At 41.6% G+C, this 72,089-nt stretch overlaps 4 protein-coding genes across 4 annotated transcripts; 3 read left to right on the forward strand and 1 right to left on the reverse strand.

Moving 5' to 3' along the window:
• The first annotated feature begins 18,023 nt into the window (after positions 1–18,023).
• LOC147616172 (uncharacterized) lies at positions 18,024–19,513 on the forward strand. Its single transcript, XM_086778100.1, has 3 exons — positions 18,024–18,225; positions 18,335–18,464; positions 18,574–19,513. Exons 1-3 carry the CDS (start codon positions 18,087–18,089, stop codon positions 19,451–19,453), a joined length of 1,149 nt encoding a protein of 382 aa, XP_086634226.1. The 5' UTR covers positions 18,024–18,086; the 3' UTR covers positions 19,454–19,513.
• Positions 19,514–36,679: 17,166 nt separating this feature from the next.
• LOC147616173 (putative pentatricopeptide repeat-containing protein At3g23330) lies at positions 36,680–37,189 on the forward strand. The gene has a single exon (XM_086777944.1). The coding sequence runs from the start codon at positions 36,680–36,682 to the stop codon at positions 37,187–37,189; it is 510 nt and encodes a 169-aa protein (XP_086634070.1).
• A 3,628-nt stretch (positions 37,190–40,817) lies between these two features.
• On the forward strand, positions 40,818–44,865 carry LOC147616174 (uncharacterized). The gene is made up of 3 exons (XM_086777945.1): positions 40,818–41,059; positions 44,063–44,416; positions 44,502–44,865. Exons 1-3 carry the CDS (start codon positions 40,818–40,820, stop codon positions 44,863–44,865), a joined length of 960 nt encoding a protein of 319 aa, XP_086634071.1.
• Positions 44,866–45,403: 538 nt separating this feature from the next.
• Positions 45,404–45,838, reverse strand: LOC147616175 (uncharacterized). Its single transcript, XM_086777946.1, has 2 exons — positions 45,623–45,838; positions 45,404–45,529 (listed from the first exon to the last, which is right to left on the reverse strand). The coding sequence occupies exons 1-2, from the start codon at positions 45,836–45,838 to the stop codon at positions 45,404–45,406; spliced, it is 342 nt and encodes a 113-aa protein (XP_086634072.1).
• Positions 45,839–72,089: the final 26,251 nt, after the last annotated feature.

The following is a 72,089-nucleotide window of genomic DNA, read 5'->3' on the forward strand; positions in this document are numbered from 1 at the left end:
AGGATAATGCTTGAAGAAATGGAAGAACAAACCAAAGCTATTCGTAAGGATATTAAAGCCGCCCAGGATCGACAGAAGCATTATGCTGATACCAAAAGATCTGAAAGAATTTTCCAGCAAGGAGACAAAGTTTTTCTTCGAGTACGGCCAAAGAAAAGTTCTTTATCTCTTGGAAAATTTAGGAAGCTGAGTCCAAGGTATTGTGGGCCTTATGAAGTCATCAAATGTTTGGGAAAACATGCCTACAAACTTCGCCTCCCAACCCACCTCAAAATCCATGATGTATTCTATGTAAGCTTACTAAAGCCATATGTGCCTCATCCTGATCATGTTCTTGATGATGAACAAATTGTAATGCCAACCCAGGGAGTCCTTGAAATGAGACCTAATAGAATCATCGACTCTAGAGAAAGAGTGCTTCGCAATAGAATCCTTAGGGAACATTTAGTGGAATGGAAAGATTACCCTGAGGAGGATGCCACTTGGGAGGAAGAGTCAACCCTCCAAAAGAATTACCCAGAGTTCGTGCCGAGATGAGGACATCTCGAGTTCTTTTAGTAGGGAAGGATGTAACATACCCATTGTAAATAACAATGTACTTGCTTCAGAGTTGAAAAATATAACTTAGTTTGTCATTTTTACGATCAAAAAACTTCTATTTTTGGAAAATGAGCCATTTTTGCTTAGAAACTTGTAATTTTGAATCCAAATTTGGAATCTACGCGTAATTTTACGCTTAAAATAGTTTTTTTTGAACTAAAAACGGGTATCCGGAATGGGTTTAATTAAGCTTTTAAGCCTTTAATCTGCGAACTTTCGACCTAAAATAGTAACTATCTAGGCGTCTAATCAACGAATGAAACACGCCCCCATGGTCACGGGGCAAGGCCGGACATTTCCGTCAAAAAATATTTTTGACCCCCCCGGACGACGGCGGGCGGCCGGCGTGGGCCCCACCACGGGCGTCGCCCATGAAAAAAACCGACAATCCGCCCGAGACACCCAAGCGTGTACACGACCTAGACGCACCCTCCAGCACACCCCTACACGTACACCCTCCTCCTAGAACCCTCTATCCACAGGTGTCGCGCTCTCTCTCTCTTGGGGACACCTCCACCCCCATGTGTCACACTTTCTCTCTCCTCGAGACACCTCCACCCCCAGGTGTCTCATGCCCACACTCTCTCCCGGACACCTACACCACCCAGGTGTCACCTTCCCGCACCCGGACATCCACCCTCCAGCACCTATAAAAGGACCCTCCCAGCCCCCTTCTCCAGACAAGCCCCCAGCAAGCCCCTACGCGCAAGCCCTCTCTCAAGTTCTAGGACATGTCCTACACTCTTCTCCCCCCCCCCCGTGTGAATAGACTTAAAGTGTGCCTCTCCTCCAACCCTTGCCTTACTCTTCCCTAGGCCTCCCTAGACGTACACTCTTCTCAAGAGCTCTCCAAGTTAAGGACACCCTCTCAATTCCCCTCCCCCCATATGCGGCGACTTAAACTTAGGCTAAGAGGTCGTTCCTGCCCATAAGCCCAACAAGCTTTTCCTACCCCAAACGGACTCCGTTTTCGAATCCGTTTGAACCATTAGAATTCTCTCTTTTCTCTCCACGCTCCCAACCTCTTATATTCACCTCGTTTTCTCTCTATCCTCTTAAAACTCTAGTGCTCCTATGGCGCCGAAACGCCGCCGAATTGAAGAACCACGCGCTGCCCAAGGAGGGAATGAGGCGAATCGCGTCCCTGCAAATCGACTTCGCTCCTCTTGAAGTGAATAGGCATGAAAACGATAACCAGGTTGGTCATTTAACAAGTTTAAGTAAAATTCTCTCTTATGAAGCTTAATGCTAAGATTCGAAATAATAGGAAAGGAACCAAGGTTAAACCCCTAGTATAGATGGTCTAAAGTACCTTATGGTTACTCTTAAGTAAAGTTATAAGAAAATAATCTTGCTTTTGAATCATTGTCTTTTCGAAACGATGGTTTTTGTTAATGCATGAATTCATTGAATAAAGGCTATGTCTCTTTTTATTGGATATACTGCTGGTTTATTGCTAACATGCAGGTACAGCTTCTCCCCCCCTTAGCTAACTCCGTGCTTGCCTGTGTAGCCGGGCGGAGGATATAGCGAGGCCGAGAGTCGGCCCAGGGCAATCCCCTCCTATGCCACTGGGAATTGGTTTTCACCACCAGGGTGATGTATATATGCTGCCTAGTTCTGTGGGTCCAGGCTAGTGCGGTGACTTAACCCCCACCTCATGAGGAGACGTCCCCTCTGAAGAGCGAGAGGGTTTGGTACAAGCGTCAGTACCTAAGGGGGTGACAGGACGGCTTGGCCCTCATCGGCTGGCTGACGACGAGGGGAGACGGTCCGTGAGGTTTACCCAGCTGGTTGAGGCTGGAAGATCGAATTCTAGATCATCGATGTGGTTGTGGATGTGGTTGTGATTATGGTTATGGATGTGGTTGTGGATGTGGTTGTGATTATGGTTATGGTTTGGACATGAAGTTTGGATTGGAATATCGGCCCGGTTTCAGGGTCTTTGTAAATATTTTTCACTGTAAGTATGTTCGTTGATTTCAATGTTGTGTTAAGGAAGATTTTCTTTAAGGAATCAAGTGTAATTAATTAACAAAGGAATTTGTTTTTAAGTGTTTCACAGTGTGGTAGGACTTAATTAGAAAATAATTGAACGGGTGAGTGCGTGGAAAGTGGGAGAATGGATGCCCTGACGGTACCATTCTAAGGATGGGTGGACCCGATCAGTCGGGTAGCTTTCTACTAGTCGTAACTTACGATACTTAGGGAATAGTAGAGTCACGAACAAGACTTGTTTTAGGGGACCGAGCCAGCGACCGTGCCTCTTGAAATACGGGGGAAAAAGGCGTTGGCTTCCTTGAACCAAGTGTGGGTCTTGTTCCATCTCCACGCACATTCCGTGCTGGAGGTTAGAATTTCCTTTAGGATGACTACGCTTCCCCTGCGAGATAGAATTAGGTCCGTCCGTTTGCTCGTAACCTCGTATTTCTACGAGATTGAGGTGTCGTCAATCGAAAAATAACACGAGACTTAACTGCCTATCAAAAGGATTCCCCGCCCTACGGGTCGACGGGGGCCTTACATTATTCGCTTGAATATACCTACAAAAGATTATCATAATAAATCAAAACATTAGTTCATTGGTTGATAAGGCCTATGCATACAGCCTATGCGCATAAGAGGGTTATGCATAGGGCCTATGCGTAAGACCTATGTATAGCCCTATTGCATAAGAGGGTTATGCATACGGCCTATGCATAAGGCCTATACATACGGCCTATGCATAAGGCTATGCATAAGCCCTATTGCATAAAAGGGCTATGCATAAGCCCTATGCATAGCCTAGCCTCATTGCATATAAAAGGGCTTTGCATAGGGCTTATGAATACCCTATGCATAAGGATATGCGTAAGCCCTATGCCTAGCTCGCTTATGCATAAGCCCTATGCATAAGAGGGTTATGCATAGGGCCTATGCATAGCCTACGCAGCATAAGGCTATACATAAGCCCTATGCATAAGGGTATGCATAAGCCCTATTCCATAAGGCTATGCATAAGCCCTATGCATAAGAGGGCTATATGTAAAGAAGCCTATTGCCTATTGACCTAACCCTAAGGGTGCAAAAACACAAAGACAAGAAGCACAAATGAAGAAAGAGGGCTTGCCATATATGAGAGGCTATGCCCAAAACCTTTCTTACTTAAATAATCCTACAAAAAATAAACATAATAAATAAAAAAGTTAGTCCTCATTAACACATTAGTAAGCAAGAAGAACAAGAGAAAACAGAGGTAAATACCCTAAACCCTACTCTTAAAGCATAAGTGAATGGAAAAAGTAGTTTATGTTAAGCCTAAGCCCTAGCATAAATGCATAGAGTGCTTAATAGAAAGCTTTGATGGAGAGATCATCAAATCTCTCTATTAGAGCTCTATGCATTAGGCTAGGGGTTAGGGAACGGGAGAGGAAAGAAAGGGGAAGGGAGAAAAGGAGAGAGGGGAAGGGAGAGAAACAAACATAAAACTATTTCCAAGCTTTCCATGAAAGCTTGGAAGAAGACATGAAACCATGAAAGAGGGAAGAAAACAAGAAGTGCTTACCTTGGAGAGGGAGACTTGATTGATCCAACACCCTTGAGGGATGTGTTGAGGTGGAAGGAAAACTTGGGGTTTGGGATGCAAGCGTAGCCGTGCAAGTATAGGATAGGGAAAGTAGGTAAGTATTGACACCTGTCTCTTGGTGGCGATTTAGGCGGGAGTCACAATTTTGCAAGCCTCTGCTAGCTTCACTGCTAAGCAGTATATGGGTAGCAGAGTTTCACTACTATGCAGTGAAAAAATGCTATTGTGATCGCTGATTAGCAGCAAGAAAACTTGGAAAACTTTCTGTTTGCAGTATTGGATGTTGTTGTGTGTTCTGTATGAACCCTAAATCAGTTTTGGCTAGGTTAAAGATGTCTGACAGTGATCATCAAGGGCCGGAAGTTGGATTGAGGCATGGTTGAGAGAAAAAATTTGATGTGTATATGATCGATGCAAGGGCTAGTATATACAACAACATCATATAACAATTGAGCATGTCTGAACATATGGTCTTCATGAGGTAGTGGCACGACGACCAAGTGCAGATAATGACATGGAGGAGAACCATAGGAGAGTTCTAGGTAACATATGGTCTTCATGAGGCAATGGCACGACCAAGTGCAGATAATGACATGGAGGAGAACCATAAGAGAGTTCTAGGTAACATGCCACACCATTCCGTGACATCGGGTAGAGTGCAAAAGATGGCAAGGCTTCATCATGGATGACATGGTGAATGACTTCTTTGGACCGGAGGTTATTGATGATAGTGAGAAAGCTCCAATGTCACAAGAGGATGAAACCTTGCATAGAGAGGCAAGTACACCTTTGTGTGAGGGATGTTGGTTGGTTGTGGAGACAAGAAGCTGAGAGAGGCTATTTACAAAATGGGAAGCTTGTTGAGGTATGAATCTTCTCTTCGATTCACTAAGTTATATTGCTTATTTGGAATTCTCATGCGCTCACAAGTTATGTATTAGTAAATAGTACACATACTTACTATATATGTAGGTACATATCCTTAAAGGAGATAGATCCTACATCCATTGAGATGACTGCCTCAATGCTATTGAGGCAATGTGTATGATCGAGGACAACTTTCCTTGAACAATTCTCACTAGCCAATTGCATCTTGTGGTGCATTTGGTTTATGAAGTGGCGTTGTGTGGTGTTTTTCATGTTCGATGGATGTTTTCTCTCTTGAAAGGTTCATGAAAACCTTAAAGGACTTTGTGAGACCAAGAGCAAGGCTAGAAGCAAGCATGGCAGAGGGATGGTTGATGCAAGAGTCTCTTGTGTATATCTCAAAACATCTATCTCGCATAGATCCTTCAATGCCACGATTGTGGAGCAATGAGGAGGATGACCGACTAATCACTAATGTGCCTTAGGAAAAAGGAAGGCAACGAAGATTGGATGAAGCATTATGCCACAAGGTGAATACATTATGCATTCTAAATAGTCCCATCATGGAGAAGTGGATTGGGAGATATAAGGATGCAATAAATAGAAGAAAGGATGAGAGAAGAGCAAATAGACGCTTGCCATTCCCGCCTAGCTTGGAACCTCTACCAAATGTGATCAATATAAAATGTCTTTGTATGGCAATATAGATGGTATCACAAAATGGAGAGATGATCACAAGAGATGAGCATGAGTATGCAAGAGGATGCGACCCTCAAGTAAGTAAATTCTTCATCTCTATCTCATGTATATACCTTGTTTAATGCACTATACTAAATGTCATGCTTTTGTTTAATGTTAGTACAAACTATATAATGCAATATGATCAGAGGGAAGGCACTTTTGCACGGAGCATGTGGATTCAAAAAGAAACACATTTGATTGTGGTGTGATGGCAACTTTTGAGCAAGAAAGTCGCTAGTAGACATGATACCAATGTCATAGAGGACAATCTTGAGTATTGTGGAACTATTCAAGATATTCTTGAGGTTGGATTTAGAGAATTTAGTCTATTCATCTTTGATATCAAATGGTTCAAGGTGATATATAGAGGTGCTCAAGAAACCGTGAAGAAACATCCAAATGGGTTCTTCCAAATTGATTCCACCAAGTTTTGGAATGATGAGAAAGATACCTTCGTACTACCTCAACATTGTCAATAGGTTAGTAACCCAACCAATCCCAAATTAAATCTTGATGTAGTATAATAAAAGTGTAACCCCTTTGCTTTGTGATATAAGGTTATGTTTTACGCCAAAGTGGTGGTATGTTATACAAGTTTCCCCTCGTTCAAAACATATCTTTCAAGATCAAGTTGTGGAGACTGAATCTCTGGATGAGGTGCAAGTACTACCTCAAATCGGCTCATTGGAAGAAGACGATGAAGAAAACATTTTGGATGGGGCCAATGAAGAGCATGAGGAATATCAATCGGAAGAAGATGATGAGCCACCTATCAATCATGACAATGCTTCATTGGATCATGATAGTGATATTGATATTAATATAGAACCCCATCTTTTCATTGAGGTTCCAATAGATATAGACATTGATGAAGCACCACGTATGGATTTATTACAAGATGGGATAGATTCATGATCTTAACATTGTTTTGCTTCTCAAAAGTTTTCAACTATCTCCTTTTTTAACTTGAAACATGGCTCCAAGGGTTTTAATGGATGTTTTTTTAAAACTATATATCATTTTCTGTGTGTATGTGACGTGTATTTTAAGAATTCAGCATCCAACAACTCTCCAGAATTATATCATTAGGGGAAGGTTGAGGTCTATGGGGGCCCTTTAAGCTGCCATATTATGTTTTTAAGTACTTTTGCTTAAGGACTCTAAGCATACTTTGACTAGGCCTGACAAGGGGATCTTTATGCAATCATTATTTGAATTTCTATTTTTTCAAATATATATTTGCTTGAGCTAAAATGGGGGTAACTTTTTGGTTTCCCCAAATTCAAAATGGCTGAAAAGCCTTCCCTCCTCTCTTCCCTCCACGTTTAGGTCCCCCCCCACTTTCTCTCTCTACATTCTCTCTCTAAGACGCCCTCGTTTCTCTACCACTCTCTTTCTCTTCCCCTTTCTCACATTTGGGTGTACCATGGCTCTGCATCTCTTATTAGTAAGCTTCCATAACCTCTGCACTTCCAAATGCAGATATCTCACACTCTCTCATCCTCCATGCCTCATCTTTTTATCTTTTCTGCTCTCTCTCTCTCTCTCTCTCTCTCTCTCTCTCTCTCTCATGTCTTTCCCCCATTGAAGTGCAGAAAATCCCTCTGTCAACCTCCATAGCTTCAGAGCTTACCATTTTCCATTCTTGCATTGTTTACCATACATATCCCCTACTTCTGTCTGCAATCTACATCTCTCTCTCTCTCTCTACTGCATTATGCTGCAAAACCTCAATCTACCATTTTCTATGCCTCTTGCCATCTTCCTTGTCCTTTCTCCTATTACCTAATCAGAAGATCTATGACCTTCTAATATTTTTTTACAGCAAAACTTCATTGCACTCTCCTCAGAATACCCTATCCTCACTCTTGCATTGTGTTCTACAAGAAGCTCTTTTCAGCATTGCCTAACCCTAAAGAAAATGCCACTTGAAGATATATCTAACAGAGCACCAAAGTTCAGGTTACATGTAGATTTGGCTGCTGAGTATGCTACAATCCGCAGCACAAAATCAAGTGGTGTGACCGATGTGCCATTGGGTACTCTTCGATCACAAGGGCGAAAATGTATTGACCTCTGGACGAATGGATTCATATACCCTATTGACCCGCTCACCAATGCTCCACCTCATTTTGTTAATATCACTACATTTCTTAGTTATGTAGGTGATGGAGCTAATGGTCTATTTGGCTATTGTAGGAGGCTTTCTTTTGTTGCAGCTCAAGAATCGCATTCAAGACTGCATTTTCGAGGCTTATGGCTTGAGTTGCAGAAGCAACACAAGCAGGACATTGATAGGCTTGAAGAAGTGGTGAACAACTTGAAAACTCAGAATCAGGAGCTCCAGAAGAACAACTTTTTGCTTAAGCAGGCCTTTGATAATGAACGGGACAAGGTGAATGCAGCCAAACAGGATGCACGAAACAAGAAACGACACCTTGCAAGCCTGAAGAAGCTTCTAGTAGGCTTTCGACAACGGAAAAGAAAGCGTCAGTCCCTAGAAACCTTGGCAAACCTAAGTGGAGCAAGAAAACGACGTGTACGAGCAACAAGGTAACTTCTATTCTTGCCATTGTTTTGCAGGCCTTTCTGTTTTGTGAAACATATTGATGTTATTTTTTATTTATGTTCCATGTAGAGATATTGCTGGGGATATGATGGGATATGAAGGTGGTGCTAAGGAATGTAGAGCAGGCATATTGAAACATGTTGTTAAGTTATCAGACATATATAAGCTGCTAGAAGATCCCACATGCAAAATATCTAAGCAAATCCGAAACAGAATTTCTGGAGAGCTGCAAAATATGGTTAGCCCCATACAGATTATGGATGCATGTGATAGTGCTGGTGTCAGTAGGAAGGGATATGAAGCCATCTACAGGGTGTTTACACTAGGTCATCGTGCTAAAGGTTTTCTTCGACCCATGCTACCAACTCCATACAGTGTAACCATGGCAAGAAAAAGTGCAAACTCAGAAATTGCGACCATGTTAGGTGGCTACCGTCATGTGGAGGATGCTCTGCCTGTATGTACTACAAAGGTATTTGAATACAACAAGTACAACAATGTCTTTATTGATTTAAGGACCCTTCAAAGAGCTATGATTTCTTATTATGGTCTAAGCATTGAGGAGTGCCAAGGTCAGGCTGTGTTTGTGTTAAAGCTTGATGAGTGTCAAATTGTAAAAGGACGAAAATTAGAAAGAGTCAGCCTAACACTTATGAACAGGGCTATCAAAGGAAATCTAGAAAAGGATGATAATCTTCTTGACTGTAGTGCACAAGCCTCAAATTCCAACAAGGGAAGTCAATCTCAGGGAAAAGATTACTATGGAGTGCAATCAAAAAAGAATATATGGTGGTTGGCAGCATTTGAGCTTCCACAGGAGACGAATGATACATTGCGATGGTACCTTACCTGAACAGGCATCCCAAATGTCATATCATTGCAATCTAAAGGAGAAACTTTGCATGTGGAAGATGTAGGAACATTTACAGTTGAGTGGCACATGGCAGGTGATTTAAAGACATTGAAGTGTATGCTGGGATGCAAGCTAGGAGCAAATACTTTTTTTCCATGTATTTATTGCTGCCATTCAAAATCAGAGTATATTGATCGCGGCAAAGCTTCAGGCAAGGTTGCAGCCACCAAGACGACCAAATCTCATGCAAAGGGCAAGAAAAATGTACAACCAACTTCAATGAGTGCAACGCAAAACAAAGATCCAAAGAAACCTATGCAGTGGGTTAATGGCATCATGAATTGTAATACCAATTGTCCGCCTAATCGTGATCAAGAAGATATCTCATGGAGCCCTATATTAGAGATTCCACTTTCCCGTGTTCATATTTGCACGCTTCATGCTAGGTTACGCATAATGGACAAATTACTGAAGTTACATATCAATTATGCATGGAATATGGAGCCTGAACATCTTCGCAACGAATGCATCAGTAAGCTGGAAGATGTCCTTTCAAGTGTGGGGCTTCATGGTGGTGCTGTAAAGTTGACTAAGGATACTAAAAAGTCAGGTCCGGGTCAGGATAATCCAAACAAAATATGCATGGGTGGGTCCAAAGCAAGACACCTTCTCTCAAATTACGAGGGGTACAATAGTCACACAAAATATGAATTATGGAAGGCCATTTGTGAATGCACCACTTATCGTGGGAATAATGCAGAGCTTGGTCTCAAGCGGGCAAGGCTGTGGGAGTCACTTGACAAAATGATTCAATTGCTAGAAAAGGCTCCACTTGTTGCTGAGGAGATTGCAAACTTAAAGACTGCAATACATACATTTACTCAACAAATGGTTGATGCATGGGGAGAAACACATATCACCCACTATATGGTATTTACCTTTCTATCTATTTACTGATATTAATCGCCAAATAGTAAAATTCTGATATGATCTTTGTTGCAGCACATTATATTTGCCCACGCACAGTTTTTTCTCGATGAATATGGTCCAATGGCAATTTGGAGCACCCAAGGAATGGAGCGCTCTCATTATCAAGCTAAGGCAGCATACTTTAAGAACACGCGACATGGTGAAGGTGGTAAGGAAAAAAGTAATGCCTTGCATGAGATGTTTAATTGGTTTTATTGCAGTTTGGGAGGTCGACGCCGACAAAAACCAAAAGGGCAGGTGTCATTACTACGAAGGGTTGTAAAAAATGTCAATCTGCAACGAGCAATTGCATGGCGAGCATCAACAAGTGCCGTGCATGGGATGCGTGAGTGGTTCGCTGCACGGAGGCGTATGGGTCGAAAATGGGTTCCATATTAAAAAATTGTAGCCTTTTTTAACTTAAAGCTTTTTTATTAATGTCGAGATTTTTTTTAATTAATAAGTTTTTTTTCAAAAACTATATAAACCTGTAAAAGTGAGTTTTAAAATTACATTTTCACGTTCAATCACTCGTGTAAGTCAATGGATGGCTAGAACTAAGCACACTGCACGCAAAACTGAGAGCCCAAACGTACCGTCTGGTGCACACAACTTAATACACGCAGTAGCTGCGGCACACGCATTTCAACAAGTGCAAAAACGTATCAAAAAGAAGCATACAAGCATGGACAGAGAGGTAGAGACCCGACAGGAAGATGTACAGCCGGATGTGTTCTCAGGACTGGACAATATTGAGGATGTCTCCAAGCAGCCTGGAGACACCGGCTCATTTAGAGCCACGCGTACACCATTCCCCCGACCTCTCTCAGAGGCTGAGCAGCAGGAGCGTGTGCTGGAAGAGCAACAACACCAGATTGATGAGGAGGAGCATAGAAGAAGAGAGCAACAGCAAGCCCTATTCCCTCAGCAGCTAGAAGAGGAGCTAAGGGTTGCATTTGAGGAAGACCAGGAAGCACTTCTGTGTATTGAGCAAGAGCAGTATCAACAGGCTGCTGACTTCTATGAAGCAGAGGAAATAAGCCATCGTGAAGAGCACGATAGGCTCTTAGCACAAACACTACATGAGGAACTTGAGAGGCGTCAGCCCCCGTCTCCACCTAAAAAACAAAGAATAAAGATTCGTGTCAAGAGAAAGAAGGAACGTGCAAACAGGCAGCAAGAGGTGGAGATGGAAGAGGAGGATCGACGACAAGTAGAGGAGCAAAGGGAGAGGGAAAGACTGGAGCAGGAGGAGCAAAGGGAGAGGGAAAGACTGGAGCAGGAGGTGCAAAGGGAGAGGGAAAGACGGGAATAAAGAATTCAAGAAACACGCAGATTAAAACAAGAACAAGAAAAGAAGAAGGCAGAAGCAAGTAAGAGAAGACTAAATCTAGATCCAGCAGAGCAAGAAAGGCGAAAAAAATTTAGAAATGATAGACAACCATGGGAAGAGAGGTCGCATCCACCACCACCCCCTGTAGCCAACAAGAAGAGAAGATGGAAACCATGGACCGTGGCTCTGCGAGAAATCAGAAAGTACCAAAAGAGCACAGACCCCATCATGGCGAAGGCCCCTTTTGCAAGAGTTGTAAAAGAAGTCATCGACAAGTACAGTGACAGGGTCACTCGGGTACAGAGTACGACACTGGAGGCCCTCCAAGAGGCGTCAGAAACAATTTTGGTCTCTCTGTTTCAAGATTCGGTGCTGTGCCATGCTCACACCAAAAGGGTGACCCTAAAGCCTGTTGACATGGCACTTGCACTACGTTTACGTCAGGATAAAGCGCTCCATAAGGAAGGCTTTATAGGATAGGATTAAGCTTTTAGGCGGCGGCCTTTGTGCTTTTTGTAATCTCGACATTATAATACATTTTTTTGAATCTATAAGATATTGTCAATGACTCGTTAACCAACGTATTCATTTGTTTCAACTGTTATAAAAGCAGACATTTCATTTCTTGTACTGTTGTTTGAATGGGTAAAACTGTTGATCATGTATTAAGAGCCTTAGTTAAACAGGAACCAAATTTATATTATTGATAAGGTGATTGTGAAACATTATCTTGTTATACGTGGTATTGTTGTTGGCATTGAACAGAGGATCCTTACATAGTGCAGAAACAAAATTATATTGAATTTATTTTCGGTCCGAAAAAAAGGCTTAAAGCTCAATAAGGCCTTAGAAAAGCTCAGGGACAAAAAAAAAAGTTATTTGGGGCTCAAAATCACCTGGTGAAGTCTGGCATTAGATAGAACATTTTTTAAAAAAGCAACAGTTTTCTTTTTTTTAATGTTTCTAGGCAGAGTAATCATCAAAATAAAGTGCACACAATGCACTTATGTGTGAAAAAATGATCAAAAAAAGGGTTGTGCGCTACGGCGCGAATTTAAGCCTGGCCTGCAATTTGAAAGGCTGAAATTCGCGCCATAGCGCACAGCCCCTTTTTTTAAATTTTTGGACTCTTTCCAGCATTATGTGCACTTTTTTGATGAAAAATATGCTTACAAATATCAAAAAACATAAAAAATTCTGATTTTTTAAAAATTGTTCAGATTTTGTACTGCCAGATTTCAGCTGGATGTTAAGTGACATTCAAAGAACAAATATTTGATCATTATAAATGAAATTTTCTACACATTCACATGCCTGCCAAAAGTTTAGAGGGCACAGTGCTGACACAACAAATAAACAAGAGAACTAGTTCAGACTTCTTAGAAACATTACAATTAAAAAAGTATACATTTTGTATTGATTTCGTAGAAAGAAAATTACAAGTTCCTGAGAAGATTTCTGAGAGCTTCTTTAGCTTCGTCACTCTGTGTGGTTTTCTCACCTAGGCTATTAGCTATAATAATAGGATTGGTTACACCTTTGGAGATTGAAGTGGCACAATGGCTTAGCACGTGGCCGGTGTAGTTGCCTGCAAATGTGTACATGGCTGCCTCCCTGCTAATAAGTATACATTTGTTTGCATTATTTGCTAGCCCATCTTCGGTGAGAACCCCACTTAGAGCTTTACACTTGATGAGCTCTGCTTGTGCCTCCTTAGAGTACTCTAAATGGATTACTCGAATAAATGATGGAGAGAGGCTAGGAAGGTAATGAATCAGGGAGGTGTCTCGTCCATCGGATTGCACACGAACTCCACCTCCACGTGCAGCAAACTTGTCAAAAATATAAGCTTTCTACAAGAGAAAAAAATCAGGTGTTAGTAATAACTCACTTATAAATATGAAGACACAACTTTGATTTAACCCCACCTCAATGTCATCATCACATTGGCTAATGCGTGGGTTGCATATGTCTATACTGCTTCCATGCTGCTCAACTGATGTATCTACATGCAAGCGCTTATGTGGTTGAAATGCTTCTTGAGGGACACTTTCATACTCTGCTGCTACATTTTCTATAGCAACAAGAGCATTGGAAACAGTTTCCTCAATTGTACGTTCTGTATCATAACCTTGGAATGCTAGCGCTTTGGTAAGATCATGGTCATCAAAATCAATCTGTACACCTGCAGTCTGTTGCTCAAGTGTGTCTTCTTTGAAAAAACTAGACCCAATTGCTAATATGCTTAAGGCCTCATCCTCCCTTAACCCCAAGGATTTACAAATGTCATCAAGGAAAAGAAATTCCTTGTTATCCATGATGATGGGATTCAAAGTGGTTACATCCAACTCAGGGATTCAAAGTGGTTACATCCAACTCAGGGATCTCTTCCACAATTTCATCCCCTTCGAGGTCATCCTCAGTTGACCCTTGTTGGAGAAGCACCAAGGCCATGGACGTTTCAGCTTCTTCTGAGAAAACCTCTTCCACCTCGCCTTTGGATTCCTTCACAAGAGCTACTTCCTTACTCACTGCCTTTCCCTTCTTTTTTTCTGTATCCCTGGCTTCTTGCAGAAACAGTGCTAACGTCATATCCCATGAAAGGAAGGTGGTGCCTACATTACCAACCTGCAATTCATAAACGGTGTCATCATCTTCGACCCTATAATTGCTAGATGTAAGCCCTTTCAAAAATCGGTTGAGCCTGAATCGGAATGACTTGTCACCATGGTACAGATGCCTGATTAAGTCCACTGGAACCCATTTAGTGGTGGATTCAGGCAATTGCACGACATATTGTGCCACTACATCATTCATGTACTGGACCTGCTCTCTTGAAAAGCCTCTGCATGAAGGTCTATAGTTTTTTGCATATCGATCACCCCCTCAAAAATGGCGATGTTCTCACCTGCACACCTGCTGAGAGCCCAATTTTCTCAAGTTTTGCGCGTAGCGAGTTAGAGCTTGAAGCCATGGCGGGATATTGAAGGGAAATAGAAACTGCAAGATCTTAAGAATGAAATGAGCTTTATAGAGCAAAACCTATTCTTATAAAGCATTCCACTATAACGTTTAATAAATTTATAGAACATACTTAAAAATTTTAAAATTAACAAAATTAAAATCCAAATTGCAGTGAAATACAGAGGACATTGGGACTATGGTGCAATCAATAATTTTGTATTCAAAAGTACACCGCTACAAATTATCGCCCAAAATCACTCAAAATATTACCTAAGTCTGCAACTTAACAGTCTTTCAAGCTAAGGACCCTAGGGGGCTCCAATGACACACAGAGTGTATGTTTCTCTGACCTTTGACGCATGGGTCGATTAGAAACAACAAACTTGAATTGGTTCCTTACATTAAAGGACATGACAATACGATCTCTCAACTGAGCAAAATTCCAATCATCATTAACTACCACTGTATGCTCCTCTCCTGGGTGAACTTCAATATGAAGTTCTACCTCCTCCCTAGCATAGAGATCAGAGTCCAAAGCCTCCCATTCACCATGCGAGCATTTCCACCTTCTAATAGGGTACACCATAGTTAGATTTTGCTTGCCTATCTGATACCTGCATCTTACCATTGACATTACCGTTGAGCACTTTATTACATCGCCCTTATGTTCTGCCACCTTGGTGGTCCAATCGCCTTTTAGAAATGCCATCAAACCTAGTAAGCCCTTTGTCCTTGTGTTCTGACATGCCGAAAAAAATGACTCACTCAAACAAATTACATGCATGGAAAATCAAAGTTGCCTTCCCCATATAAATGTAATACTTCAAGATAGGATGATGGAATCCGAGAAGTGGGTTTGTTTCTGGCATGAACTTTGTTGATGGATTTAACTTTGGCTTTCTTCACAGCTTTAATATATTTGACATACTTTGCATTGTTGGACTCACATGAAGAGGGCATGTTGAGCTTACAAAAAATAGTGATTAATATCCACTAATCACTCATTAGTGATTGAGTTCACTATTTTGAAAAACCAAAAAATTGGGCCACCTTGGAGTGACAGAATGGATGCCTTTCACTAAACATTTTCAAAAAAGATTCCTAAGAGGGCTTGATCATTGGTGAAGTGGTTTGTGCACAGCAAGGCAAAGTTCAGCTGTGGGTGCAGATGAGCTATGGTGAGAAGAGGTAAAAGTCACTTAATTAATGAGGGATGATTAGCAAATGAGATTAGGAACTACACACAGCTTGGCTCTGATACCATGTTAGAAAACATGGGAGCTCAAGGATGGATTGAGCACATGATTAGAGCAAGGATTAAGAATTAGGAAGCAAGACTATGCTTAAGCATGGTAAGATTAGCTAAAGACAAATCATATGAGTATAATGACAATGTGAATAGGGCAAAAGCTTGGTGTCATCTTCATTGGATGAGGAGCCTTTAAATAGGTTGAAGTACAAAAGGATTAAGGAGAAGATTAGGATCTAATCCTAATCAAGATACTTATCACTTGCCTAGAAGTGAGCACCCAAAGCCTAGAGTAGAGTGCAAGATGTAGAGATTCTCCACTAAGGCATATAAAAAGCTGAAAATAGGACCATCAAAAAGGAGCTACTAACCCTTAGAGAAATAATCTACTAAGGTCCACTACTAACGCCATGCTACTAAACCTTAGAGAAATAATCTACTAAGGTCCACTACTAAAGCCATGTAGAGGGGCCATAAATTCCAATAATGGCATTGCCTAGCAACGAAATTTCATTGCTATAAATGCTATAGAGCAGCGAAATTTCGCTGTTAGAAGCATTGCTCAGTAGTAAAATTTTAGTGCGGGAGCAGCAAACGGAATCCCCGACATCCCGACAAAAGAAACGTTGTTGTGCCCCCGACGTGTTGAAAGGATTAACAATAATTTTAATAAGTAGGGTGAGTAAAAACTTGGTAATACTTTGTGGTTTGATAGGTAGCTTTAGTCTAAAGACGGTTTCAAAGTTGGCACACATGATTCCAACTAATAACAATAATTTTAATAAGTAGGCTGAGTAAAAACTTGGTAATACTTTGTGGTTTGATAGGTAGCTTTAGTCTAAAGACGGTTTCAAAGTTGCCACACATGATTCCAACTATATCAAGTATATATTTTTTCACATTTAAACATCTCACACATTTTAGGTGAATGGAAAACTTAGCCACCAAAGAACGAGAGGGATTCAGGGCACATGACTTACTAATATGGAATATTGATTTTGATTTGGACTTGAGATGAATTCATCTTCAATCTCATGCACATGGTACATTGATTTTTGTTGTTTTTGTTTTTATGAGTCTTTGGTTAATAGTGTGAATATGATGTTGTGTCCCAACTCTAACTTTCCTCAATATAGTTAAGGGCTTGTTTTTGTGCATGCAAAGAAGTGGTAGGTGGTAAGGGGCTCATAATATATGTGAACCTCTATTAACGTATTACTTTTATTTTCTTTTGTTAAAAAGAACCCTTTCTAATAGATGCCAAAATTTGTGGCATTGCCTTGGTAGAATCAAAATTGAAAGCCAACAAGGTAACTTGGCCTTCAAGTGAAATAGATTACTCAACAAATTTTTCTTGTTATAGCCTTTTTCTAAAAACTGATTTCAAAGTTTAGTTTCTTTTGAATAGGTCCAAAGATTGACACTAGTCATCATCAATGGAGTTTTTAGTGAGCCTTTCAAAAATTTTGATGGTACACATCTGCACCTTGGCATTCGATGGGAAGAGAAAACCCACCTTGATTGCCATGAAACCCATATAACTTGCTTAGAAACAACCTATCTTGAGAAAATTCATGTGCCACAATACTTCTCGAAAAAAGAAGAAGAAAGAAATCAAGTGCAACACTTCTACTTGCTCAACAAAATTGCATGAGACATTGCATCAGATTGTTCAATGAGGCAAAGTGCTCCTTCTATCCACTTAATGTGAGGACTAATTTGTTTGCTGGCTTTGGGCATTTTCATCGTTGTTGTGAGAGTAGACCCTATTTGATATGCACTACATTGGGAGAGCATTGATGTCATTGTCACCATGAGTAAAAAAAGAGGAGTTGCTCGGTCACTTCTTTAATAGGAAATCAAGCTCTTCCCCAACCTAAGGTCACGTGTGCTAAATATTAAAGGTTTGAAGGTAATTTTACCCTTTTGAACAGGTAAAGTTCTTACCTCATGTGAAAAGGGCTAAAGTTTGTAGACTTCAAAATTGAGGGTGTACCTACAAGATACTTGGACTTCAAGTGAAACCCATTAGTAGTCTAGTCATGTCTTTCTTTTGAAACCCAATTTTCAAAGGTGGGTTGCTTTCTTTAGTTAAAATGGGCAACCCATTATTAGCCTCGTGTCTTTCATTTGGAACCCAATTTTCAAAGGTGGGTTTCTTTCTTTAGTTAAAATGGGCTTCGAAGCCCCCAGCCTTCGAATTACGTGTGTTGCGTGTGAGCGTGTGTGAAGGGATATGACGTCAGTGTAGAAAGTAGCGCATATGTATGTATCGCTTGCTTTGTTCCCCTAGTTTATTGAATCCTCTTTGAACTCTAGATTTGCGCTCGCACCTCTTTCATTCACAGATTCATAATTGTTACCATATATCAAGCCATGGGTCGTGCGCCTTGCTGTGACCACAAGGCTGGTCTCAAGAAGGGCGCCTGGAGTGCAGAAGAGGACGAGAAGCTCGTCACCTTCATCCAAAGAAACAATGGCCATGGCAGCTGGCGAACCCTTCCCGAACTAGCCGGTAAGAGAGCAGCTAAACACCAATATATATTGAATTATCCTCCTTACTGCATACGCGCCCATGCGGACATGCGCTGAGCTCAACCAGAGGCCTTCTCCATTATTTGCAGGGCTTAAGAGGTGCGGGAAGAGCTGCCGGCTGAGGTGGAAGAACTACCTTCATCCGAACGTCAAGCGTGGCAACTTCTCGCCGGAGGAGGACCAGATAATCACCCAGCTGCATGCCTTGGCCGGCAACAGGTACGCACGCATTACTATTAATCAACTCGATAATGTTATTATCATAAGCATTTCTTAATCCAACGCCGTGTATCTATAATAAGAAAGCCTTGTTGGTGTGCACAAGCAGGTGGTCGAACATCGCTTCTCACCTGCCCGGGAGGACGGACAATGAGGTGAAGAACCACTGGAACACGCACTTGAAGAAGCGGCTGTTTAGGATGGGGATCGATCCCACCACTCATCAACCCATAATTAAGGTCCAACAGTCCGGCTACAAGGCGCACGAAAATCATTACACTAATTGGAGGGGGCTGGTCGTGGACCCCTCCATCGACAGCCGCGTTGCCGAATGGGAGCCTGCCAGGATGGAATCTGCAGCCAGATATTTAGCTGCAACAGGGGGGGCGGATGCAAGCTACACCACCTCTTCAGGCGCAGGGACGCTCATCGACTGTCTGTTTAGGAGGCATGAAGAAGAGATTAGCGTTCCAAAAAGATCTGCGTGCCCACGGCGCGGCTACATGACATTGCAAGGCTGGGAGCATGCCTTGCGTAATCAATTGCGAGCTAATGCTTTGAGCACGCAAGCACCTATCATCGAAGCACGTCATCATGCGGCAGCTGCGGATCTGATTCTACACGACATGATACCCTCCTCCTCTGCCTCCTCCGGCTCAGCTGTAAGTAGCCTGCACGACCTCTTCCAATCTTTCCAAGGCGGAGGCCTAGTTAGCCCGCCGGATCACAGCCTCACCAGCTCCAACGTCGCCGTAGGGATGCCTGCACATGATTACAGCAATAGACTGATGCCTTTCTCGGAGCCTGACCATCTCAGTAGCCCTCACAGCACTGCTACTCCTGAGAGCAGCGACTTGTCTTTTCTCCCCGAGCTCCTCTGTCCAGCCAATGGAGTCTCATCCGATTACCTATTAGCCCTTTCTGACAACGCCCAATCATGTAATGACAATCAGGCCTACTGGGCCAACATCCTAAACCTCGTGGGCTGAACGTTCAAAGTTGTATACAACATCATACAAACATGTACGGGAATTTACGTCGTAGAAGGACGTGGGAAAAAAAAACTTCCTGTAGTGTAATTTTCAGGGTTCAAATTGAGAAAAACCGGTTATAATTTTACTTACCCTTGAATTTAGAGATTTGAATTTTTGAAGTTTTAGTTATAAAAATCTATAGATAAAAACCAGTTGGGCTTGAAGGTCATCCACCATTAGAAAAAAAGTTTATTTCTAACACTATTTTGAAAGAAATAAAACTCAACACTAAAGAAAAATGACCACAGTGTGGCCACTAGCGTGTAGCCTACTTGTTGCACTATGAAGCTCGATGAGCAATTTTTAGCAAGCACTTCTGGATTTAAGGCAAGCGGTTAGACTCACTACAACAGAATGACATTATAGAAACGATTTTGGCAACGTGTAACCTACTTGTTGTACTTCGAAGCTCAGCGAGAGCAATTTTTAGCAAGCGCTTTTTGGATTTAAGGCGAGCAGTTTCTCTCACTACAACTAAATGATAGTAATTTTTAGCGAGCGATTTCTCTCACTACAGCATAATGATAGTATAAAAATGATTTTAGTAACGTTATTATAATTACAAGCCTTGGCAAATGTCAGGGTCATTTTGCTGCTGCTATAGTGCTACAGTGGGAGTGCTACTCAACAGCATTATTACCAGCGAAAGGACAGTGTTATATTACTGTTCTAGATGCTGATCACAATAGCGAAAATAAACCTGTAAAAAAAAACCTAGGGCAGACTAGGAAGTTCTCCACAAAACTCCCCAATCTGCCCCAGCTTTTAATAACAAATTGTCTGTCCTTGCTTTTTTTAAAATAAAGAGATAATAGAAAGAAGTAGACAAAAACATACGATTACAAAATATTAATAAGGCCCTTAGCCATATACAAAATAAATCTAAAGGGATAACTAATCATCATCCTCATCTTTATCGTTATCCTCGTCTTCAAAATTATTTTCTTTATCTTCATGTGCATATTCTGGATCATCTTTACTCTCTTACATACATGCACACATGAATAAGATATAATTTTATGTAGCTTTGAATTTAAAGATTTAAAAATTTGAAGTTTTAGTTATAAAATCGATTAATCCATAGATTTTTTAAATAAAAACCAGTTGGGTTTAAAGGTCATCTAGTAGAAAAAAAGTTTATTTCTAACTCTATTCTGAAGAAAATAAAACTCAACACTAAAGAAGAATGACCATAGTGTGACTACTAGCATGTAGCTTACTTGTTGCACTACGAAGCTCGGCGAGCAATTTTTAGTGAGAGCTTTTTGGATTTAAGGCGAGCAGTTTCTCTCACTACAACACAGAATGACAATATAGAAAAAAATTTAGCAACGTGTAGCCTACTTGTTGCACTTCGAAGCTCGGCAAAGCAAGCGCTTATTGGATTTAAGGCGTGCAGTTTCTCTCATACAATAGAATGACAGTATAGAAACGATTTTAGCGGCATTATTATAACTACAAACCTTGGCAAATATTAGGATCATTTCGTTGCTATATTCACTGCGCGAGAGCGCTGCTTAGCAACATTAGTAGCATTAAATAACGATGCCGAGCAGCTAAAGGGAAACGTTATTTCACGATTATAGATACTAATCAACAACGAAAATAAACTTGCAAAAAAAAAGTTGGGGGAGATTCGAAACTTCTCACAAAACTCCCTTGTCTGCCCCAACTTTAAAAAAAAAACCTATCTGTCCCAGTTTTTACAAAAATAAAGAGATAGAAGAAAGAAATAGATAAAAACATTAACAAAAACATATGTTCACTAAGTTCAAACGATTACAAAATATTGATAAGGCCTTTAGCTATATACAAAATAAAGCTAAAGGGATGACTAGTCATCATCCTCATCTTTATCGTTATCCTCATCTTCAAAATCACTTTCTTTATCTTCATGGTCTTCTTCATGTGCATAGTCCAGATCATCTTCACTCTCTTACATACATGCACACACAAATAAGATAACTATTAAATAGTAAAAGAGAGAACATGTACACAAGAAAAAGGTTGATATATTACTTATCTCATCACCTGTGGTTTCTAAAATGGACTCATTCAAGGGAACACCTCGCACTCGCATCGATTCCCATAATTTTTTTTCGGGGGCCTGCATACCCATAATCATATTCTTCCTTTGTTAGGGTAGCGACATACAGCCTCCCTCTAAAGAAACAATAAAATAGAAAACCAAGTTATATTTAAGAGATGAGTAAAATAGAAGACCAAATTTTATTAATGCAAAGAGTAAAATATACACTTATAAAACAAGCATTAAAAGAAGATTTTCCTCCTGACCTAAAGTGAGAATCTCATTGCTTTCGTAGTCTTGAAACACTTGTTGTTGCTTGTTATTTGTATGCAATTGAATTGTTCTTTACAAAGCTCCACGCGTGCCTCCACTCCTCTTGTGTGCGAACACTAGGCTTCTCGAAGTTTGACTCACTCATTCTTTTAATCAACACTTTTCACTTGTCATAAACTCCATCTTGTTGACAAGTATCATGACCCAGCTACCATTTTATAGTTCCTTCATATCCTGAGCAAGATTCATGACAAGAGCTCAAAGCTCTCCTCAAGGATGGAACATGAAATTATCAGCTTATGCCTTGAAACCCACGTTTGAAAATTGGCTTTTGAAAGAAAGACACGAAGCTACTAATAGGTTTCACTTGAAGCTACTAATAGGTTTCACTTGAAGTCCAGTATCTTATAGTAGGTAGGCCTTCAATTTGGAAGTCTACAAACTTTAGCCCTTTTCACATGCTCAACAGGGTAAAATTAACTTCAAATCTTTAATATTTAGCACACATGATCTTAGGTTGGGGAAGAGTTTGATTTCCTACTAAAGAAGTCACTGAACATCTCCTCTTTTTTGTACTCATGGTTGGTGAATATGACATCAACTCTCTCGCAATGTAGTGCATTTCAGATAGGGTCTATTCTCACAACAACAAAAATGCCCAAAATTAGCAAACAAATTAGTTCTCATATTAAGTGGATAGAAGGAGCAGTTTGCCTCATTGAACAATCTGATGGAATGTTTGATGCAATTTTGTTGAGAAAGTAGAAGTGCATCACATGATTATTTTCTTCTTCTTTTTCTCGGAAATATTGTGGCACATGATTTTTCCTCAAGATAGGTTGTTTCTAGGCAAGTGATGTGGGTTTCATGGAAATCAAGGTGGGTTTTCTCTTCCCATCGAATGCATATGTGTACCATTAAAATTTTGAAAGGCACAACAAAAACTCCATTTGATGATGACTAGTGTAAATATTTAGTTGCAATAGGCTATAAAGCCCTAATTTAGTATTCAAAAGAAATTGAACTTTGAAATCAGCTTTTAGAAAATGGCTACAACAAGAAAATTTGGTTGAGTAATCTATTTCACTTGAAGGCCAAGGCACCTTGTTAGCTTTCAATTTTGATGTCCAAAAGGTAATGCCACAAATTTTGGCATCTTTCAACTAGCATTGCCACCTACCACTTATTTGCATGCACAAAAACAAGCCCTTAGCTATATTGAGGAAACCTTGAGTTAGTACACAACATTATATTCACACTATTAAGTGGCCAACCAAAGACTCATAAAAACAAAAGCAACAAAAATCAATGTACCACGTGCATGAAAGTGAAGATGAATTTCTCTCAAGCCCAAATTAAAACCAATCTTCCACAAGAGCAAGTCATGTGCCGTGAAACCCTCTCATCCTTTATTGGCTAAGTTTTCCATTCACCTACAATGTGTGAGATGTTCAAGTGTGAAAAAAATTATGCTTGATGAAGTTGGAGTCATGTGTGGCAGATATTGAAACTGTCTTTAGATTGAAGTTACTTATCAAACCACAAACTTTTTACCAAGTTTTTACTCACGCTACTTATCAAACTTATTCTTACTCACTTTCTTATTTGATTTTTTTTTCATTACATCAAGGTGGAATCAAGAATCTTGGAGATATGGCATGATCTTTGATGTCCATGGGAGCCGATATATCAGAGATAATAAAAACCTAAGAATAGAGGTTGCACACCATTTTTTAAACCTAAAAATAGAGGTTGCACACCTTTTTTAATGGGGGACAACACTTCACAAGTTGAAGAGAAGTACAAGTGTGGCAACCACCGGCGAGACCGCGCCCAATTGTACAAGGGAACAACCTCCAAGAGCTTTTGGATACACAACCTTGCTATTTGGAGGTGTGAGCTTTAGCAACTAGTAGGCTAATGCCTTGTTGACAAGTTACCCCGTGACCCACACCCACCATTTTGTAGCTCCTTCAATATACCTTGTGCAAGATTCATGAGGAGAGCTTTGAGCTCTCCTCAAGGATGGAATATGAGATGATCACCTTGTATATTATTGACTCATTATCTCAAGAGAAAAGGTATTAAGCATCATCATTAGTGCGAAAAGCTCAGCATATCTCGATTAGAATGTTATTTTTAGGTGAAGGCATAGATTTACAAGAATGTTACGTTCACAAGGCCAGACATGGGGCGGTGGTGGACACCTTCATATTTCTAGTGCCATCAAGATTTTGAACCCTCGCCATTGGCATGAGAGTTTGCCACCTTTCTAGTAGGGTGGCCATGATTTGCCAAGAGGATACCTGCAGCTTTTGTGAACTTATAACATGCAAATATCGAACTGATGGAGATGTGACAGCTTCTAGTCAAACCTCTGAATCCACCAAGGCCCAATTAGACAATGTGAGTTTTGAAATATCCTTGTTCATGACATGAGTTTTTGAGTTTTCAGAGAAGGAAAAGAAAACTATCAAATTAGAAAATACCATCTCTTGTTTAACTTAAGATGAGAAGGATTGATGTATAATGAATGGTTCAATAATTAGAGAAATAGTTTCTCAAATAGGTGCACCCACCGGCTTTTACTTATCTTCGTTGAATTTGCCCCCTTCTAAAATGGGTTACAGCTTACTACTTAATTTTCAGAATCCTTCTTGAAGGGCTAATTAGAGGAGAAACAACTTCAACGAAATAGCGAGCAGCTTGCGAAGAAAATGCGCATCTTCAAAAACTACAATCTCGTCTTCAACCGATGGGGAGAAGGATTGGTGAAGGTTCATCAAGAAAATCAGTTTCGACTCAACAGGTGCACCCACTGGCGTTAGTAATTATATACGTTGAATTTGCGTAAACATGAGTGATTCGTAGTTTTTTGTTCCTTGAAAGCTGCAGGAACACTTTGTGTGGGCTCTGATGTCGTCGACATCCGGCCAGCGGGCACTTCAAAAAGTGGTCGCGTCTGCATTGTACTGTACAAAGCTTTCGATCATCCTGTAGCCTCGGATCAATCGACGGAAACGACGCACCCACCAATACGCCACCTCCTGCCCTTCTCACACACTCAACATCGCACGGCGTCGGCTCTCCAAAGCGGACGGCTTAGAACGATTCCTGTTCCGCATTGACAAATGTGACTTGCAGGATGCGCTCTGCAATAGCGACTTGCCACGATGATTGGTTAAGAAGTACTCACGCACGCTTCACAGCCTTGCGTGGCTCTCATAACACGACATGATGGAAAGGTGAACCTACCCTGGACGGATGATCGATCATCGACTAATTATAAAAAAATCTCGTCCATCTGCTACCTGTAGGCTGGTCGCTGTAGGTAAGGCCTGCGTCACGTCTAAGAGTCAGACATGATATATGTACCATGTACACACAGGCGATGGTGGCGATGGCTCATGACAGGCTTGTGACCTGTGGCCTGCGGCAGTCACCGACACGTAAAAGTTGTAAAAGTTTTGATAATGTCTGTAGCGCTAGGGCCGGCATGCACTGTCGTTCGCACAGGTTCCATCACTTCCATGGATAATCATTTCACTATGAGGTCATCTAATCCTTTGTTGGGCATCTTAAAAGATAACCCCTAGTTAGTCAAGGACTTTGACCTTTGTTGGGCATCTTAAAGGATAATTTGGTAAACAACATATATTTATAATGTTTCGTGTCTTAAAGTTCAGATGCCCTTCCCACTTTTAAGTCCTAAATTCATATAATATAGACTAGTTTAACTTGATTTGTTCAGGATACTTCAAAATTATTATTTTTATTAAATTTGATTTTGAAGGATTTATTTGAAAGTAAGAAAAATAATATGGACTTAACTTGATTTGTTGAGGATACTTCGAATTATTTATTTTATTAAAATTGATTTTAAAGGATTTATTGAAAAGTAAGACAATAATAGATCTTTTTTGGCAATCCATCTCAAGCACTTAAATTGTTAATTTCTAATTGGTGAAGCTAGAGGACGCTAGGGGGTGGTGAAGACAATATAAATCTATGGTTAAATTTTAGTTTAAACGGTTCGATTTTTCAAGACTTTCATTGGATTTCACCTTTAAAGTGAGAGAAAAGTGGTAAGTAAAATTTGGTATAAATGTAGAAATTCATAAAAGAATGATAAGCTAATAAAATTTATACATATTAAATCATTACTTGTAATAAATCTATGAAAAACTTGTGGTTGATTTTGAGTGGCACAAGGTATGATTTCACTCCTCACAACAACTACTTTATTCATGTCCATTGTCCCCTTCTAAGTCCAAAACCAAGCCTAGTTAGCCTTGGTAATCTAAGTTTGGTGGTGTACCAGGCCTAGAGGTAAACTCATGGGTGTCCATGTCTGAGCCTATATGTCATGACACATCCCATTGGCATGTATCATGCCACATCCTTACCAAGATATTGTAAGGAGCATCCACCTATTCAGCGATATGCCCCATCACCTTGCCACCTCGATATCCCAAATTATAATTCATCAATACTTTTACTTGCCAAATCATCTTCTTTGTCACCACTTTACTCATGTCAATGTGCCACCTCATGCATAATGGCATGCCACTTCACGTAGTTCCATGTCATACACATGCCGAATCTCCAATCCATGTCATTAGACCCATCCATGACTATACATTGTAGATATGCCACATCACCAGGGATTTAATATTCACGTGATCACAAGATTTTTGGTGATAATAACACATGTGAACAAGTTATTCACATGTTCTCATGTTACCGTTCACAAAATAACAGGTCACTTGCCATTTGGGAACCCCTTAAAAGCTTGGCTACACATGGGAATAAGCTATTCACATGTTCTCATGTTACCATCTTCACATAATAGCAGGTCAGTGGCCAAGTAAGAAGATTTTTTATGCCCGACAAAGAATTTTTTTGGGCCCTTGTGAAAGCTTTGTGAATATAACATGTGATCACAAGATTTTTTGTGTTATTAACATATGTTATTAACATGTTCACATGTTCTCGTTTACGTCAGTGAAATCCCTGCACATCACCCATATGTATTGTCACATGTGTGTGACATGTTAGCAACTTAAGGTGCCACATTGTAACTTGCATTGCCACATCGTCATGGGACCCCCTATCAACCGCTTCATGCATGGGGTTCCACATTGTAACTTTTGTTGCCACATGATCATGGGGCTCCCTATCATCCACGTCATGCATGGACACATCCATATATAATTATCAATATACATAAATAGTTAAAATATATATAATTTGTATTGCCACATCATCATGTGGATGCTCCCTATCATCCGCTTCATGCATAGATACTCTCATATATAAATAATTAAAATACACATAATTATCACATAAAGTCATATGAAAATTACATAATCAAGTAAATAAATATTTTTAGATATTATATGTATGTTTCATTAATTTTTTAAGAACTAAATTTAGATTGATTATTTGAGTGCTACATCATCATGGGGCTCCCTATCATCCATTTCATGCATTGACACATCCATATATAACTATCACATATACATAAATAGTTAAAAAAATATATAATTTGTATTGCCACATCATCATGTGGATGCTCTCTATCATCCACTTCATGCATAGATACTCTCGTATATAAAAATTAAAATGTGCATAATTATCACATAATCTCATATGAAAATTATATAATCAAGAAAATAAATATTTTTAGATATTGTATGTGTATTTAATTGAAATTTTAAAAATTACATTTAGATTGATTATTTGAGTAATAATTATATATATATATATATATATTGCATATATCTTAGATAAATAAATTTAAAAATAATATGAATAGATCTATATAAACAAAATTTAAATTTTTTAGTTCCAAATTAATTTGACAGCTATTTTTATGAAATCTATTATCTATTATCACTCCATACCTTATCAACTTACACTCTATTAATCCACAACCATCCTATTGAACAAAGGTGCTAATTTATCAATCAATTATGGCATCTTATCAAATATAAGATGGAAAAGTGTATTTTTTACTATGTAAGTGCACATCCTTATGTTTATTTCATGTAATCATAACTTAACGTCTAGTCCTCTTATATTGTTTCTTTTAGATCATCCTAAGCTTTGTAGAGAATGGGTTCACAAAGTCATATCAATAGAAAAAGTCACATGAATCTAAGAGTCCTCTCATCCACAAGTCTCACATGAATCTAAGAGTCCTCTCATCCACAAGTCTCACATGAATAAGAGAGGAAGAGGATAGCTTTGAGAAAAAGAGAAGAGCACAACAACAAGCAACCACTAACATTGGTGGCATTAGAAAAATTATGAGCTCGTTTTGGGGCCCGAGTTTCATGATCTTTCTCTCTCTAAAAAATGGGGCCATGGTGAAATTCGAGCACATCATTCCCAAATTTGTTGGAGTTGGCAGATTTAGAATGCGCTCTTCAAGATCTTTCTAGTGGTAACATAGGATAGTGAAGCTCCCCAAAAAGTGGTCTCTCAAAAGTGATGATGTGGCATGTAACATTACATTTTGCATCTTAAATCTTGTTTGTGGTGTATCTTGAGCATTGCTACTTGAAAGTTGTTAGAGATTGTATACTTGAAATCTACTCATCATATTAAGCTTCTAAATGATATATCACATGGAGGGGTTCTGACATAAGATTGATAGTGCTCACCATGGTCCCATTTTTTAGAGAGAGAGAGAGAGAGAGCTTGACACTCCTTAGAGGGCCCCAAAATGAGCTCATAATTTACCTAATTGCCAACCCCAAACAAACCCTCTTCTTATCCCCCACCCCCTAGTTTGGAAACTTCTTATCATCCCCCTCCACCCTGTCCGCCTTCTCTCCCCCTTAGTTTAGAGAATTCACATGAACCATCCTCTCTTCACCAATCCCTAAGGATGGATAAATGAAGGGAGTATGTGAAACATTCCCATATTTTTTCAAGATCTTACACTTTAATGAGAATCATTTATTCTCAACTTCCTCATTGACCATCCAGACCTTGGTAAAGCAATCGATGTCACTCGATGGTTTATGGATCACAGTGTAGCAACACAATATATGATCACTCTAAAGGGCTAGTATGTAGCTCCTTACATCTAGTAGGAGATTAGTCCATCTTTGGCAAGGATGACCACCCAGACCTAGGCAAATTATTCTATATCACCCGATGGTTTGTGGATCACAGTGGAGCATCCCAACATATGAACACTCGGAAGGACTATCATATAACTCCCTACATCCAATAGGAGAATCCATCCTTAGGAATGATGTTAAATGTTCAGAAAATGGCACTAAGAAGTTGTCATAGGTCCCCTATATACTAGCATATATAAAGACGAACCTACATTATGGCCATCATAGATCGTACCTAAGGGTTCACTTTGGCTACAACAATGTTGTTGGGAACATTGGGAAGTTACAAAGCATAAAAATCTATAAGGATGATCGGTCTTTTTTTACTCAAGTCAATGTAGGCACACTAGCAAACCAGCAAGCTATGGTACAAGAGATTTGGGCACCTAAGCTAGATGTGGTCTCTTGAAAGAGATGAAAAAATCTAGTATTGTGGCATACCAACCATCTTTTATAGAGATGCCACAGATGCTTGTAAAGCTTGTATAATGGACAACCGTTTCGACAAGAAAGTGGCAGTACGACTAAGTCTCCTATAGAAAGCTTGTACATGCTGATCTTAGTGGTAAGATGCCTACGCTGGAATGGGTAGTTCTTCTTATTTTTTGTTACTAAGCATGCCTCTTTTATAGGAAGTTTTGGGTGTATTTTCTTCAGGATAAGGAAGATTGTCATTTTGACAAGGGTGTGGTACATGCATACTTTGTAGTACTTTGGGGTTTCATCAAGTGATTGATGCATATCGTTAAGCTATGTTAACCACATGTGGCTAACACATTCCTACGAGAACTATGTCTATACACTTATATATTGGGTGTCTGTATTATATTTTAAATCCCATCATTTGATGAGAAAAACACCCTAAAGTTGCTCCCAAGTCTTGAGCTTCGAAGGACAGACAAGAAGATCTCGGTTAGTTTGCCAAATCATAGAGAAAAGCCTTCTAACTATGCTTTACGCCCCTCGGGTCACTTACTCCCGGTGGTGGGCAGCCTAGTGGAAAAAGGCTTGGAACAATAAAAGCCAATTTCTCTTGTTTGTAACTCATTCTTCCATTTGTGCAATAGAATTGGAGTTTTCTCTCTCTCTCTCTCTCTCTCTCTCTCTCTCTCTCTCTAATCTAGTATATGTGGTGTGCTTAGGGTTAAGGAGTTTGGGAGTGATTAAGTGCTAATCACTCGTTGTCTCTTTCTTACGTGATTATTCTATTATTGTAATCATATTCCATGGAGATCCCACACGATCTTGCGAGAGAGGTTGCACCACTCGTTGGATTAGCAACCGCCTCAATGTGACAAGTGCAGGAGGATAGCGGTGAGACAAGCGACGATGAGCCGAGCTCTTGTGCATCGCTCAAGCTCGACGGATCAATAATCCCCCCAGAACACGTTAGGGTGAGCTTAACATCTTTCGCGCTACTGTCGAGGAGCTCCAATCCACTACTTGTCAAAGCATTCCTTGATTCGAATTCGACGAAGTCTCCATTGCCCAATACCAAGTAAGGAACTATGGCATCCAGTTTTTGGTTTTTTTGATTTGATTTGTTTTGATTTTATGCATAGCTTGTGGTTGGAAGTAGGATTAACAAGAGTTTAAGCAAAAAAACTGGGGATTTGAGTGATTAGAGAGCTCAAAGAAGAGGGTTTTTGCTTAAACATAGAGTGTTTTTTGCTAATTTTTAGCTTTCAATCATGTTTTTTTGTTGGATTAGTATACACAAGTAGCTTAGGAATGTAAGATAGAACCCTAAACAACCAAAAAAACACAAAAAATTAAATCACAAATAATATCTTCATTTTCACTAACTATCACTAATCTACTGGTTTGTGTGATTAATGAGCTTAAAGAGAGCTAAAAATTAAAAAATTGAGCCTAATTTCTTGCAATTGGACTAATTAGAGTGGCATTAGTGTTTTGAACACTTGCCTTAACCTAGTTCCATGCCTAGACCACTCCCGTTAGGTCATAATTAGTGAGAATTAGCACTAATTAAGTCTCATTTATCTAATTTTTTCTCTTTTGAGTGGGTTAATTAGAGAACTAATTAGAAATATTAATTAGGGATGATCACATCATTGGGTTAGCCAACCTTGCTAATCCACCTATCAAATCCCCACATTAGAAAAATTATGAGCTCATTTTGGGGCCCTCTAAGGAGTTTCATGCTCTTTCTCTCTCTAAAAAATTGGGGCCATGGTGAAATTTGAGCACATCATTTCAAAAAATTTCAGAGTTGGTAGATTTAGAATGTACTCTTCAAGATCTTTCCGATGGTATATAACATGATGGGGTTCTAACATAGGCGTCATGTTTTGGTTGCCAAAAATGTATGGTTGTATGTGGATGGCACTGAGAAGCGTCCTCTTGCACCTACTCCATTGAGGGAAATGGTTGATTGTGTCATGTAGGGTCCCACAACTACCAATGAGAGACTCACTCACGAGAGTTGATAGAGGCAAGAGTGGAGATCGACCATCTTAGAGCAGCATTACAGATGGTAGAGACCGCCGTGCAGAGGCACGCAATACGAGAGAGTCTGACATCCAGTATAGGTAGGTCTCTCTTGAATGTAAAAGAGTTATAATTAAGGTCTAAAGTTATAAATTTCTTTAAGTAATATCTAATAAGAGAGACTGTTCCACAGGAACACTCACGGGAATACGGATTATGGAAGGAGGCCGGAAGCAATTAATGCAAGAGAGTGGGATTGTAGCCATGGGAACATAAAGACGCACATAATTTTTTCATATTTTTGTGCCGAAGTGCAATGTAAATCATTTTAGGCCAATGTGGGTTCTAAATGAGAGTTCTAAGTGTATTAAGCAAGGCTCACTTATGGGGTTGTCCACCCATGTGTGAAAGAGGCCTAGGGTTAGGGTTAGTGACATCTCTATAAAAGAGATGTTAGCTAAAGAAAGAGGACGTTTTTGGCCATTCTCATAAGCTATTGAGTGAAGCTCTTGAGCTCTCAAGCTATGGCAACTCTCTAACTCTCTCTATTGTACGGTGGTTCGTTTATGTGAGCTCTCCCGTAAGGGATAAGCCTTCATGCACTAATCGGGTCGAGTCCTCGGATTGACATTGTGTTTATCAACACATTTATTGATCGGTAGTACTCTATGAGCACTATATTGCACGGTACTCTTCAATGGCGCCGCTGTCGAGGAGCAAGTGCCTACATTAGTTGAGCAGCATACACACACTACCACTACTTTGTTAAGCTCCAATCGGTTGCAAAACCGTTCGATAGGAGAGCAAGCTTTGGGACTAATTTTGGTACTTATTTAAGAATAATTTGTTGTTAAATTCTCTTTATTGTCTTGCAATTTGAGTGCGATTGGCTAGCTATGCCTCTCCCTTGAGGTCAGGACAAGGATTCAACACACGGGAAGGATTGGAGGTAGGCACTAAACCTGTCAATTTCAATTTGTGTGCGAAAGAGAGAGGCCTGATTTGCATTTTTGTCATTCTATTTTGAGGATAATTTTTGCTGGCTGAGGTTAATTTTTACAGTTTCAATTTTTTGCATGTTTGTTTTATTTTCTGTTCTTAGCTTAGTTTTTTGCATCTTTAATTTTATGCATTTTAGTTCTCTGTTAAACCTGCACTTGTAGAGAAACTGAAATCTGTACACACACATGAAGATTGAACATTTTGAATTCGCTCAAATCTCACAGCTGCACACGCATTGAATTCCCTGCACACGCATTGAGCACGCACTTCAAAAAAAGAAAAAATAATAATAATAAAAGAAGGCGCCTATGCATGAACAGCGCACCGCGCGGAGAGACCCACACACCGCACCATAAAGACCGCCAGTACATTGGATAAAGGGGTGCAAAAAAAAAAGAGTGGAAAATGTTTCATTTTCTGCCGCAAAAAATTGGGGGGTTTTCTAACTTTCTCGAGAGGAGTTAGAAAACACTCATCGTCGAAATTTTGGTCCCAGAACCATTTTCCCATAGTGAGTTCAGTATGGGAAACTGGTAAATTTTAGGTGATTTTTGATCCTGAAAAATACGCTATTTTTTGGCCTAATGTGTTCGAGGGGGTTCAAAATGGGTTCTTGCAAAGTTTAAGCCAACTTGAAAATTTTTGGATTTTTTTCAAAAAAAAAAAACCCTAAAAATTTGACCTTATGCACTTACGGTCAAGACGTCATATAGACACTGCCATAGGGTCTAGGGCACCTTCTAGAGTACCTACGTTGTCGTGCTGTGGCACGTCCATGTAGTGAAAGAAGCTCACAGACCATCCCATATGAACTCAGATGCATGGGCAGAAAAAAGTAAAAAGGGTTAAGGCTGCCTTTGCTTTGGTGTTCAGCTTGTTACAAGCCTGTCTGGAGTAAGGTTCACTGGAGGTGAGATCAGCTCGTATGTGTGCGCGACCGCTTGATATGTGTGGGCACGTCAAAATACAATGGGCATTGAAGGTTGTGGTTGAGAATGTGTGAAAGCAAGGGCAATAAAGATAAAGGGGGCCATGTGCCATGGGTATTGGTATATAAGGGAATGTTGAGGAGGCAGGCCTTAGAATAAAATAAGATTAATGATAATCGTGGCCACAAAAAGAATGGCCATGTGGGAGCTTCACGTGGCTGCCAGCTCGCTATCCAGAAGGTGACGAAGAAGTTGGTGGGAGTTGGCTGCTAAGAAGGGGAATCGCCTGACAGAGAGGCGGCAGGTAACGAGGGAACAGGGCCGCCTCGTTGATGAGGAGGGCCCTATGTGTTTTGTGTGGGCGCTGCAGCAGATGTGCGCAGCTGTTCCAGGTATGCCAAGGCGGGGGTGGCGGCAGCCATACGAGGGCTTTTGGGCGCGTGCAGCAGAGGGGAGTGCAGAGGTGCTCTATTCAAGGAGGCCATGATGCAGCCAGCACCTGGGACTTCTTCCATGCCTAGCGAGCAACAGCCGCAGCCGCAGCAGTGGGTGATGTTGCAGCAGCAGCAGCAGCCCATGCAACAGCAATACATGGTGCCCATGCAGGCAGAGCATGCAGGAGTTTATCCGTCGAACTCTTCAGCAGCGCAGAGTCCAGGTGAAGTGGATGGACGAGAACTACATCTACGGCTGTTTCTACCACACCGGAGAAGTTTCAAATGTTAAAATCATCAGAAATAAGCAGACGATGGTCTCTAAGGGATATGGATTTATTGAGTTCAACTCACATGCTGCTGCTGAGAGGGTTTTACAGACTTACAATGGAGCAATTATGCCACAGACAGAGCAAACTTTCAGGTTGAACTGGGCTGCTTTTGGTATGTCTGACAGGCGAACTGATGGTGTTGGCCAGGATCACACTATTTTTGTTGGAGATCTTGCCTGCAATTAGATGGAAAGCCCATGAAGGTTCAAATTATGGGAACAAATTTGGCTATTCCGGCTCCTGCAGGACATGCTTTATATGAAACTTCACTGGCTGGAAGAGGAGGGCGAGTTCCAGGAGTGATTGGTGGGATCCAAGGCAGTGGAGGAATGCTGCAGAAGGTCCAAGTTCGTGGAAATGGAGAAATGATTCAAGGTGGCCGAGGTCGTGGAAGAGGACGTGGAAAAGAAGAGAGAGAGAAGTTTCGGTCTGATCTGGATGCTGAATTAGACCGTTACCATGCCAAGGCTAAGCAGACTTCATAGATAATGTGCTATGCCTGAAGAATCATGACACACTGTAAGTGTTCATGGTAAAGTTTTGACCACAACCCAAATCAGCTGTTAGTCTACAGAGTCTTTAAAAAGGAACCCATGTTTGTGGAAGACTGCTCTTGAAGCTATGTGTAATGGGTGCTGACGGTATTTGGGCCATGTTCTTGCTTTAATTGAAGACTTGATGATCATGATGGTTTGGTGTTTAGCCAAGAGAGATACCTTTTTCCCCTTGTACATGCGTCTCTGAGAGAGGAGGGAGGAGGTTTGGCAGGATTTATTTTCTCTGAATAATCAAATCAAGTGAATGCAAATCAACGTAACTCTCACAGCCAGACACCCAGTGTGTTCCCGGCTAGACCGCACACGTCACGACAGCTCTTTGGTGAACCCGACGTGAAACAGCTGGGGTGAGAGTAGAAAGGGAATCATGGGTGATCAACAGGAGCAGCAAGGATTTCGTCCGGACGTCAACACCATGCAGATGTTTCAGGCGTTTGTGCTCTACAAGCAACAGCAGCAGCAGGCAGTCGAAAGAAGGCTGGGTGAAGTGGGAAAACAAAGGTAATGTTATCTGATTTGAATGCTGGATGAAAAACGATATGATATCTGGAATGTATGGATACATGCAAGATGACATACAAATCAAGATGATGCTTGAGGAAAATTAGAGCAAATAGATACACAATCAGGGCTTTCTGAAAGGCAGGTACAAAAAAATGAAGGAAATATACTATAATGATGCTATATCTTAGCTGCTTGGAGAACTTCTAAAGCATGACAAGGATGCAAAGGAGGTAAAAATAATGGCAGTCAAAGCAAAGAAGGCTATAGGGGCCTATGACACTGATGCATTTCTCGAAAAGAGAGAGCCAGGAGCTTATAGGACTTGTAGTCTTCCATAATAAAACTATTAGGGAAGAAGAAGGATTACAAGGGCTTATGACACTTGTTCACCTCAGGAGAAGGGGGTGGCAAGGAGCTTGTATAGACTTGTAGTTCTCTCTTAGAACTGTAGAATGGCAACAAGGGCTTGTGACACTCATCCTTCTCGACAGCTGAGGAAGGAGAGGAGCTTGCAATGACTTGATCCATTCTTGCCACTTCAAGGGCTTACGACACTCGACCTTTCTGATAGCTGAGGAAGGTGAGGAGCTTGTATTGACTTGAGGTCTTCCCTACAAGTTGCAAAACAGATAGAATGCTCAAGAACTCATGAATGCCGGAAAGGTGGACACTTCTTTGTATTCTGGTTGTCAGGATATCTGAAAGAAACTCTTTGAAAAGCAGAGCTAAATGTATGCAATGATGATCTGAATGAATGGTTTGACATAGAGAAAGCCCAAAACATCAGAAAGATATGGATTTCCCAAGCGTCATCCTGATTAAATGGAATGCCAATGCAGAATGCTGTAGAATTGAATGTTCATGGGACCTTAGGTAAGGGCCAAGAAATACACAGTGAGATTGTGCAAAAGGGATTGGAAAGAGGTCTTTCTGTTGGCAACAGTTTGGTTGGCATGTACACCAAATTTGGTTTGATTTCAGAGGCAGAAGAAGTCTTTGGCAAGATGTTGATTCGGGATGCTGTGTCATGGACTGCATTGATTGCTGGCTATTGCTTGCGGCCTTATTAACACACCCGAGAGGACCACTGTTCGGGTTGCTAAAAATCTCCGTGTTTGTGACTATTGCCACAGCATGGCAGCACTTATATCCAAGGCAGAGCAAGGCGGCCTTTCAACTCCTCTCTCAAATGCAGGGGCAAGGGGTAGTACCAAATGAAATCACCCTTATCAGCCTTCTTGACGTGTGTGCTAGACAAGCTGTCCTGCTAAAGGGCATGCACCTACATACACTGATATTGGCCTTTGGGTTTGAATCACTACTGGTTGTAAGCAATGCACTTGTCAATCTGTATGGCAAATGTGGCCTTCCTGAGGAAGCGTGGAAGATTTTTATCAGTACACCAGAGAAAGATGTGATTTCTTGGAATGGGATGATTTCAGCATACACTTGTAGTACACAAAGCATGGATGCTCTCAAGCTTTTCAAGAAGATGTGCTAGAGAGGAGTAAGACCAAGCAAAGCCACCTTCACCAGCATGCTCGATGCATGTGCTAACCTGGGCACTCCATCAGAAGCTCATAAGATACATTTTTGCATTGTGAATGAGGGTTTAGAATTGGATCCCATGCTAGGAAATGCCCTTATTAGTGTATATGGTTTATGCAATAGCCTGAAGGATGCACGGGTGATGTTCGATAAGATTGTTAAGCATGATACAGTCACATGGAATGCCATGCTTGGAGCTTATGTACAGCATGGGAATGGCAACGATGCACTTATCCTTTTTCGCCAAATGATTTTCGAAGGAGTGATGTCAAATAGTGTCACATTCATTAGCATTTTTCCTGCTTGCGCTTGCCTCAAAAGACTGCTGATTGAAGGGAGGCAGTTGCATGCCTGCACTCTGGTGGTGGGCAATGGGCTTCTGTCAGAGATGGTGGTACAGAATGCTCTTCTGAACATGTATAGCAAGTGTGATAGTTGTTTGGAAGCACATAACATATTTGTCAACATGGGCTGGCACGGAAACCTAGCTGTCTCATGAATGGATGAGTTACAACTTGCCAGTGTCACTTGCGATCCAAATTCTTGTGGGAGCAGATGAGTAGGGCAAGGAAATGCAAGCCGAAGGGATTGCTGATCAACAACATATTGTGGGATGCACTCATAGTCATGTACACCAAATGTGGTGCAGATGCCATTTATATGCCAAATGCAGTGTAGGTGTAGTTTGTAGCATAAGATGTGTCTTCCTCAAATGAATTGGTTTTTAGAGTGGAATTATGCATTGGAATAATGCGATGGTATCCCAAATTTGTTACAGGTGTAGTATGTATGCTTAATGCGGGGGTGTAGCATAAGATATGGTGCAGATGCTGTCCGTATGCCAGAAATGGTGTAGATGCAGTATGCATGCTGCAGCAGCATAATATATGTTTGGCTCAAATGCCTTGGTTCCAATAAAGTGGTGATATGCTTGGAATGTGATGGTGAATATGAATGCCAAATTGTGGTGAACAGGTCGTAGCCTTATTGGACACGGTGATCACAAGAAACTGCTACACAATGCGTGAGGAGGGAGCACTAAAGAGCTTCTTGATCTGCAGTGTAGGAGCTTCAAAAAGCCCATCAATCTGTGCTTTATTAAGCACTGCAATCAATCAATTATGGCGGCATGGCATTGGTAGACATGTATGTCCAATGTACTGCACTTGATCAAGTTTTGAGGCTTGGAAATAGTCATGTGGACTGCACTAAAATAGCAAATTTTGCTTAATTCTAACATGATGGGGAGCATTCATTCTCTCAGAAAGGATGCAGCTTGGCCTCCTAATCCAATATCCTTTTCTTGCATTGTGAAAGAAGTTGGAAGAAGCCAAGAAAAGGGAGGCTGATCTAGAGAATGATTTGGATGAGAATGTGGGTTCAGAGGATGAAAAAGCTGAAGATAACGTGCCAAAATTTGATAAAGATGAAGGCAAATCAGTATAAATTTGAATGAAGATTAGCCTATATAGCAACTTGGTGGCACATACCGGAGGATGTGCAGGTTTAGAGGGGGTCGATGTCGTGCTGTGGCACGTCCATGTAGTGAAAGAAGCTCACAGACCATCCCATATGAACTCAGATGCATGGGCAGAAAAAAGTAAAAAGGGTTAAGGCTGCCTTTGCTTTGGTGTTCAGCTTGTTACAAGCCTGTCTGGAGTAAGGTTCACTGGAGGTGAGATCAGCTCGTATGTGTGCGCGACCGCTTGATATGTGTGGGCACGTCAAAATACAATGGGCATTGAAGGTTGTGGTTGAGAATGTGTGAAAGCAAGGGCAATAAAGATAAAGGGGGCCATGTGCCATGGGTATTGGTATATAAGGGAATGTTGAGGAGGCAGGCCTTAGAATAAAATAAGATTAATGATAATCGTGGCCACAAAAAGAATGGCCATGTGGGAGCTTCACGTGGCTGCCAGCTCGCTATCCAGAAGGTGACGAAGAAGTTGGTGGGAGTTGGCTGCTAAGAAGGGGAATCGCCTGACAGAGAGGCGGCAGGTAACCAGGAAACAGGGCCGCCTCGTTGATGAGGAGGGCCCTATGTGTTTTGTGTGGGCGCTGCAGCAGATGTGCGCAGCTGTTCCAGGTATGCCAAGGCGGGGGTGGCGGCAGCCATACGAGGGCTCTTGGGCGCGTGCAGCAGAGGGGAGTGCAGAGGTGCTCTATTCAAGGAGGCCATGATGCAGCCAGCACCTGGGACTTCTTCCATGCCTAGCGAGCAACAGCCGCAGCCGCAGCAGTGGGTGATGTTGCAGCAGCAGCAGCAGCCCATGCAACAGCAATACATGGTGCCCATGCAGGCAGAGCATGCAGGAGTTTATCCGTCGAACTCTTCAGCAGCGCAGAGTCCAGGTGAAGTGGATGGACGAGAACTACATCTACGGCTGTTTCTACCACACCGGAGAAGTTTCAAATGTTAAAATCATCAGAAATAAGCAGACGATGGTCTCTAAGGGATATGGATTTATTGAGTTCAACTCACATGCTGCTGCTGAGAGGGTTTTACAGACTTACAATGGAGCAATTATGCCACAGACAGAGCAAACTTTCAGGTTGAACTGGGCTGCTTTTGGTATGTCTGACAGGCGAACTGATGGTGTTGGCCAGGATCACACTATTTTTGTTGGAGATCTTGCCTGCAATTAGATGGAAAGCCCATGAAGGTTCAAATTATGGGAACAAATTTGGCTATTCCGGCTCCTGCAGGACATGCTTTATATGAAACTTCACTGGCTGGAAGAGGAGGGCGAGTTCCAGGAGTGATTGGTGGGATCCAAGGCAGTGGAGGAATGCTGCAGAAGGTCCAAGTTCGTGGAAATGGAGAAATGATTCAAGGTGGCCGAGGTCGTGGAAGAGGACGTGGAAAAGAAGAGAGAGAGAAGTTTCGGTCTGATCTGGATGCTGAATTAGACCGTTACCATGCCAAGGCTAAGCAGACTTCATAGATAATGTGCTATGCCTGAAGAATCATGACACACTGTAAGTGTTCATGGTAAAGTTTTGACCACAACCCAAATCAGCTGTTAGTCTACAGAGTCTTTAAAAAGGAACCCATGTTTGTGGAAGACTGCTCTTGAAGCTATGTGTAATGGGTGCTGACGGTATTTGGGCCATGTTCTTGCTTTAATTGAAGACTTGATGATCATGATGGTTTGGTGTTTAGCCAAGAGAGATACCTTTTTCCCCTTGTACATGCGTCTCTGAGAGAGGAGGGAGGAGGTTTGGCAGGATTTATTTTCTCTGAATAATCAAATCAAGTGAATGCAAATCAACGTAACTCTCACAGCCAGACACCCAGTGTGTTCCCGGCTGAGTGGTAGTGTGGGGGGGGGGTGCAGCTGTGCTGCATGCACCCTTTTCCCTGGACTTTGGTGACATAATTCTCTCTCTGTCTCTCCCTCTCACGCACGCGCGCACGCAAGTTACACTAATGAATTCTGCAAATGTGTAGATCAACAAACCCATATAGCCTGTAGGCATCAATAAAAAATTTGCGAGGCATTGTGATGAAGGCTTCTGCAACAACAAGAGCCGGAAGTCCATTGGGAGTACAGAAGCAAATTCTAGGGTTGCCTTTACCACTGATGGTATTTGCAGCCTGCAAGAAGGAGAGACAACAAACCATGTATTCCCTTCTAAGCCACCTACATGTGCGAAAAGACTTTTGCATCTAATGGAGCAGACACATGCGGGTATGTTTACAATGCATTGGACAGACATTGGGCCATGGATAATCCACGCTGCAGCCCGGTGTAGGCGTTGAACATTAATGAATGGACCACAGGGGATTAGGGCTACACTTTACAAGTATGCACGCCTCCTGCAGGACTGCACAAAGGCAAAAGACCTGAAGGAGGGCATGCAAATTCATGCCCACGTGAACGAAATTGGGCTTGATTCGAACCTTTAACTGGGGTGCAACTGGGGTGCCTTTACCAAGGGCTTGACGAGGAGGGTCTTACATATTACAAACAAATGCAACACGAAGGCATGAGACCCAACGATGTCACTTTCATTCTGGCTTTGAAAGCGTGCACTGGTTGTGTATCTCTAACCAATGGCAAACAAATCCATGTACAAGTTTGTGAAAGCTGCTCTGAGCCTGATATTTCTTGTTAAATACCCTCATGGACATGAACGCTAAATGTGGAGATATAGATGGTGCCAGTGCAGTATTCAACATGATGCTTGTAAGGGATGTAACCACATGGAATGTGATGATTGCAGCATATGCAGAGGAAGGGCTTGTTTTGGAGGCATTTGCTCTCTTTGAATCAATGAAAGAGAAGGGATTTAAGCCAGATGAGATCACCTTTTCGACCATCCTCAAAGGATGCTCTTATTTAACAACTTTGGAACATGGACAGCAGTTTGAAGACCATTAATGCATCATGAAGACAGACAAGTGGAAGATTATATGAGAAGACCGCCTATTGAGGATAAAGATGGAGAGCTGCAGCATGTCTTGAGGTCATAATAAATTGTTGTTTTTCTTTGGGTTTTGGGATTTGTGAAGACATGGTATATGTCATGCCTATGTTGGCTATGATGTATGTGTGTTGCCTAAGTGTGGTATATCATGACAACAGGCTGTGATGTTTTAGTTTTGGTTATAGATATGTGAACAAGGTGCCTTGATGGTTTTTGGTGAAGCCTATTTGTAATTGGTATTTGATTTATAATGGTTCTAGCTTTTGCTGGTGATACCCCTTGAAGTTCAACCACTACTCTCACAGCCAGACACCCAGTGTGTTCCCGGCTAGACCGCACACGTCACGACAACGTAGGAAAGTGGGACCCAATCGGTAGGAAATTTGGCAGATATTGCTGAAACCTTTTTCGAATCCCAATCTGATACCCTTTCCAAGACAACTAGCTCATTGTCTATGGACAATCTAGGGCCGTTAAATAGTCAGCCCTTAGCTCCAAATAGGACACCCACAAGATCTTTTAATCCATTTGAAGCCGAAATCATGGGGTTACCACTCAATGTGAGACTTCAATATGTCTACACGAATGCTCAAGGAGCTGAGATCTTTAGGGATCCACAACAACGGTATCTCGTTAAGATTGCCGCCGGACTTTTTCTCAAAACTTGATAGAGCACCTCTAGAATGACCAGGGTAACATGTATATGGGTGGAGATGGTGTTCGCTACTACGAAGTCACCTATCATCCAGAGAATGTAGACAAATTAGGGGGGCTCTCTAAGACTGAGTTCTTAGACTTATCAAAGCCTTCCAGAGCAAGGGAGTCTAGAGATGATTGGCTCATTGAGCCGGACATCAGGGATTTCATTAACGTCTTCACAATTCGTGATCACGTTAAAAAAACCTGTTATTAATATATTAAAATTTATGATCACATTGTATATTCACATGACCTAAGCAATGACCTGCCAAAACCTACTAGTCCCGTAACCCCACCGGGGTTCTTTTGTTTTCTCGACGGGCCCGTCGGGAAAACAAAAGAACCCCGGCGGGGTTGTCATGTTTATAAACAATGCCCGACACCCATTATGCAACTTTTGGGGAGATAGTCCTTATTTTGGGGGCGTGATATCTCTCCTCAAAGTACTTGTAGAGCTCTCGAGTTGCTAGAAGTGTCCTCTTGGGAAGAACGTCCTTATCTTAGGGACTATCGTCTTTCCTTGTAGGCACTCCTAAGGCTATTGAGCCACTCGTCCTTAGTTCTTTGAATTGGGGGCAGGGTGTGGTTCATAGCTAATACTTGCGGGACAAAGTTGGAGTCATTCAGCTTTGCACTTGAGCTACGTAGGTAATCTACCTCATTCTGCTTTATGAATGGTTTGATGGAGCCAAGAGTCCTGCTTAGGGACTTGTATTGGTTCTTGATACTTGATATAGTTTAGAGTAGACAAGGGTCTATTGTCCTATACTAGAGTATTGGGCAAGCATAGATCTTTGATTTTCTTTGTGAATGTTAGAGAAGGTCTATTGTCCTATACTAGAGTATTGGGCAAGCATAGATCTTTGATTGTGTAAACTATCCTTAATTGGGTACAAAAGGCATCCTTCATTGGGGGTGCAATGTGTATGATAGTTTCGAAGTAGTTTTGTAGTCAGACCTTGCAAGATAGTTTCGAAGTAGTTTTGTGTTATGTGAAGATCTTTTGTGTTTGTCAAGATAGTTTCGAAGTAGTTTGTTTACTGATGTATGTTTTGTAATACGTGAGTGACTTTGTTGTTTTTTCATTTGTGTATTCATTGTTATATGCTTGCTTGAATAGGTTATTTGAGATGGAGGACAATGTTGGATCCAGTGATACCTCCAATAGAGTCCAAATTCCAAATAGTAGAAAAAAAAAGGCACCTGGGATAGAGTGGCAATATCATTAGGGGAAGGTTGAGGTCTATAGGGGCCCTTTAAGCTGCCATATTATGTTTTTAAGTACTTTTGCTTAAGGACTCTAAGCATACTTTGACTAGGCCTGACAAGGGGATCTTTATGCAATCATTATTTGAATTTCTATTTTTTCAAATATATATTTGCTTGAGCTAAAATGGGGGTAACCTTTTGGTTTCCCCAAATTCAAAATGGCTGAAAAGCCTTCCCTCCTCTCTTCCCTCCACGTTTAGGTCCCCCCCCACTTTCTCTCTTTAAGACGCCCTCGTTTCTCTACCACTCTCTTTCTCTTCCCCTTTCTCACATTTGGGTGTGCCATGGCTCTGCATCTCTGATTAGTAAGCTTCCATAACCTCTGCACTTCCAAATGCAGATATCTCACACTCTCTCATCCTCCATGCCTCATCTTTTTATCATTTTCTGCTCTCTCTCTCTCTCTCTCTCTGTTTCCATTCTTGCATTGTTTACCATACATATCCCCTACTTCTGTCTACAATCTACATCTCTCTCTCTCTCTACTGCATTATGCTGCAAAACCTCAATCTACCATTTTCTATGCCTCTTGCAATCTTCCTTGTCCTTTCTACTATTACCTAATCAGAAGATCTATGACCTTCTAATATTTTTTACAGCAAAACTTCATTGCACTCTCCTCAGAATACCCTATCCTCACTCTTGCATTGTGTTCTACAAGAAGCTTTTTTCAGCATTGCCTAACCCTAAAGAAAATGCCACTTGAAGATATATCTAACAGAGCACCAAAGTTCAGGTTACATGTAGATTTGGCTGCTGAGTATACTACAATCCGCAGCACAAAATCAAGTGGTGTGACCGATGTGCCATTGGGTACTCTTCGATCACAAGGGCGAAAATGTATTGACCTCTGGACGAATGGATTCATATACCCTATTGACCCGCTCACCAATGCTCCACCTCATTTTGTTAATATCACTACATTTCTTAGTTATGTAGGTGATGGAGCTAATGGTCTATTTGGCTATTGTAGGAGGCTTTCTTTAGCTGCAGCTCAGGAATCGCATTCAAGACTGCATTTCCGAGGCTTATGGCTTGAGTTGCAGAAGCAACACAAGAAGGACATTGACAGGCTTGAAGAAGTGGTGAACAACTTGAAAACTCAGAATCAGGAGCTCCAGAAGAACAACTTTTTGCTTAAGCAGGCCTTTGATATTGAACGGGACAAGGTGAATGCAGCCAAACAGGATGCACGAAACAAGCAACGACACCTTGCAAGCCTGACGAAGCTTCCAGTAGGCTTTCGACAACGGAAAAGAAAGCGTCAGTCCCTAGAAACCTTGGCAATCCTAAGTGGAGCAAGAAAACGACGTGTACGAGCAACAAGGTAACTTCTATTCTTGCCATTGTTTTGCAGGCCTTTCTGTTTTGTAAAACATATTGATGTTATTTTGTATTTATGTTCCATGTAGAGATATTGCTGGGGATATGATGGGATATGAAGGTGGTGCTGAGGAATGTAGAGCAGGCATATTGAAACATGTTGTTAAGTTATCAGACATATATAAGCTGCTAGAAGATCCCACATGCAAAATATCTAAGCAAATCCGAAACAGAATTTCTGGAGAGCTACAAAATATGGTAAGCCCCATACAGATTATGGATGCATGTGATAGTGCTGGTGTCAGTAGGAAGGGATATGAAGCCATCTACAGGGTGTTTACACTAGGTCATCGTGCTAAAGGTTTTCTTCGACCCATGCTACCAACTCCATACAGTGTAACCATGGCAAGAAAAAGTGCAAACTCAGAAATTGCGACCACTACTACATATTAGCCTAATACCGGGGCTTGTACCGGCGCTATTTAACGGGGTCTAAAAAAGCCTCGTCATCGGTATAAGCGCCGGTATAAGCGCCGGTATCGCAGCGTCGGTATACCTGTCGGGTACTAATACCGGCGCAGATAACGGCGCCTATACCGACGCTAACCGGGGGTAATACCGGCGCTTAAACCGGCCGTTATACCGACTCATATACCGACGGATAAACCGGCCTCTATACTGAATCATATACCGAAGTGTAAACCGGCATCTACACCTATGTATATACCGACGCTGATACCAGGGCAAATACCGACGCTGTAGCAGAAATTTTTTTTTGGGCAGAATAGTGCTGCCTGGTTGTTGCCTAGCTGCCTGCAATGAGCAGGATCAACAACAGCAAACAGACAGCACCATTCTGTCTACAATAGAGCACAAAAACAACCGTGCTCGTTTGCATATTTTCCTGATATCGACAAACAAGAAATTAAATTAAACATTAATACTCAAGAATGTTTTGATCATATTTCATTAGTTTGAAGGTCATCTTACATCATGGTAATGCCTCCCAATTGACGGTCTCTCCTTCTTCTTCAAGCATCTCAAACAAGGCCACAAGGCCATGTTTGTGAGCGTACTTCTCCTCTCGCCTGCTTGGTGGGCGATTCATGGCCAACTCCTGCACACACGATTAACAATTATAACTTTTAAAAAATCAATATTTAGCCCACATACATACATTTAAATAAATAAAATTGCTACAAACACTTACGAATTCATGGCGCATGGTTTCGTAACCACCACTCCCGAGATGAGAAGCCCCTACTGTTTGCAGTCTTGCCCTTGCCGCCTCTCTTTGTTGTTGAAACCTGTCTGGTGTCTCGGTGAGCTCCTGAGCAATGGCTGCCCACTCCCTGTCATCTAGCCAAACAGGTTTCTCCTTCCCCTCTCTGAATGCGTCCCTCGCCTCTGACCTACGATGCCCCATCAAAATGCAAGCTGTATACTGTATCCACTCATTAGAGACGACATTCATAGGGTCAGATGGCTGGAACTCTTGCTTTATCTTTGTGTTTATATAATTTTTCTTTCCCTTGTCTTGCTGATCCCATTTAGTCATGACAGAGTCATGAAACTGTATAGTGCACAATTGTCGAATGCGTGTCTTCATTGCCTTCCCTGCACTATCCATTATTGGTGCCCCATCCCTAATTGTGTAAATCTTGCTGTTGTCATGGTCATGTGCACCCCAGGGAGTGGAAGGTGACCCTATGGGTGTGCTATCAACAGATGAGAGCGAAGGACGACGCTCACGTGGTGGTGGTGTCACAGCATCTGTGGCACTACCACCACAACAACCTCCCCCTGAAGACCTACTACATGAGCGCCGTCTATGTGAAGACGTGGTAGATCGAGCTGTAACAGGAGTGGAAGGCTGTGTGGTACGAGGTGTGGGAGCTGCTGTCGTACCCACGGGTGTGGGAACTGGCGTCGGGAATCCAGATGGTGAGGCAGATGTCCCTGCTCCAGAACCCCAATAACTCTGAGCCATGGCTCTCTGCTCTGGAGTCATGGACGAAAGAAAACCATATAACTGCTGGGGACTCATGCCCTGCGGTGTAGGATTAAATGAGAAATCTGGACTGTAGTCGTAGGGCGGTGAGTCACCCATGGCCTGTTGGACAAAAAACCATATGACAAACTTGTACGGAATGAAAATTACACGGTAAACAATGAATGAAAGAACCATAAGATAAACATTAACAATGATAAACAACATTGGTAAAACTATATCAACTTGCTCCTACAGTAGTGATTATGATGGTAAACATTAACAATGGTAAACAATGAATGGACCTTCAATGTCATAAAACCATTACAAATATGTCATAACTATTTGCATAATCATTAAGATACATCATTTTATAAATCATTATCTATTCTATCATCCTCATTAAGATCAGTAGCCCCAAAGAGATCTATGTCTATGCACATTTCAGCATCCTCATCATTAAAAGTCCCTTGATGAAGGATGTCTTCATCATCTATGTCTTCTTCCTCAACTTGATTTTCAGCTTCCTTGGTTTGCACCTCTTCATTTGGATCTTGCTCTAGTTCCTTCTCTTCATTTGCTTGCTCCTCTTCATTGTTGATATCGGCTTGTTCTTGCTGCTCTCCATTACCCTGTGCATCCACATCACCTTGTTGTAGCTCAAATTCTTCAAAAATTTGCTTACTGCGGGGGGCGACTTGAACCACAAACAGCCAGCGTGGATCTTTTGGATCCGCTTTAAAGACAACCTGCTCACAATGCTCTGGGCGCACAAAAGTATCTTGCTGATCGGTCCATACCTTTGTGGAGTCCACTTGGATGAGGCCACTCTTGTCTCTACGTACAGTTGCATGTGGCCCATTCATGATTACCTTGAACCACTTCACATCAAAGATAAACAACTCAAAACTTCTGAAGCCAACCTTCAATATATCTTGAATGGTTCCAAAGTAATCAAGCATTCCAGTAATTGTGTTATCATCACTTGCACTTGCACGACTTTCTTGAACAAACTGTGTTGTGACACCACAATCAAAGGTTGCTCTTCTTTGGTCTATTCGTTCTACTCGAAAATGACGTCCATGTGACCAAAACGCCCCATATTTGTGATACTACAATGAGCACAAAAAGTTTGTTGATGGAGAATCAAACACAGAGACATGTAGAGGAAAAAATGAGAGACATGTAGAACTTAAACACTTACATGCCAATCGCATCCTTTTGTAAGCTCCTCCTCCTCCTCTGTTATAGGTAAACCAGCACGTTTGGCTTCTAAAATTGTAGCTTCTAGCCATCTACATGTGGGAAAGTCCGGAAGAGCTTGCATACCTTCTGGATATGGGAGATTTCTTGTAGTGCGATTCCTTCTGAAACTTAAACGATCTTGTACTCGCTGTCGCTTGAGAGCTTCATATGTCTCAATCCACTTCTCCATTACATGAGAGTTCAAGATGCAAAATTTGTTGATTTTTTCTCTCAAAGTGTTATCCATCTTTCTCTTAATGCCTTGGCCTTGAGGTTCCTCACCAATGACTCGCCTGTTGGACTCTTGAGACCATAGTCGAGGTATCTCTGGATCTGAGGAACTTAAATATTCAGTGATGTAAACAAGGGACTCTTGTATCAGCCACCCTTCTGACATACTACCCTCTGGGCGAGCCATTTGGCGAACAAATCCCTTTAATGTCTTCATAAACCTCTCCAAAAAGAACATCCATCTTGAATGGACTGTTCCAGCAACTGCAACCTCATCTACAACATGAACTAGCAGATGCATCTGGATTGTTAATAAACTTGTAGGGAAAAACTTCTCTACCATGCAGACTGCCTCTATGGAGTTTAAACGCGCTGTCTCCAAAGTGTCTCTCTTTATCTCTTTTGAAGAAATCCAGCGCACCAATGTGCCAATCTTATAGATAGTAGCTCTAATGTCTTCAGTGAGGCAATCTTGTATTGCTATGGGTAGCACAAATTGTAGAAACTTGTGCCAATCATGACTCTTGAGACCACTAAGATCATCATCCTTTGTAAATGCACTTTTCAAGCAATGCATACAACCTGTCGGAGTCCGAAACTCTGAAATTGTCCTCTTGACTTGTTGTTCCTCCATCTTGCTAAAAACCCATGGGGCTCTTGGAAGTAGCACCTTTCCATTGGGTCTAGTGCGAGCCCACAACTCTTGCATACAACCAATCTCTTCCAAGTCATCCCTTTGGCCTTTAGTATCCTTTTTTCCTGTCATGGTCTTCCACAGAATGTCAGCTACATTCTTGAAAATATGCATCGGGTCAAGCAAATGGTTTATAAGGAGATCACCCCAATAATAAGGCTGCAAGACTTATGCATAAGCTCTATGCATAAGCCTTATGCATAAGTCTTATGCATAAGCTCTATGCATAAGCCATATGCATAAGTCTTATGCACACGCTCTATGCATAAGTCTTATGCATAAACCCTAGGATTGAATTACGGTTTTGTAAATTCCGCCAAAGTCTCCTTTGTAATTGGAACCAAATCTCAATTGAAAATGCAACTTCTTAAAACTTGTACGCAATACTCTTTGCATCCCACAATGTCATGAAAGATCATATGCATTTGCAATATCCACACAATATGACAGAAAAGGGGCCCCATTGCCCAAATGCATCCACAAAGTCGATGGTGAGGATTGTTGAGGACGCGCGTTGAAGCTTGCCGATCTCCCGGCCAAGCTCTTCTCACCCCTTCACTGAGTTTTCCTCCAAGGTGAAGGTTGAGGCCATTTCTTCACACCGGTGTACCTAATCCCCCTTCGTACCGCTTTACCAAGCAATCACGGCACAAAGAGTTCAAGCCATTCTCCCCTTGGCCTCTCCAACCAATGCCAAGGTACCCTCACACATTGCTAGATTCTATAGAAACTTGAAGTGGTTGCAATGGTGAGTGTAGGTACAAAATGATGTGGATAATATCAAATGATAGAACAAGTTTGTTGGCTTACAAGCATTGAGCATGACTCATGCCCTTTTACAATTTAGAACTCAGCAATAAAGCATGGACTCATGCCTCAATCCATCATCCAAAAGCTCCATTGGAAATTAACAATTCACAATGCCCTCACCATGGCATTTGCATAAGCATTTGTTAACCACAATCAAGGCATTTGCAATTGCATTTTAACAATCCCTTTCATATAAGCCATATGCATAAGTCTACCTGCGTACGCTCTATGCATAAGCTATATGCATAAGTCATATGCATAAGCCTTATGCATACGCTCTATGCATAAGTCTTATGCATACGCTCTATGCAAGACTTATGCATAAGCTCTATGCATAAGCTCTATGCTATATGCCTTATGCACTATTATGCTAACCCTTAATCCCTTTCACATAAGCCTTATGCACACGCTCTATGCAATTACGCTCTATGCATAAGCCTTATGCACACGCTCTATGCATAAGCCTTATGCATAAGCTCTATGCATAAGCCATATGCATAAGTCTACCTGCGTACGCTCTATGCATAAGCCATATGCATAAGTCATATGCATAAGTCTTATGCATACGCTCTATGCATAAGTCTTATGCATACGCTCTATGCAAGACTTATGCATAAGCTCTATGCATAAGCTCTATGCTATATGCCTTATGCACTATTATGCTAACCCTTAATCCCTTTCACATAAGCCTTATGCACACGCTCTATGCAATTACGCTCTATGCATAAGCCTTATGCACACGCTCTATGCATAAGCCTTATGCATAAGCTCTATGCATAAGCCATATGCATAAGTCTTATGCGTACGCTCTATGCATAAGCCATATGCATAAACTCTATGCATAAGTCATATGCATAAGTCTTATGCATACGCTCTATGCATAAGTCTCTTGCATACGCTCTATGCAAGACTTATGCATAAGCTCTATGCATAAGCTCTATGCTATATGCCTTATGCACTATGCTAACCCTTAATCCCATCACCCAATGGTGTAATAAACATGATCTTGTTTTACGTACATGGATAATAGAGATTGCAAGCTTATTATAGGTTTTATGCATAGATATTAAATTAATCCTATGTGTTGTAAGCTTACAAGAACCCAAAACTAACCCTAAACCATAAAACAAGGATGCAAAAATTCATATGAAATAGCATAAACAAGAAAAATCAAAAGAGGATCTACCTCTTTTTTGCAAAGCTGAAGGAGAGCTCGAGGATTGGTGAAAGATTGGTGAGGTGAAAGAGCTGCAAAACAAAATATTAAACAAACTAATTAGTAAATTAAACACAAGAAAAAGAACTAATACAAAACCCTAAAATCTCTATGCATGCATTAGGAGATCTATGCATACATAGAGAGCTCTAGATCTCAACATGCATAGAGAGCAAAAAAAACACAAAACCCTAAATGTCTTAATTTTTCAATTAAAAACTAAAAGCAATTGCAATAACATGTTAGGAGAAGGAGAAGAGGAGAAAAGAAGAATGAAGGAGAAAAGAGGAGAGAGGAAAAAAGAGGAGAGAGAGGGAAAGAGAAGAGGGAGAGAAATTACCTCTTTCGCTTGATTACTTGCGCACTCTCTGCGAAAAACCAGAAAATAGGCTCTCGGCTGTGAAAAACTTACGAGCACCGGTATATGCGACGGAATATGTGTCGGAATATTCGTCGGTATATGCTACGGAATATGCGTCGGTATCGGCGTCGGAATAAGCGTCGGTATAGGCGTCAGTATACGCGACGGAAAATGAAAATTTAAAAAAACCCCGCCATACTTGTCTCCTCCAACATGACGACGGACATACCGACGTTCGACATTTGCGTCGGTATTTTGACGTCGGTATGTCCTCAACCTCTTGTAGTGGACCATGTTAGGTGGCTACCGTCATGTGGAGGATGCTCTGCCTGTATGTACTACAAAGGTATTTGAATACAACAAGTACAACAATGTCTTTATTGATTTAAGGACCCTTCAAAGAGCTATGATTTCTTATTATGGTCTAAGCATTGAGGAGTGCCAAGGTCAGGCTGTGTTTGTGTTAAAGCTTGATGAGTGTCAAATTGTAAAAGGACGAAAATTAGAAAGAGTCAGCCTAACACTTATGAACAGGGCTATCAAAGGAAATCTGGAACAGGATGATAATCTTCTTGACTGTAGTGCACAAGCCTCAAATTGAGGAGTGCCAAGGTCAGGCTGTGTTTGTGTTAAAGCTTGATGAGTGTCAAATTGTAAAAGGACGAAAATTAGAAAGAGTCAGCCTAACACTTATGAACAGGGCTATCAAAGGAAATCTGGAACAGGATGATAATCTTCTTGACTGTAGTGCACAAGCCTCAAATTCCAACAAGGGAAGTCAATCTCAGGGAAAAGATTACTATGGAGTGCAATCAGAAAAGAATATATGGTGGTTGGCAGCATTTGAGCTTCCACAGGAGACGAATGATACATTGCGATGGTACCTTACCCGAACAGGCATCCCAAATGTCATATCATTGCAATCAAAAGGAGAAACTTTGCATGTGGAAGATGTAGGAACATTTACAGTTGAGTGGCACATGGCAGGTGATTTAAAGACATTGAAGTGTATGCTGGGATGCAAGCTAGGAGCAAATACTTTTTTTCCATGTATTTATTGCTGCCATTCAAAATCAGAGTATATTGATCGCGACAAAGCTTCAGGCAAGGTTGCAGCCACCAAGACGACCAAATCTCATGCAAAGGGCAAGAAAAATGTACAACCAACTTCAATGAGTGCAACGCAAAACAAAGATCCAAAGAAACCTATGCAGTGGGTTAATGGCATCATGAATTGTAATACCAATTGTCCGCCTAATCGTGATCAAGAAGATATCTCATGGAGCCCTATATTAGAGATTCCACTTTCCCGTGTTCATATTTGCACGCTTCATGCTAGGTTACGCATAATGGACAAATTACTGAAGTTACATATCAATTATGCATGGAATATGGAGCCTGAACATCTTCGCAACGAATGCATCAGTAAGCTGGAAGATGTCCTTTCAAGTGTGGGGCTTCATGGTGGTGCTGTAAAGTTGACTAAGGATACTAAAAAGTCAGGACCGGGTCAGGATAATCCAAACAAAATATGCATGGGTGGGTCCAAAGCAAGACACCTTCTCTCAAATTACGAGGGGCACTACAAGGGATTGGGCTCATACCCGCGCTCTTAGCCGCTAAAAATGACTTGTGAAAAAAAGTAGCGGGCTCGTGTATCAGCGCGTGTATAATCGCGGCCAGAGACATGCGTGTAAAACCGCGTGTACAGTACCTCTCAGACGCGCGTATACACGGGTATATAGCCGCGTTGTTTTACACAGACGCGTTAATACACGCCCCTATACACGCATCTTATTATATTAGACGCGCTTATACACGGGTGTATAGCCGCATCCTGCTCAGTTCCCATGTTCCAGACGCGTTTTTACTTGCGTCTATACACGCGTTTCTTTAATTTAGATGCGCTTATACACGCATGACTGGCAGTTTATACGCGTTAATACACGCGTAATTTCTAGGGTATCCGCGTAGATACACGCGAGTTTTAGCAGTGTTGACGCGTTTATACACGCGGACAGAGAGCAAAAAAAAAATCCAGAGAGTGCTATTTGGTGCCTGAATACTGTTCCAGCATTCCAGCACCCAATAGCACTCTCTGGTTTAGGGTTTTTGGTGCATTAGACCATCCCATTAGACCATCCACGAAGAACATATGCACGAGGGAGATTAAGACAAGAACGACATGAATGCATACATTGTCATTACACGATTCAAGACAGCCATGAATGTAATACTATCGATCAATCAATTCAATATTACTATCAAAATTTTATACATGTATACAAGGGAGTCCATATCTCGAAGTAGCCCATGGCTTGAGTTTACAAAAAAATATATACAATCACATCCTAAATATGGAATGTGATACTACAAGTCTGAGTACTACTCAGACCCAGATGATGACTCGGTGCTCCCCCCATGCTCAGATGAGCTCGCATCGGTCGGAATGTCCGAGGAGTAGTGCTCACGTCCACCCTCTGCAGCGGTGGCCGGTGGATCATCACCAGCTTGTGCCTGTTCAAGTAATATATAGTATATAAGTATATATATATGCAATTCAATAAACCAAAACCATTCGTTACGAATTTTCAAGTACCTGTCGACCGTATGGTCTCATGGCCAACTCAAACTGCGCGTCCGTAATACGTCCCTCGGCTCTGAAGATGGCCCACGTGTCACGTCTGCTATGCCGGCGAGCATATGCAGTATCGTGGGTTGTGGGCTTCCTCCCCGTAACCCGTCGCTGTATCATAATCAATACAATTTGTAAGATTAAAACAATTCATAGAATCAATGAATTAAGTAAACAATCAAATAAAGTGGCAGGATACTTACGAACTCTGCCTCCCATGACTCGACGCCGCCAGATCCGAAATGCGAAGATCCAACGGTCTCCATCTGGATCCGTCGTGCCTCCACATGCTGCCTGCTCTTCACGCCACCCTCTGCTCGTTTCTTTGCCTCCTTCCACTCGCGTTTGTGCGCAGTGGGCAGGTTTCTCGGCAGGATAGCCACCCGCAGCTACATTTAGCCGGTCATCGTACGCGAGTTTTTTAAGGTGAGATCTTTTATTACTTAAGATCTCCCTTATTCGCGTCCTTCCCCATACATCCGAGAATGTAGCATGTGGGGGATTGGGGTACCGACTATGTACAGCCTCTATCACCTCCCCAACTAATCGGCTATTTTGATCTTTAAATTTAATAAAACAATTTCTATATGAGTTTGATACTATCCCATGCATGTACTCCATTACCTCCCTCCCCCTCGCATCCATCACTATCCCGCCCCTATCCGTCACATCATAGCAAACCACTCTCTCCATCTCTCTCATCTCCTCCTCTTCCGAACTATCTCCTCTAACTCTTCTCCCTCTATCTCCTCTCTCACCCCGTGCCCTACTACCTCCCCCACCTCCCCCACCTCCCCCACCAAAGCACCCGCCGCATCCTCCACTCCCACTCTTCCTACTGCTGCGGGTGGAGTCACGACTGGGGGATTGTCTACGTGACGGTGGCTGTGAGCCCTGACGTGACGGTGGCTCTGAGGGAGCACGTGATGGTGGCTGTGAGGGTGTACGTGAGTGTGTCTGGGACGAGGTATGTCTCCTCGGTGGACGTGGAAGAGGAGAAGCTGCATGCCGTCTCGTCGGACTCGGAGGAATAGACGGCACTGGAGTGCCCTGGATACTCGCGATAGGGGTATAGACACCAGGCAGGGAAGGAGGGGGATGGGAATACATATACTCTGTAAGCTCAACCGGACCAGGTTGGCGCCCAAAGTGATTCATCATCTCCATCAACCAATTGCTGTACGCAAATGGATCGGATGAAGAACCTGGAATATCCATAAAGAACCTGCAACAAACATCATCATGTACATCATGGGCTGTCTCCTGACTCACACATTGTCATTACACAAGTCAATTGCCTGCAAACCATGAAATCTGAAACGCCGCAGTTTTTTGTCTGCAGAAACGCGTGTATACACCCGTCAAAAAACGCGTGTATAAACCCGGCCAAAAACGCGTGTATATGCGCGTGAAAAAACTCTGCAGACAAGTTACACGCGCTTCTACACGCGTTCGTACACGCGACCTGCGAAAAAATTTTCTCGAAAAGACCGACCCCCCGACAAAGACAGAATGTCCTTATAAAAGGACCAGCCATTGTCGCCCCTGTCAGGATGCAGCAACCCAATCGTGTGCAAGAAGACAAACCCAAAGAGCAAAGAGCAAAGTAAACAAATCTGACAAAAAGAGACAAGGCACAGGACAAAGTGACTCACCTCTGAAAAAGTGAGTCCTCTCTGCTCCTTCTGTGCTCCCTCCTTCTCCCGTGTGTGTGCTCCTTTCTCTGCTCCCTCCTTGCTGTTGGAAGAGGCGAAAACATGCGAAAACGCATGCACTGTTGATTTCTAAGTTCAAAATCTATATTTGGGGAAGGCGGGCTATTTTTAGTTTAAATATGCCGTCGCGTTTATGTTCGCGTTTATGAACGCAGGTATATTCGCGTGTATATGCTTTTAGCTGCGTTGATACACGCGTTTTGCAGAAATTAGCTGCGTGAATACACGCGTTTTTTAGGAAGTAGCCGCGTTAATACACGCAAATTTTAGGAGATAGCCGCGTGAATACACGCGATTTTGTGCTTTCATTAAAAATATATAATGAGTTTGTGTTTTCTGATTTGTACACAGGATGTCATCTACCTCTTCAAGCAGTTCTGGGGAAGATGAGACAATGCGTCATCGTAATCGCGATGTGTGGTTGGGACAACGGATCAAATGTATGTGTAATCGATGTCAAGGATGCATTGTACGAGCACGTCGAATTACCTTGAATCACATCTCCATGTATGGAGAATGGAATCAAACAGGTTTAGAGGTGAGTAGATGTAAATTGATGGTATTCAAATGACTCATGGTATCCAAATTAAATTAATAGAGTTGTAACATATAATTTGATAAATTGAAGCAGGATGCAGTACCACACCCTAACATGGTACCCTACGTGCGACGAGAGCACGTAAAGCGTCGACGAGATGATGCTGGAGCTTCGGGATCTATTGTCAGAGATGAGTGGGAAAGGGACGACAATAGCCCTGCACCCCACGAAGTTGTGGAAGAGGAGGTGCTTGATGATATGGTGCGGAATCTTTTTAAGGATGATCCCAAAGGTATGGACGACGATGATATGGAACAAGAGCATCTTTATAAAGCTTCATCGACACCGGTGTTTGAAGGGTGCACATTCTCAGTTTTACGTGCTTCACTTGAACTACTTAATATACAAACAGTTTATGGATGGAGCAATGCAAGTCTTGACGCATTGTTGAAGTAAGCATTCTAATTTATAAATTTGAATTAGTGGTTTAAGGTTTAGGATTTAAGACTAATTATAATTGATGATATTGGATGCAGGCTATTGTCAAACATGCTTCCCAAGGAAAATAGACTACCCACCTCAAGAGACATAGCGAGGCACTATGTGACATCTCTTGGAGGACTGGATTATGATAAAATACATGCATGCATCAATGATTGCATTCTCTTTCGTGGGACGCATAAGGAGGCTCTGACATGTCCCACTTGTGGTGAAGCAAGGTACAGAACAGATATGAAGAGTTTTGATGTACCTCGTAAAGTCTTGCGACACTTTCCTATAATTCCTCGCATCAAACACATGTTCAAGTGCAAATCCATAGCAGAGCTCATGTCATGGCATTCCTCACATCGATCGGATGATGGCATGTGGAGAATTCCCGCAGACACTCCTGCTTGGAAGCATATTGAAGATGAGTGGCCCAGCTTTAAAACAGAGCCCAGAAACTTGAGACTTGGCCTGGGTATGGATGGAGTGAATCCATTTGGTTTCAAAAGCACCGCATACAGCGTGTGGCCAGTTGTGCTGGTGAATTACAACCTTCCACCATCAATGGCGATCAAGAAGGGACATCTTATGTTATCCCTTCTAATTCCAGGGAAACATAAAGTCAAGCATATGGATGTTTATCTTGAACCACTGATTGATGAGTTGGAGGAACTATGGAGAGGTGTTGCGGTGGTGGACATTAGTAGGCCTCCCTCCTCTCGACACTTCGACTTAAAAGCAGTGTTGATGTGGACAATGCATGACTTTCCAGGATACAGCGATTGTTCTGGTAAGAATTCTAATTACCTCCCTACTCTATTACTATTGGCTATATATATTAATTAGACGGTTTGACTTTATTATTCTAACTTTTATTTATATTTTAACAGGTTTGAAAACATCGGGTAAACATGCATGTCCTGTTTGTGGCCCTTCGTTAGTACATGAGTATGCTGATGGTTTGTGTAAGACTATATTCGATAATCATCATCGATTTCTCCCCTCAGATCATCCTAAATATGTTGCATTAGGAACTCAATGGAGTCTTTTTGGGCCCTTTAATTTGCCATTGCCTAATGGAGGTGATTAAGAAATAGACAAATAGGGAGATTACATGTGGACTGACACCAATGGTTTGTAAGAGCCTAGAAGGTAGTGGTCAAACTTAGAATAATAGGCTAAATAGGCTCTTTTTAAATTTTCAAAATCAACTAAAACTCAAAAATTCAAAACGTATATGCATTTTTCCCCTATTTTATATAGAAAAAGATACCTGCAGCCTGCCAGCAGCCTGCAGCCATCATTAACTAAGGCCTCCAAAGTGATAGAGGCCCAAAAACGAGTTCCCATGCATTCAATGCACATTCCCCTTCACTTTCCACTATCCCTCTCTCCCACGTTCCCTCCAAAACGCTCTCTCTTCCCCCTTTATCATAGCAAGGCGTTGTTCACTCTCTAGACTACTTCTTTTAGCTATCTACATCTTGATCTACCTCTCTCTTCACTCAGAAACCCAGATCTATAGCTATGGAAGCTTGATCTGCAACCTCCTCTTAGAAGCTATGGAAGCTTGATCCTCTGATCTGCAACCTCCTCTTAGAAGCTATGGAAGCTTGATCCTCACTTACATTTCCTTCCTTCATCCTTCTTCCTTGTCCAACCTCCTTTTACAGAGTGTAACAGCAGAGCTTAGCTATGGAAGCTTGATCTGCAACCTCCTCTCAGAGGCTATAGAAGTTTGATCCTCACTTACATTTCCTTACTTCATCCATCTTCCTTGTCCAACCTCCTTTTACAGAGTGTAACAGCAGAGCTTAGCTATGGAAGCTTGATCTGCAACCTCCTCTCAGAAGCTAGGGAAGTTTGATCCTCACTTACATCCTTCTACCTTGTCCAACCTCCTTTTACAGAGTGTAACAGTGGAGCCAAGCTATGGAAGCTTGAGTTGCAAATGCTTTGGCTCTCATAATCTTACTCATTGTCTCCTCTCATCCCCTCCAATATCCTCTTTCAAAGTGCAGTGATAGCACAACCAAGCCCTTGGAACTTGCTCTACAACTCCTTCTCTTTTTTACATCTCCCTAGTCTAAGTTTTTTTCTCACCATTCTATTTTTCTTTGCCATCAAGGTTTATAATCTCTCTAATATATACATCTGATGTCTTCTTCTAGAGCTCGAAGGCCTCCGATCAGTATTCAATCTCTCTCTTGTAGCAGTGGTCAAGATGAGGATGGGCACTGGAACATCAAACAGTACGAGAAGTGGAACTGGATTACGATGCAGCCTAGTACAAGAGGAAGCCACAAGGTGTCAAAGCGATACGTTGATATACAAAGTCACCATTGGAAAGGGCGGATATTGGAGCTCAAACAAAATCGTGATGGAAAAAAGCTAGCTAAGGTCCAACATGTTTACAAGGCAACAGAGCTGAAACTAGCAGACCATGACCAACGTCAACGATTTCCTGCAAATTGTAAGTTATTTCACCACTTTATATTCTTGTTTTTAAATCAATTGTGTGCTAATAATGGTATACTGAGCACTGCGTTGATTGTTCTTGGGTTCCTGTGCGTAGATATTTTTCCCTCAAACTATAGTGAATGGGAGCCTATGGAGGCAATTTCAGGAACCTTTGAAGCATACCATGTGGAGCTTGGTAGTTTAATCTTTGGAGGGTGTCCAGCTGCACAACTTCTTGCACGAAACATCTTCTTCTATGAGGATACATATGTGGTTCCCACGACAGCAAATGGTACTCGAAAATTAGTTCCAAAACCTACGCCAACTCTCACATCTATTGAATGGCCAATTCCAGACAATGCTTCAGTGGCCATGGCTTGTTTGCAGATCGAAAGCAAGGTGCAAAATGCTATGAAGTGCACATATGGATCTCACAAAGCAACCATAACCTGCTTCATACCTCTACACCTCTTTGTGTACCTGTTCCGTACAAGTGACACACATCGTACCCCAACTTTATGGATTGCAAAGGGGGAGAGAGCTCTGACTTGTTTCTTATCACCTGCATGGGATAAAAAAGTTGTTCAACACAATGGAGACACCATCAGATGCGGAGTAATTGTTGAGAAGGTTGTGATGCGCTATCATATTGCTAAGCAACAGTTGTCCATTGCGTTTCCTTACAGGCGATGGAAGCTTACAAATGGAGAATGGGAGGCGTTAGACTCCGACACAACCTCTACAGAACAGGGTGTGCTACATATATCCATGCAAGGTGGGGATGTAGAAGATGTTACTGTGAATGATGACTGGTCCCTTGCCAACTTACGTGACTACTTAGTTCTTCGATTCTCACTCAGTGGTGATTTTGCTTTGATAATCAATGGTAGAGTAGTGCGCAAAAGGCAGGAACGATCTTTTCTTTGTAGAGAAATTACTTTCCCTGGCTGTGTAGCTATCAGATAACCACTGGATATGTAATCTTGAATTGAAGTAAATACAATTTCAATTTTTTTGCCTCACTGTCTTATTAAGGTTTTTCAATTGTCTTGTGCAGTTTTATTTTTTTGTGAAACGTAAGATAAATTGACCATTACCCTCAAAAACTTAAAGTTTAACACCACGAGATGAGATATAAATTGCAAAGACTCAATGAGAAATATCCACTTGACTCAAAGAATATTTCAAACAATGCGTGCACATCAAATTTTGAAGAGAAAACATAAACGTAAACACCACAAGAGGAGAGAGATATTGCAAAGACTCAATGAGAAAATATTTCAAACAGTGCGCACATATCAAATTTTGAAGAGAGACAAACAAAGAGCCATTCTTGAAACTAAATCTCCTGATACTGTTAAATTACAAAATTGGGGTGAATGACACCGATAGCTCTACAAGAGAACGTTGTGTCCTTGTTGGGTCAGTATTTAGTGATCTAAAAAATTCCACTACTTGCAAAACAGATTTTTGCTCGTCACGATTAGGTAGACACATCCAATTTTTGACTCTATAAATAATAGTATCCATGGTAACTTTGTCATAGGAACTATTGTCCATCCACAACTCTTGTACTTTCTGCCAAAAGTTATATAAAATTTGTAATAAATACCCTAAAGCAAAAACATCAAATGCAGGATGGAGAGACGGAAAACTCTCTCTCTTGTAGCAAGAGGAGTACGATCCACGTGTAGCTCAATCCAATGGGATTTGCATCCCTGTCGGAGCTAGGGATTCGACCCGTACCGGTGCACAAGAGCTTATCCACAAATGGAGAGAATGCTCATGGCTACCATCACTTGACACTAGACTAAGCATACACACAAGCTCAACTTGTCCTCATTCCTACACACCCCTTCATTCACAAACACAAGCAAGAGGAATACAATCACTATGCACTCAAGCAAAGAGAAAGACCTCACTCCACTCCTATCTTCCTACAAGCATGCACACATTCAAGCATCAAGCTTCCATGAAAGCTTCAAATCAATCCATGTACTCAAAAATGAAATACTAAAAGCATGCATAAGAGTAAAATGATTAGAGAAGAGGATGAGAAAGACTCATGACATTGCTAATGATTCAATGAAGAGATTTACCTCATACAATAATGTAGATGGGGTGAGAGAAGAGTCTTCACCTCTATGGAGAAGAGGGAGAGTAGGTCTCTCAAAGGAGCTCTTGCATGAACTAAGCCCAAAGTGTACCTAAGCTCTCAAATGAGCCACCTTTTATACAAAAATTCTAGGACTCCCATAAGTCCCCATGTGGGATTATTATCAAACCCTCTCCCACATTCATCTACAAAGTGGAACTCTTTACAAGAGCCCTAAGTATCGTTTTTGTTGCATCCTGGTATTGATCTTCATTTGCAAGCAACACTCCCCCCTTCCTATTTTGCGCACGTCCTCGAGCGCGGTAGTAGCAAGAGCTGCAACAAAAAAAACAATTGATACAATTAAAGTCCTTTATTGATAAAAAGAAAAGAAAAGCAAAATCAACAATAATAATTACACACGTGAGCATACAAGTGCAAGGCTGATTAAAGTTTTAATGAGTACTAAAAGAGGTGAGTAAAAACTAGTCAAAGTGAGACTTAGGTAGTAGATAATGCTATGCAAAGGCAAGTGTCTTTGTACACCTCCGGTTATGACCGCAGTCTCAATGTCCTATCAGTATGTAAGTTACTCCTAAGTATGAGCAAAGGTGATTGGAGCTCTCTCTTGTTGTTTTTTTTTTTTTTTTTTTTTGATATGTGTGTAGAAGGTGATAAAGATTAAGGTTCTATCCCCATGAGACCCGAGCAATGGCCAAGAGACCTCCGCCAAGAGAATCTAAAGACCGCTAAGTATCTCAAGGGCGACAGACCCTTTTTCTTTCTTTTATGACCTAAGGAGTACCCCTTGAAGATGAGGGCATCGGTCTTGAGGGCCCATAGTGTACCCCCGAGTCCTACCAACATCTATCAAGGCGATAGATTCCTCAAAGTTCTTCTTCGGAAGTTTTGAGACATCAGTGTTCACCCCATGGAAACCAAGGCATCGGCCCAAGGTGCTGAGACATCCCCAGGTCCTACCAAGCACTTCGCATGGCGGTAGACACTTCATGTCGCAATTCACCTTGTATATATATTTTTGTAGGGTATATTTTCATAAATTTTTATTACTCGTAGCACCTAGCTCATATCTAAGAGATAACTACCACTAGGGATAACTAATATACCTTGAAGACATAAGTACTTGGCATACTCCCTTGGCATATATCCTACACTGTCCTTGGATAGACATATCTTTTACTAAGTCTTCTAAGACTCTAGAATGCACTCACCATATTTTAACTACAAATCAAAAACTCAAACCAGCCAATATTGTGTACATGCAAACCATATATTCGAAAGATAAGAGCACTTAAAGAAATAAAGATTAAGATTTGCATACACCTGTTGTAGTGCCCTGTTGATGTTGTTCGTTTGCCTTGAATAATTGCTGATTTTGTGCAGATTGCTTCTCCTTGATCTTTGTAAGCGTAGCATATCTCCCCCCTTCCTAATTTGTGTGCACGTGGACTGTAGGGGCGTATCTGATGCTCTTCTTAAGCTGAGATCTCTGCACAAAGTTTTATTAACAAACAAAGAAAAAACAAAAGAATAAAATTTGTTAGTGGTGCCAAACACCAAATATAGCCGAGGGGAAAAAACCCAATGGGAGAAAAGTGCCCTGGCTTGTCGATCTTATTGTGGAGTCGTTGAACTTACCCTTGCGCTGGTAGTGGAGATTATCCCAAAAAGAACACAATTGTCTAAAGGCGTAAGGAACCACACTATTCAAACATTGATCTACCAAAGAGCTTCATTTGTAGTGCTAATGCCTTATCTTTGGTTTTAGGTATGTCCTTCTTGGGTGCGAATTTTATCAATTGTTTTGGAATTTGAGCAAGATAAGAGGATTTAGGCATTGAAATGCTAGAATCTATGCTCAAATGAGACTCCTTTGGAGTTGGATGAGTCTTAAGTACACCAGTTGATGGTTGAATTATGTAACAAGGAGAAATCGGGACAACAGGTGTTTCAATACATGCTTTAGGAAGATCAACACAAGTAGTTTTGTAGGTGCTATCACAGCCACCTTTCCTTTCTTGAAGAGTCTGTGTTGATTTCTTTTGTACCCACTGATATGGAAAATCAAGGGTGGCTTTTGGAATCTTTTTGAAACACTCTTTTACCTTTAGCAATCCTTGGCATTTTGGAAGCCAAATTGATGTTTTACCCTCATAATAACCTTGTGCTTTAAGAACATGTTTGGGGATCCATCGAGTAACAACCCGAGGTTTAGGCTTGGAAATGATGTGCTTCTTAAGAGGCTTAGCAACTGGAATAGATGGTACAAGTTTGTACGCATCTTTGGGTAGCCACATTGATGAATCCTGTCTTTGATCCAAGATTTCTGAAAAGTTTCAAAATTTTTGCATTTTCTTGATTTTCTTGGAGCTTCTTGGAAATTTTCTTAATTTTTGATGGATTTCTTGATCAAGAAATGGGGCATGGGGAGTGTGGGATGCTAGAATTCTCTTGGAATTTTTATTTGATTAATGTTTTAGGGGGCTATGGGTCACTGTGGACCTAAAATTGGGGCAACCGCTTTAAAATTTGAGGGACAAGACCAAAATTGGGAAAATTTTGAATTAATCATGATTAGTGGCCTTAATCAAAATGTTTATGTTTCTTCTTCTCCACATGCTCGATTCTAAGGGAAATAAGGTTCATCTTGTTGCCATTGATCAACATTGTTTTAGGGTTTTGATAGTGCCTTCCAAGACCTTCATAATGAACCTTTCAATGGAGCTTCACGACTTTTGTTCTTGGAGGAATCGTGAGTTGTTTTCCAATGCTGTTTTAAGGAGGATATGATGCCATTTCTTGCACAAATCATGGTTATACAACCATGGAATATCTTCTAAAGCTTTATCCAAGGTAATGCAAGCTTAATATATGACATCCTGCTGCGTACAATGCTCTTTTCTACGCTAGCAAACCTGCGCATTTTTCCTTGTCGTGTGGCTTGAGGGAGCTAAAATTTTCACTCCAAACAGCTTGGGAGAAAGAAAGAGCTTTCCTAAGATTGTCTTAAGAAGATCCAAGCTCAGTCTTGGCAACAAGTGACTAAAAAGTGCTGCGAATCTACTGTGATGGAAGAAGGAAGCTACTGGGAGGAAGTATTCCATTCAAGAGGCATATGGAAGGAGATGCTGATAAAACCTTTGATCATCCTCTTCATGTCTCAAGTCTTCTCAAGTCTTCAAGGCTTCAACATTCAAGAAATCATCATGGAGTAAGGCTATATTTTAAATGTTTGAATGCCATTTCTAAGAAGCATCATTATTATGGAATATGGGATGCTTATGGCTACATTTTAAGTGCTTGGAACGCCATTACTTTACCTACTTGCATGCTAATTGAAATGGTGGAATGCTCATGAGTTGTGGAAGCCTTTGCATGGTCATTAAATCCACCATTGAAGGGACTTTGGAATGCATCATATGAGCTCTTTCTTTTCTTAAGTATTAAGCAAACATCACTCTTTTGGTGTTCATTGAACCAATTGGAGTCTAGTTGCCATTTGGTTGATTGTTTTGTTCATTAATGATGGGGAGTAAAGGTAAAGGGGTTGAAGTGATGCAAATCAGTGAGTTGTGCTTGTTAATCACATGATGTTGGATGCTATGTGGATGTTGTTTTTGTGGTGATTGGTGTGATGGAGCTACTTTTTGGATGATTGGGGAAAGCATGAGTATATGCTCTTTGTAATGAAATGAAATAGCATGAGTCATGCTAAAAACATTGTAAGTGCTTGTACCTTATCCTTTTGAAGCTACATCAACATACACTTCACTTCTATCCCACTTCAATTCATAGTATCTAGTCTGCTTGTGAGGGTACCTCGGGCATTGGGGGAGAGACTCGGGGGAAGCATGGCATGAACTCTCCTTGTCGTGAGTGCTTTTGGTAAAGTGACAAGGAGGGGGATTAGGTACTTGGATGTGAAGACTTAGCCCCAACTTGTGCCTAGAATCAGACTAGGTACGAGGGTGGGAAGGCTTGGTCGGGAGATGGGCAAGCATAAAGCGCTTCTTCAACACACACTCAACTATATTGCAAGCATGCCGAGGCTATGGAAGCTAATTGTCACTTGATTGGGCATGCCATGGATGTTTAATAGTGGTTAAAGCATAAGGGGTTACATGAGCAAAGTATATGCTTTTGATGGTGATCATTTGGGGCATTATATCATGATTGGTGGATATTGGGCAAGTGCCTATGCATTTTGATTGAGATTTGGGCCTATGGTAAATTTTTTGTGATTTTCCTGCACTCTATAGTGAGTAAAGAAGTGCAATTCAGTCCCAATCCATTCAAGATCTCTCAAGGGTCTTTGGAAGCCTTAAAAGGGTGTCTTAAGGCGGTCCTAACCAGCCATCAAGTGGTTGATTCGGACACCATCTCAGGGTACAAAGTAGACAGTTCTGTCAGATTAAAAACCCTGATTCAGTCAAAAACGGGGCGGACTGAATTGAAGGTGTTTACATAGCTTTAGAACACTACTAAAGAGCTTCCCAATGAGCCAACAAGTTTGCAATTCCTTGACCATTTGGATGCTCAACCCCTCATAGCTAAAAGTCAAAAACAGAGAGGTATAGGGATGCTCAAAGTGGTGATCTAAGGTGATAGAAGTGTTCATCTCATCAAGGCGAACGTGGAAAACTAAAGAAATCCCAATTTGGTTGCCATTTGCTATATTAAACACTTGGTAACATGGGGAACCGAGGAAGGCCAACGAGATCTCAAGCACAAGTTCCCGTAGAGGACAACCAAGCTCATAGATGCAAATAAAGTTGTTTGTGAGCTTTCAAGAGCTCAAGCAAGCACTCATTTCATCTCCAATATTTGTTTGCCCTGATTTCTCTAAGCCTTTCACTTTACGGCTGATGCAAGTGGGAGAGGAATTGGTGCCATGCTATATCAAGAACATGGGGTAGTTGCTTATGAGAGTAGAAAGCTCATCGATAAGGAGAGGGAGCCTCATGTGTATGATCAAAAAGTGTTGGCCATTTTGCATGCCATAAAGAAGTGGCATCACTATTTGTATGATGGGCATTTCAAAGTAAGGACCGATCATCGAGTACTCCAATTTTTCCTCGCCCAACAAAACCTTTCTCCCAAGCAAAAGAGATGGCTTGCTACTTTGCAAAATTATGATTTTGCGATCTCTTACATGGTGGGAAAGGATAATGTTGTGGCAGATGCACTTGCTAGGATGTGGGCTTGCACTCTACATGCTATTTCAGACGTGCATTATGATTAGATTCATAAGATACAAGAGGAGTATTTGGTGGATGACATGGCTGGTCCAATGTTTCAGAAATTACAACAAGGGTTATGTGATGAATATCCACATTTTGAGGTGCGCATTGGGTTGCTTTAGTACAAAGGAAAGGTCTATTTGGTTCCTCACTCATCCTTCTAGCTGAAAATCCTACAAGAAATGCACTCTTCACTAATGGCGAGTCATTAGGGAGTGTTCAAGACTTATGATAAGATACAAAGGAGTTTCTTTTGGAAAGGACTTTGAAAGGATGTGGTGCATGACATAATGTGTTCGACTTGCCAACAAAATAAGGATCCAAATCAATTGCCAAGTGGATTGTTGTAACCATTGCCTATTCCGAAAGGAAAGTGGACCCACATAGCTATGGATTTCATCACTGGGTAGCCCTAAGCAAGGGTGAAATAGCATCTATGTGGTAGTGGATAGACTAACAAAGGTGGCTTATTTCATACCCACAAAGGTGCAATATACAGCTTCTATGGTGGCTCAACAATTTATGGAGCACATGTTTAGATTGCATGGAATGCCAAAGCAAGTGGTGAGTGATAGGGATGTCAAGTTCATGAGCCATTTTTGGAAGAGTGTCTTTGATTCCATTGGGACTACACTCACTCCAAGTACAACCTATCATCCGCAAACAGATGGCCAAACCGAGAGGGTGAACAAGTGGCTTGAAGTCTATTTGAGACACTATTGTTATGACACCCAATCTTCATGGAACAAATGGATGCACTTAGCTGAGTTTTTCCATAACAATACCTATCACATGAGTATTGGTATGTCTCCATTTGAAGCCATGTATGGGAATAAGGTGCATGTACCTTCCATTGCATTCAATAAGGAAAAGGTGAATCCTCAAGCCAAAGAGGAGATTGAGAAGATGTGTGCAATATTGCAAAGGTACAAGAATAACATGGCTAATGCACAAAACCAAATGAAGCAATATGATGATGAATCGAGGAAGCATGTGGAGTTCAAGGAAGGGTATTATGTATTCCTAAAAATCCCTAAGTCAAGGTATGCTTCTTTGAAGGGAGACACCAATACAAAGCTTGCTCATTGCTTTAGGATTGGTAAAGTAGCCTATCAATTGTTGTTACCTTCTACCACAAGGATCCACAATGTCTTTCATGAATGACATTTGAAGAAGTATGTGGGTCCTCGATTGGAAGTAATTGATGAATTGCCTCCAATGGATGAAGAGGGAATGATTCAATATGTGGCAGAGAAGGTGATTGGAATGAGGGAAAGGCACCTTCATAATAGGTCTATTGTTGAGTACCTTGTGAAGTGGAGAGGCTTGCCTAATGAAGAAGCTTCTTGGTATTTAAAGGCTTCATGAAAGACCATCCGGAGCTTCTACAAGAAATGAATCAAAGTGGATTAAGTGTATAGTTGTTTGGTGTTTTTGGATAGCTATTTGCATGGATTTGGCTGATGACTTGAAGGATGCCATTGCTATAAATTTAATGTATAGACAGCCATGGTCATGAGCATGGTCATTCGTATACTTCACGACTCATTAATCAAGCTCAACAAGACTCCGCGGGATATCGTAGAGGGTAGTCCATATGTATATCAAATAAGTGGACAGCTCTATGTGGAGTTTTCTTGTGTAAGGTGTCAGGCGTTTTTCTGAGTGGTCTTTTTGGTCAGTGTACATACGTGTGCATGGCAGGTGTGAAGAGGTTGGTTTTGAAGGCATTGCCAGGTGTACAGTGTGGATGCTTTTGTTTTGAGGCTCGTGCAGGCCTGTCCGGAAGTGGTCCACGAGAGGTTCGCTGGGGTTGATTTCAGCTGTTCGGTCGTCTTGAAGTGTGTGGGCGTCCTAGAAATACAATGGCATCGTGGGTTGCATTTGAAGAGGTATGGAAGGGTGGGCAATGAATGGGCCAAGGTGGCCTTTAGATTGGTGTGAAAAGGAAGCGTGGCCATTCATTAGGCCTTGGAAAATTAAAAAACAATGATTATGTTGACGTGGCCATAAGAAGGCAAAGCCACTTGGAGGCGTGAGCAGCGGCCAGCATGAATTCCAGAAGCTTGGAGAGCTGGCGAGAGGGCGCAGTTGCTGCAGAAAAAGTGAAGGCCACCGCAGGCACACGAAGAGAGGTGGTCGGCCTGGCTGGTGACACCAAGGAGCAGTCTCGTAGGTGGCTGCTTGTGGACACGGGGAGCCTCCCTGGTGAAGAACCGCTGCAGAGAGAGAACAAGGCGAGTACAGAGGTTGCTACGGTGACTAGAGCTGCGTCGCCGGGCTGCTGAGTGTGGAGGCCGCCGCGTTGATATGAGGGTTCTGGTTATTCTGACAGCAACGGCGAAGTGTGGAGGCAGGCTACTGTAGGTGCTGGCATTAAAGAAGCTGGACATGGAAGCCTTAGCCAACGGGCTAGTGATGGATGAAGTGGGCGCAGCTGTGGTTGGCACAAGGTAACTGTCAAGGGTGATCGAGGCAGAACAGAGGCGCTGGGAGTGTGGAGCGCAGCTGAAAACAGAGAGGAAGGCTGCCTTGAAGTTGGTGGCCTGGTTGTTGCACATGCGAGAGCTGAAGTTTGCGGGCTGGTTGGTGTTTTTGCTGGGTGACCAGAAGGCAGTGGAAGGAAGCTGCATGCGAAGGGGACAGTGTGGAGTGGTGTGGTTACTGGATGCCCAGGAGGGCTAGCGACAAGTGAAGGTTCGCCGTGAAGTGCAGCTAGATGGAAGCAAAGGAAGGTGACAGGCAAAGCGTAGGCTAGTGTGGGCCGCGTAGGTAAAGCCTAGAGCGGGGACGGACTGAGGTGGTGTGGCCTTGGTTCGGTCAGTCAGATTGGACGCTGAAGACTGGTGGCTCGTGTGGGCTGCCTAGGAGACAGGACAACAGAGTGGGTGCCGCGTAGGTGAAGCAGAGAAGTGGACAGAGCAGGGTGCCTAGAGAGACAGAGACAGGTGTTGCTGCTTGGTGGGCCGGTAGCACTGCAGATAAGCTGCAAGAGGAAGTGGGTTTGTTGCGAGCTGGCAGAGGATCAGCATAGAGACAGAGAGAGAGCGTGGAGTGAAGCTGCTGCTGACGACACATGCAGAAGTGATGGGCTGCAGAGAGTTGAGGGTTAGCTGGTGTGGGCGCCTTCTGAAGTGAGAGTGGCCGGGTTCATTCTGGTGTAGTTGGTACAGCATGCAGGCGAGTGGTTTGTGGTGATTAGGGATGTGGTGTATCCTCAGCAGTGACAGGCCTGAGTGTTTTGTTAATGGTTGTGTGAGTAAAGCTTTTGTGTCGGGAGAAGCTTGTATACAGTGTTGTAACTGGGTATATATTGCTCGATGTTTGCTTTGGTCTATGGTGCCCCTGTTTTTGCTGTCTGTCTGGCGTGGGTTGGGTGGTGAAGTGTGAGAAGCGTTCCAGCCGGTGGCTGGTGGTGCCCCCGTTCGTGTGTGTGTTTCCAAGTTTGCGAGGTGGAAGAGCTGTAGAGGCAGGTCTTTTCTTCTTTTTTTCACCTCACATAAGGCATTTTTGGAATTGCAACAAATGTTCTTACACATTTATGAGGGAAGTCAAGAAGAATTCATACAGCCCATACATTACTCCATACATGGTTTTGAGGACGAAACCTTTGGGTGGGGATGGTTTGTAATGAAAGGGGCTTGAGTTTATACATAAGGAGAGGCTTCATCATGGGCATGGTTATGGCCAGTCAACTATGAGGCCCAACATTAATGAGTGTTAAACGGTGGGCAAGTATATAAGTGAATATTGTAACTCGGCCATAACACACTTTTTACTCCCTTGAGTGCATGTGGTAATCCATCATGAGTGCATGTGGTACTCCATCATGAGTGCATGTGGTACTCCATTATGAGTGCAATCTTTCTCTCACCATCATTACATGCCTTAGTGCTTCATGGCATGAAATGGTCAAGTATCATCTGTCAGTCGCAAGACGCCATGTGGCTTGCTTCATTAAGATAGCTGTTGAGGCTGATGGCTGACTCATAAAATCAATTTCTTCCCTTTGTTGTGCATTTTTTCTTGTGCAAGTTTTGCGTTGGTGCTTCATTTGCTCAGCACTGGTGTAAGGTCCCTCCCAAGCCATGTATGTATGTGTCTCTTTTAATATAGATTTCAATAAGGAAAGAGAGTGTACTTAGAGAAGAGTAGGACAATAAGGCCAAAAACATTAGGAAAGTGTTAGAATAAAAATATTCGCTCCAAAAATCCTAAAAGAAATAAGCAGACAAGAAATTTGAATTTAGGTTATAAGAGGTCATATTTAGAGTACTTTTACATATTTAGAGTCCATGCATACTAAAAATGTGGAAAAGCAATGCGTTTCTAAAGATGGCGTGTTTGTGGCTATATACAGACGTTTTTGCCTATTCTACCCACGCTAGCTTGTACTTGTAGACTAAATGTCTTCCGGTTCTTTTGACTAGTTATATGACCATATTCTGAGTTTTTATCGGAGAGTTATGGCCAAAACAATTTGCTGATTCTATGAGGGTCTCTACACATGGAAAACTGTAAGAAGGCATCAAGTAGCCTCAAGGTAATCCTAGAGCTTGAGATGTATATATCCCTTCATTCTTATCTAATATCTCAGAAGAGAAGGTTAAATTGCTATGGTCTTTCAAAGGAAGAGACCAAAACTCCATAGCTTTTCTTTTAGAGAAAGAATAGTATGCCGTAGCCCTGTAAGAGAAGGCTATTTTGCCATAGACCTTAGAAAAAAAAGAGAGAAGAGTCACAGTACGAGTAAGAGGAGATAAGGCTTGGGGATGATTGGATGATTACAATCGTAAGACAAGGTATTAGAAGACTCTATTCTCATATGTCAAGTTCTAAATCTCTTGTTAACGCGAGCAAAGGCAACGATAAATGATAAATTTCTATAAGGTATATACATATTTTGTTTTTCAATAATATATCATTCTTAGGGGTTGAGGTATGGCCTTGGCTTCTCTATTAATTATTAATAGTGATCTATTTGATTGATTTACTAGTTAAAGTTTGTATTCTTTTAAACAATAGCATATGCCTTAAATAAAGAATGTCTTATTGCAATCTCAAGTTGAAATGTAAAAATCTTTGTGAAAAGGATTGTTTTCTTAAGAAGGTAACATGGATTCTAGTCCTATGGTTTAGTTGAGTAAATGGATTGTTATCTTGGTTAAATTAAGGTACAAGTACAACTTCTCCCTACCTTGGCACTGCCCGGTTCTTGTGGTTGTGTAGCCGGACGGTGGAGACGTTAGTAAGGCCCGGAGTTGGCCCATGGTATCCCTCATACCATTGGGAGAATGAGGTTCGTTGATTGAGGGTAGTGATTGTGATGCTGCCTAGTTCTTAGGGCCCAGGCTAGTGCGATGAATTAGCCCACCCTAGTGCACAGGCATCCCTCTGAGGGGCGGGAGGATCGAGCAACAGAGCCTGAGAGGGCAACAGGCCAGCTTGAGTCCTCACCAGTGGCCAACGATAAGGTGTATGGTCCCGTAGGGTTTTGCCCAGCATGTAGAGGCTGGAAGGCCGAATTCTAGATCATCGGTGGTATAAAGGAAAAGAATAAGAGAGTCAGTTTTGCTTGTATGAAATTGATTCATGTATAAACTTTTTTTTATAAAACTTATCTTGGAATTATTGTATTGTGTAAAAAGGCTGTTTTAACAAACCTTGTGAAAAGGGCCTTAATTAAGGAACATGTTTATTTATGTCAAAAAGTGTGAAGTCAATATTAGATAAAATGAAAAAAATCCCTCAAAATGGGAATGTATTTAAAAAAATTATTTTGGCCATAACTTGAACATACAAACTCCAAATTTGTCGGACAAAGTACATCTAGATTCTACTTTTCAAGCTCTTTCCAATGATATGTCACATGAATATGTTTTGAGAAACTTTTGGATGAGTTTACCATACCCCCACTTTTTTCATGGGAATGGGATTTTT

This window comes from Cibotium barometz, chromosome 39, assembly GCF_041138505.1.
Source record: "Cibotium barometz isolate CiBa-2024 chromosome 39, ASM4113850v1, whole genome shotgun sequence".
Classification (NCBI taxonomy): domain Eukaryota; kingdom Viridiplantae; phylum Streptophyta; class Polypodiopsida; order Cyatheales; family Cibotiaceae; genus Cibotium; species Cibotium barometz.

Excerpts from the sequence above, each read along its gene's own strand:
- LOC147616172 (XM_086778100.1), top strand. The coding sequence starts at position 18,087 with ATGGGTCGTGCGCCTTGCTGTGACCACAAGGCTGGTCTCAAGAAGGGC. Across the intron at positions 18,226-18,334 it reads AACCCTTCCCGAACTAGCCG|GGCTTAAGAGGTGCGGGAAG; the intron begins GTAAGAGAGCAG and ends CATTATTTGCAG. Across the intron at positions 18,465-18,573 it reads CATGCCTTGGCCGGCAACAG|GTGGTCGAACATCGCTTCTC; the intron begins GTACGCACGCAT and ends GTGCACAAGCAG.
- LOC147616173 (XM_086777944.1), top strand. The coding sequence starts at position 36,680 with ATGCTCGATGCATGTGCTAACCTGGGCACTCCATCAGAAGCTCATAAG.
- LOC147616174 (XM_086777945.1), top strand. The coding sequence starts at position 40,818 with ATGGACATGAACGCTAAATGTGGAGATATAGATGGTGCCAGTGCAGTA. Across the intron at positions 41,060-44,062 it reads ACTTTGGAACATGGACAGCA|GAGGCTTTCTTTAGCTGCAG; the intron begins GTTTGAAGACCA and ends TGGCTATTGTAG. Across the intron at positions 44,417-44,501 it reads CGACGTGTACGAGCAACAAG|AGATATTGCTGGGGATATGA; the intron begins GTAACTTCTATT and ends TGTTCCATGTAG.
- LOC147616175 (XM_086777946.1), bottom strand. The coding sequence starts at position 45,838 with ATGGGGCATCGTAGGTCAGAGGCGAGGGACGCATTCAGAGAGGGGAAG. Across the intron at positions 45,530-45,622 it reads AAACCATGCGCCATGAATTC|GAGTTGGCCATGAATCGCCC; the intron begins GTAAGTGTTTGT and ends TCGTGTGTGCAG.